This window comes from Phodopus roborovskii, unplaced genomic scaffold (assembly GCF_943737965.1).
Source record: "Phodopus roborovskii unplaced genomic scaffold, PHOROB, whole genome shotgun sequence".
In the NCBI taxonomy this organism is placed as follows: Eukaryota; Metazoa; Chordata; class Mammalia; order Rodentia; family Cricetidae; genus Phodopus; species Phodopus roborovskii.
The window spans coordinates 7,633,969-7,705,185 of record NW_026126636.1 but is presented as its reverse complement, the minus strand read 5'-3'; the positions used below and the strand labels follow the sequence as shown (position 1 = coordinate 7,705,185).

Here is a 71,217-nt window from a genome sequence, read left to right as displayed (position 1 = left end):
CGCTAACTCACTCTGCAAGCCTGTCTTGATTGACTGCCACTTGCACATGTCTCCTCCAGGTGACTGCGGGCACTAATCCCTCGTTCACGTGCCTGCATCTCTCCCACATGGCCTCAGTAAAAATCAATAAGAGCAAATACACTCGATCTCTCTCGAGCTCTTCAAACTCAGTTCCCCTTCCCACCCCCACCCCTGCACAGATCACGAGAGCCTGCATGAACACTCGGGGTCTTTCCTGGTGCCACCTTCACTGAGAAGCAAATTCCCCAAATTGCTCCCTGCCTCCTATTCGAGTGGAAACAGGGGGAGAGGAGAGGTCCAGGCTCAGGCTGGTGCAGGTGCAGACTGGTAATAAAGATTAAGGGGATATCACTACCTGCCAAACCTAGGCTAATCCCATTCCCCACCTCTTCCTCCTCCCAAATCAACAAACAACTTTCCTCTCCGCTTTCTTCTCTGCCCTTTGTTTCTCCCCAACAAGTCCAACAGCCCAGAAGAAGACAAGCAAAATGCCAGTCATGGGAGTTCCAGCCTCACCCACCTCCACCTAGCCAAAGCTAGGGTACCACCATGAATGCTCCATCCATCACAGCCTGCCAGTGTCCACCTGAGGTCCCTCCCAGGGTCTAGCTGAGGCCAATCTCAACAAGTTCCTCGTGTTTGTGTCAGAACCTGATGGGGCCTAACCCAGAGCCTGTATGATGCCACACTCCCAGCTTCATTCAGGCAATCCCAGTGACAATCTGCCTCCACTCTCAAGGTCCCTCTTAGCATAAGAGGTGATTCTACTAAAGTCCCCTTGGAGTCGAGTTCAATGCTAACTTCTTTCTGGCCTTAGTGCCGCCTGGGGACAGTCTCAATGCCAACGTCATCCTCCTCCCTCCTGGGTCTGCTGGATACTGACATAGCGACGGCCATGTCTTGTCTTTTGCCCACCCAATACAATCCCAATCTCAGCACCCACCCAGCCCCCAAGTGGCTCCCAAGACGAGCTGGGCTAGGCAATGAAGAGAACAGGAAATTCCAGCTCCTTCATGATCTTGGAAATCTCAATCGAGGTTGATGATGTAATGACTCCATAATTACTAACATTCCACAGATTGGGATACAAACAATTTTCCTGGGGGCACCCGTTCATCAAAAGGTAACTGTCCTAATTATTACAGAAGAATTTCAATGTGGGAGAGCAGTGACCACTCTTCCCTTCTCAGTGGCCACCCTTAGCATCCCAGGCTCCTTTTCTGCCCCCCTTGCCGGAGGCTTAACTAAGTCTCCCCACCTCCATTCCCTCTTCCTGCTTTACCCTGGCAATGCAGGCATCAGCCCATTAACCACACACGGCAATTACGATCCCCTCCACTGGTGGGGGAAAAGTCTGAGAAAGCTGTAGATGTAGGCTAAGGCAGATTCTGATGCCTTTGGCTTGCAGGCTTTTCTGGTTTGTGGCCCCACGCCACAACTCCGTGCTCTGTTCTCGGTACATCCATATGTAAAACCGGGAACTTTGTACACAACAACAGCAATGAGCCAGTCAACCTGGTGGCCTTTCCTAAGGATTGGATAGAAGTGGGGTGGGGAGTGCTTTTGTAAATTGGAACTTTTCTACTGTGTTTGTGGTTGTCATCGTCGTTGCTCAAGACCTAGACAGACACTCTGACAACAGTGGCCCTACGAAGTTGTCTCTAGTGCTGTGCAAATTTTCTATTGGAATTGGACTCTTGCCCCCCACACACACACTTTTCCCAGATCCTATATTCCAGAGGTTTAGCCTACACTTGGGGACTCCCCCCAAGAGTTCTGAGCATCAAGAGAAAACCTGGGGCCAAATCCAAAGTATATCCACACCTGGGTGCAGATGTTGGCTCTAGATCCTCTTGGGATGTCCATATTCTCCCTGGTACTCCTCACCCACGGTCATTCTTGCCTTGAGATCCACAACCCATAGCCCTGAAGCCTCCCCTTCTCAGTCCCTTAAATTTAGGACTCTCTTCATTGAAGGACTCCCAGAGTCAGGAGTGGCGGTGTAAGACTATAATCCCGGCACTCAGGAAGCAGACACAGGTGAATCTCCGTGATCTACAGATTAAGCTTCAGCCCCACCAGGAATGCATAGTGAGAACTTGTCTCAAACAAACAAGAAAACTGACTTTCAAATTCATTGCTATTTACCCTGTATCACGCTTATGAAATATAGATTCTTCTCTCCTGAGACCCTAATATCGCATCATTTTGGTCCCTTCCCAGGGGAATGCACTCCACACCCAAAGCTCAGAAGAGTCTCCAATATAAATGCTATGAAAGATTCAGTTCTGGCTTCTGTGTACTGTCCCATTCCTCTATGATGCATAGCCCCGGAGTACTTCCTCCTTAGATGTCACAAATTCTGTCTACTCCCTGTTAATCCCTCATGGGGCCCTCCTCCTCCTTGATTGTTGGCTATGCCCCAAACGTGGTGCACAATGGAGGGGGTAGTCTGGAGGTGAAATGAGACAATTGCGTAACCAAGACCAAAGGCCACCCTTCCACATCAGGATGTATAAATGCAAACCAATTCAGCCATCACCGTCTGTCTGCCACCCTCACTTCAACCATGCTGGCCTCTGGACTGCTCCTGGTGACTGTGCTGGCCTTCCTCGTTGTCCTGGTCTTGATGTCTGTCTGGAAGCAGAGGAAGCTCTCAGGGAAGCTGCCTCCAGGACCGACCCCATTGCCCTTCATCGGGAACTACCTTCAGCTGAACACAGAGCAGATGTACAACTCCCTCATGAAGGTGCCACTGGGCAGGGAGATGGGTAGAACTGGCGCACGGAGGGGTGCCCAGTTTTGATTGAGACTTTGTGATAGGCTATTGACCAGGTGGGAGTGTAATATTAGGCCAGGGAGATTTTGAAGAGTCAGCAACAATTCCTAGGCTTGTGAGATCACATCTTGGGACATCCCATCTGGTAGCTGTTACAACTCCAGAGAAAGGCATCCCAGACCTGACATCAAGGTCTGACTTCTCTCCTCTAACCTCGCTCAGATCAGCGAACGCTATGGTCCTGTGTTCACCATCCACCTGGGGCCTCGCCCAATTGTGGTACTATGTGGACAGGAAGCAGTCAAGGAGGCTCTAGTGGATCAAGCTGAGGAATTCAGTGGGCGTGGCGAGCAGGCCACCTTTGACTGGCTCTTCAAAGGCTATGGTGAGTGGGACAAGACACTGGGAAAGTGGCAGGGAACGTTTACAAGGTATCAGTTTCTCCAGCCTCCTCCCTGACTCTTCGCTCCCTTCCAGGCTATCGTCTTCCCTGTCTGCAGCTGGCTGTGTCAAGTCTCGAACTCCTCAAGTCCTAATTTTCCTCTCTCTCTCTCTCTCTCTCTGTTCTCTCTCACCCACCCATTCTCCGTGCCTCCTAGTCCCCACCCCACCCCCAAGCCTTCTCTTGCGCCTTGGGATTTCTCTATCCAAATTCCACACCTCTAACAGACTCCAGAGCTCACCACCACCAGCACACCCCATCATTCTTAGCTTCTGTGATTGCCCGGGATTCTGTCTCTCTTTCCCTCCCCTGCTTTCTTCTTCCTCTGTCGGAGCATCACAGAGATCTGTTCCCAAGGCCAGTCTCCAGGCAGCAATCTCGCCTCCTCCCAGGCTCTCTTCATCTCTCTCTTTCCTTATCTCTCTCTTCCCTAGCTCGGTTATAAATCTTTCACAACCCTACCCACCCCCAGATCTCTGTCCTGTCTCTCTGTCCCTGCATCTGTCTCCCTCTTCCTACTGTCCTCTACTCGCTCTTTCTTCCACCCCCCACCTCCACCCCGTAGTTTTGTGGCGCATCTTTGCATCTGTGCATCTTTCTTCCCTGCGGGAAGAGGGCAGGGGTGATTAGTGGTCCTTGGCCAGCCACGCCCCTCTTCTCTGACTTCTCCCCCCACCCCCACTCACCTTCCCAGGCGTAGCCTTTAGCAGCGGCGAGCGTGCCAAGCAGCTGAGGCGCTTCTCCATTGCCACATTGCGGGACTTCGGCGTGGGCAAGCGTGGCATTGAGGAGCGCATCCAAGAGGAGGCGGGCTTTCTCCTGGAGGCATTCCGAAAGACAAACGGTAAGCAGAGCCCCGCAAGTTCTCAGAACCGACCAAGGGGGAGACACCCTAGGAAAAGCAGTAGGAACTAGACTAGGGAATAGAGGCCTGGTCCCGCTGTGGGGCCTGGTGTCCAGGTTTTGGCGGACTCCGCACTGCAGCCAGTGCTCATTTTGAATTCTTTGATTCAAAGTATCTGATGCTGTTACCCCGGTGATGTTTTTCCTAGCTCCTCTCTCCTTCCCCCTCGCTGCCCACAGGTGCCCTGATTGACCCCACCTTCTACCTGAGCAGAACCGTCTCCAACATCATTAGCTCCATCGTTTTCGGCGACCGCTTTGACTATGAGGACAAAGAGTTCCTGTCACTGCTGAGGATGATGCTGGGGAGTTTCCAGTTCACAGCTACCTCCACTGGGCAGGTAACCTGTTTCAACCTTGTCCTGCCACCCCCAGACCGAAGCTGCCAGCTCGCTCACTCCCAAACTGCCAGCCTCTTTCCAGCAGGTACCTTCAAAGTAGCCGGGCAGTTAATGCCAGAACACGTGTCATAACACAGTTTATACAGCTGTGCCTGACATCGGAGCCCGCAGAGTACACGCGGGGTGAGGGGAGAAGAGACACTTTCTCACTTCTACACTACTACAGAAACTCATCAAGTCATTCTACTCTCTAACACGAGGTCGCTACAGGAAGCCCCCCCCCCGCATGTACACTAGCCCCCTTCAGTTCCCTAGTGTCTGGTGCTGCAAAATCCAGATCGCTCAAATCACGTGCCCTCTGCAAAATGTTCAGAGCCAGCCCACTGGACTATGTACACGAGTGTCCCTTACCCCTGCCCCTCTAAGCAAAATCTCTGCACAGAATGTCCCTCAAGCGCCCAGTTACAGGACTTCCAGCACAGATCACTCACACACCTACACCTATTCAGGGCCTTCTGTGCAGACGTTCGAATAGCAATGCCCGTAACCAGGTGAATGTCAGCACTACTTAAAAATACTTTGAAAAATTTTTGAACAAGCTTATATTGCGTATTAAGCCTATTCATCCCCGTACCCTCTGCCTTTCTTTTCCCACACCTCCTGCTTTAGTCCTCTTCGTCCTCTGAGACAGTTTTCCTTCTACTTCCAAATAATACGCATGTATGTGTATATGCACATGATTTAATGTATCTACACCACAAATGAAAAAAATATATGCACATGAGCTCTCTCTAAGACTGGTTAAATTTGCTTATTACTATTATCTCCAGTTGGAGCCATCTTCCTGAAAATGCTGTAACTTTGTTTTTAAGGGCTGGAAAATAGTTCAGTTGCGTATATAAATCACATTTTTTTCTTCTCCATTACCCTGCTTTTGGCCACTTAGGTTGATTGTATAATTTAGCTTTGTGACCTCACCAGCACTAATTTAATGTTGGAACGGCTGTTAGAACTCACGAATGAAAATCCCATTGGTATACCAACAGCTCTCTCCAGCTGAAGTCACCCAAACACCTAAATATCTACATAGGCAACCCTTCCCAACAACTGGATGCCTCCCACTCCAGCCTCACCTGCATACCCCGAGCCTGCATGTGTTCCCCAATCCACCTCACTTAAAACCTCCGGCAATAGTCCTCATGCTTAAACTAAAACACAGCTCTGCTGCCACACAGCGCCACCGGGATGCCTAAACTCCTGGACAGGTGGTGTGAACATCCCTCGTCTTAACACAGATGTCACAGCTGTTGGGTTTTTGTCCAGGGGCAACTGCCTTGGTTTCTCGTTCTCTTCCCACCAACAGCTCTACGAGATGTTCTCTTCGGTGATGAAGCACCTGCCGGGGCCGCAGCAACAGGCCTTTAAGGAACTACAGGGGCTGGAGGATTTCATAACCAAGAAGGTGGAACAGAACCAAAGCACCCTGGATCCCAACTCCCCAAGGGACTTCATCGACTCCTTCCTCATCCGCATGCAGGAGGTAAACCCAGAAGATGGGAGCATGATGGGAGGTACAAAGCCACGTAGGATGAAATCAGGCTCGGGGATGAGGAGTTAACAGAGGACCACTCATCCCTACCCATGTTATAATTCTTATTCAACATCACTGTTCCATCCACTTCTCTCTTATTCTCAGGAGGTGTGTACAGGCTGAGGTAGCAGCCAGGGGGCAGGGCTGCCATGTTCCAGGCACTGTTTTAAAGGCTTAGTTCTGTTAACTTATTTAATACCCACAACTCTTGAGCAAGATTGTGTTTCAACTCCCGTTTTACAAACGAGGAGGCTGCAGCCCTGATAATATGGGTGATCTGTCTGATACCACAGCATGAAGGCTGTACGTCCTACCTCACTGGCTCCAACTGATGCTTTCAGCTATCACGCTGATTGCATGTGTCTGTCCTCATGACTGGTTTACATCTGTGCGGACCCGTGCTTTACTGGGACCTTCTCCCATCCGTTCAGAACAGAGAGGGAGATTTTGTCATTGGTGGTTTTGAGATAGGATCATGCTATGTACACCAGACTGGCCTGTAACTCTCCTTGTAGACCAGCCCAGCCTCAAACCTGTGGTGGTCCTCCTGAATCTGCTTTCTGGAGGCTGAAATAACCAGTGTGTAGTATCTGGCCACGATGGTCCAAGGGCTGGAGAGGTGGCTCAGTGGTTATGAGCGCTGTCTGCTCTTTCAGAGTTCTGGGTTCAATTCCAAGCACCCACATGGCAGCTCACAACTGTCTATAACTCCAGTTTCAGGGGACCAAACACCCATGTCAAAACACCAATGCACATAAAGTGAAAACTGACAGCTAGACATGGTCATTAAAGCTCAGACAATCAACTAAGTCAATAAATGACGGAAGAGCACTGGATTAGGGTGCTGGATCATTTCCAAAGTCTGGAACCTGGAGAGCACCTGGCATAGCCAGGATCCCTCTTCTCCCCTTAGGTCTGCGCCAAAGAGACGTGAATTTGGGTGGGAGGGTGCAAAACAGAAAGATGCCAGGAGCATAGGAGTGGGCTGGACTTGAACGCTTCCCTCCTGCAGGAGAGGAAGAACCCCAATACAGAGTTCTACATGAAGAACTTGGTGCTGACGACGCTGAACCTCTTCTTTGCTGGTACAGAGACTGTCAGCACAACCCTACGCTATGGCTTCCTGCTGCTCATGAAGCACCCAGATGTGGAGGGTGAGGCTGCAAGGGACGGGAAGGGGAGAGGGAGGTCATGGATCCTAAACTTGCTTCACTGATGTGCCACACTGTCCCCTACCTCTCTCAAGAAACTCTCAGGTAGTTGTCCCCTGCTCTGCAGAGACAGAGTCAGCTGGTGGGCACCGGTCTCTAGTTGTTGAATCAACTGGTGTGTTGTTCACCTGGATTTCAAGGAGCCACTTGCTGATCCCCCAGACCCTGACTAAATCTCCTTCTTCACGATTCCAGCATAATTCTGTTATGATCCGGTTAACAAGAACCTCATCCAGCAATGCCTATGGCTTGCATGTATTGAAAATGAGTGACAGTGTCAAACACTGTCTCACAGCCTCCATTCGGTTCTACGTTTTTGCACTGTCATTCCCAGGGTGAGGGTTCTCGGACCCCTAAACACACCTCTCTTCTTCTCAGCCAAAGTCCAAGAGGAGATTGACCGGGTGATTGGCAAGAACCGGCAGCCCAAATATGAGGACCGCCTGAAGATGCCTTACACAGAGGCTGTGATCCATGAGATTCAACGATTTGGAGACATGATCCCCATGGGCCTGGCTCGTAGGGTCACCAAGGACACCAAGTTCCGGGACTTCTTCATTCCCAAGGTGCTGACTCACCCAGCCGATAGTGACCTCCAGCCCTTCATGGGCCCGCAGGCCCTCCTCCTCTCCTCTTAGAGCTCACCCAAACCTCTCTCACTATCCCAGTGACAGGCTTTCTCTACCACCACACCCCTCCACCCTCCTACGTAGTTTTCTGACCTGGGAGTTTCAACTCTGTGCCTTTCAATCATCGAGTCACACGACGTTATACACTTAATCTCGCTCATCCTGCCTCATATAATGTGAGCCCCACATCTCCTGTCTCAAGGATAATGACATTACTTTCCTCAGAGCTCCTCCCTCAAGGCCCCCACCTACTCACATACATTATGTTTATCTTCACCTGGGATACCCTAACTCATCCCTCTAACCCCTAAGGGCCAGCAGGACACTCATCCAAATCTACCTTACCAACCCTTCCTCATTGACAGGGCACTGAAGTGTTTCCTATGCTGGGCTCTGTGCTGAGGGACCCCAAGTTCTTCTCCAACCCCAATGACTTCAACCCAAAGCACTTTCTGGATGACAAAGGACAGTTTAAGAAGAGCGATGCGTTTGTACCCTTTTCCATAGGTAAGAGGCCACTGTCTAGTGCCAGGCCACTGCTCACACCAACAGAGATACCTTATCCATGGTGCGCCTCTGATGCAACCAAATATCTCTCCATCTTGGAAGGTCCTCTTGGATTGAACCTTCAGCCAATCAGCTGCAACTTACATAATTCCCAAGTGCCATGTATCTGAACCCTGGAGAAGTGATGGTCAAACTGTAGTGATAGATGGAGGGAAATGAAAGCTTAAACTAAGTCAGAAGTCTTCCCCAGGTCACACAACCAGTTCTTAGAAAGGATGTGGCAGCTGGGTGTAGTAGCACACACCTTTAATCCCAGCACTCGGGAGACAGAGGCAGGAGGATCTCTGTGAGTAGGAGGCCAGCCTGATCTACAGAGCTAGTCCCAGGACAGCCAGGGCTATTACACAGAGAAACCCTGTCTCAAAAGAAAAACAAAGAAAAGAAAGGAAAGGCAGGAAGGAAGGAAGGAAGGAAGGAAGGACAGAGAGAGAAGGGAAGAAATGAAGGAAGGGAAAGAGAGAGAAAGAAGGAAGGAAGGAAGGAAGGGAGGGAGGAAGGAAGGACAGAGAGGGAAGGATGTGGCGCAGCCATATTGGAGAGCACCTCTGTAGGGAAGGGAATCCACATTTCTCATTGTAGCAACCTGGCGTGGACCAATCCACCACAAGTATGGGGGAAACTGAGGCTCAGAGAGTCAAGCCTCCTTTAAAGGTCTCAGCCCTTCCTCCCACAGAGAGTATAGCCAGGGGTTTGGTACGGGGGTGAGGGCGAGAACTGGCTTCACCTTGCCCTGTCTCCTCTCTTTAGGAAAGCGATACTGCTTCGGAGAAGGACTGGCTAGAATGGAGCTCTTTCTCTTCCTCACGAACATCCTGCAGAACTTCCACCTCAGATCCCCACAGGCACCCCAGGACATCGATGTGTCCCCTAAACTCGTGGGCTTTGCCACGATCCCACCAAACTACACCATGAGTTTCTTGTCCCGTTGAGCCAGGGCTGGAAGAGGGTAAAGGGAAGGGTGGAGACCAGGCTAGTGAGGGGTTGGGACTTGGAAGGAGTCAGAGGAACAGGAGAGACAGAGGATATGAATAGACTTGGTTAAGAGTGACTGGCATTTCAAGGTAGATCAAGAGAAAGGGGAAATGTATTCTATGTTGTGAATAGTAATAATAATAATAATAATAATAAAGTAGACATTATTTATAGAATAAGTATATTCTTTGTCAAGTTTATGCTAACATGTCTTGTGATCTCACTTAATGCTCACAAATGCATGGGAAGGGAAGAGAGTTCATGTCCATTTTATTAGTGAGGCATATTCATGACCTCATAGTATTTTCTTAGTCTAAGTGTACTGAAGTCTCACGGATTCCAAGAGCTCAACAGTACTTGGAAGAATATCCAAGGCATTGGCCTTGGGCGGGGTTTCAAATGTCACCACACTTCATATAAAACAACAAGAGCTCAGCCTATTGCCACATCATCCTGCCTAGAGGTATCCAGAGCTTCAGGTGGGTGGCCAACCTGGCATCACCATTCAACTCACCCACACTTTGCTCTGCTTTCGTGGAACTCATTGCCAGGGCATCATCAGCCATGCCTTGTTAGTTAAATTCACTATATCAGACTCAAAGTCCATCTAGAGAACTGGAGTGGGGCCTCTTAACAAGGTCCATGGTAGAGAAAGACACTTTTACAGACGGTCAGGAAAACTTAGGGGGTCAGCACATTGTCATGGGTCCGCGCTGAATCACGGATGTGTGTGTAAGTGTACTTTGCAGGGTTTCCTCGGGATGCGCATGAGCCCATATTCTGCCATGGGTTGGTTTCAGACCCAGTTAAGAGTTTTTAAAAGCCTATGTTCCAATGGCACTAGTATAAATCCGATGAGTGTATAGCAGAGCAATGCACAGTCTTGACAACAGCGGGCACATCAGCTGGGCATCTCTTCTTGTTTTTATGATGTTTGTATCAGGCAGACTCAGAACAGAGGGGGTGGGTATCAAGGCATCAAGATGACATCATTGGGAACTGCATTGCAAGCTCTCCCTTGCAGCAGACTTCAATCCTACAAGCTTCAGATAATTCCTGGGAGAATGAAGAGAGGAAGGAGGTTGGGGAGACAGCTCCAGTGGATAAGTACTTGCCAAGCAATCATGCATTTGGAGCCCCAGCACCCACTAAGATTCAGGCCTGGGGGCATATGCTTATCACCCTAATGCTGGGAAGGAGTTGAAGGCAATTGTGAGTTCTGGATTTAATTAGAGACCTTGTCTCAAAAAACAAAACCGAGATTGAAGAATGCATGCAGAGTTGACCTCTGGACTCAACACACAAGTGCACAAGCACCTGTGTGCACATACAGAAAGGTACACACACACACACACACACACACACACACACACACACACACAGGAAAGAGGAGCTAGCTCAGTTTTAACAATGAGACATCTTCAGGGGAAGGGATGGTGGCTTGCAAGCCTTTGTCTGAAAAGGAGGGAGGGAAAAAATTCTAAAATCATGAAGACATGACCAAGTTTGCTGAGACAAGGCATATTATATCCAACCATGTTCTGCTCTATAGCATCAGAGCATATATCCTGATGAAGTGCATCTGGAACCTTCTTCAGGATAAGCCACATGTCAAGGCACAAAATTTTCAGTCTCTTTATAACTATTAGGTGAACTAGAGTAACCCTGATGAACAAAGGGGAACGCAGCCAGAAATCAATAGCAGAGTCAAACCACAAAAACCACAAGGATGGGGGAAAAAAAAGAAATTTTTTTCTTTCCCTGACAAATAAAAATTACACATATTAGGGGCTAGAGACAGCTCAGTGGTTAAAAGCACAGGCTGTTCTTGCAAAGCATTTGAACTGAGTTCCCAGCATCCATGTCTGGCAGCTCAAAGCTCCAGGATCCAGCACCCTCTTCTGGATTCCATGGGCACATGCATGTTTACGAAACTTCACACCCAGAGACCTATACAAGTACACACGATTTTAAAAATAAGCCTTTAAAGCATATCCACGTTAATGAAGTGCATCCGATGTCTTCATACATGTACAAATTATGCAATGGGTAAGTGACATCCACAAAAACAATGCAGACTTAGAAATACCATATGTTAAGTCATAGACTCCTTACATAATGGAACAAAAATAAACACATACAAACTTATGGAACAAGAACAGCCATAGCCTGGCATGGCATTTAAAGGAAGGTCTCATTCATAAGTGTTCTTTTTAAAATTTCCCACAGGCTAAGCGGGGCCGTGATGGGACACGACTTTAATTCCAGCAATCAGGAAGCAGAGGCAGGCGAACAGGCGAATCTCTGTGAGTTTGAGGCCAGCCTGGTCTACAAAGCTACACAGAGAAACCCTGTCTCAAAAAAAAAAAAAAAAAAAAAAAAAAAAAAAGAAGGAAGAAGGAAAGAAAAGCCCCATGGGTTAGAAAGATTCATCACAAGGAGATTTTTTTTCTTGATTTTATAAAACATTTTTTAAGATTATAGTATTTGTTTATTTATTTACTTTCTATAACCAAGTCCATTTAAATGAAAACAAACATTTATAGACAATATTTGGAAATTTGGGCGTTGTTCTTTCCAAACTACTTCCTGCTGGTAGAGGGCGCTGTCATGGGGGATTCTAAGAAGATGCAGAAATCCTGGCTGTAGTCTGTAAGGCTGCTTTGTCCAGCTGTTTTGAATGTAGGATCACCTGGGACTCTGTTTCAGGCGGTCTGGCTTGATCAAACCACATTAGTCTGGAAGGAATCCACAGCTTTTCATTTTCTGGGGAAACAAAAATAAAAATAAAAAAATGCTTTGACTCCAAAATTTAAGTTCAAGGATATTATAGTATTTTAACATCATTCCCCCCCCCCATCCTCCCTCCAAACCCTCACAACCACAACGGCAAAGTAGAAACCATATTCCAAAGAAATAGTGAGGAGATGGAAATCTTAACAACAAGGTGGGATGGGGGAGAAGCAGGACACCCCCTCTCCAACCTGGGTATACCCAGAAGGGCGGTGACTGGAGCTCAAGGTACCCTAGAGACTGCAGGCACCCCCGCTGAGGATGGCAATAACTGCGAGAGGAACAGCCTTTAAACCCTGCGTGGGAAATTGCTCTGAAAGTCATTTTTCTTGCATAACGAGCTAACATTAGAGAAGAAACTAATCACATTCTTCAACCTGAAAAGAGCTGCGCGCACGCGCGCGTACTCGTGCTCAGGAGCTCTCTCAAGGTCCGTGCTTGAGGACAGAACTACTCAGGGTGGGTGTGGGGATTAGTGCAGAGTGGAAGAAACATGGCTCACTGACATGTCACACCTCTGCATCCTAAGGACACAGCTCTAGAAGGTCACAAAAGTCAGTTACTAGAAGGAAGTGCTTGGCCACAAACCAGCTAGGTGGCATCATTGACTGGGGGAGGCAGTGCGGTCAATGGCTTCAGTTTCTGTGCTTAAGTAGCAATACTGTCACCTAAGATCAAGTATGGAGAGGTCTGACAGTGAGTCCCATAGAGCACTGGACCATATAGCAGTGGTTTGCTTCTTTACTCCCCTCTGAGCTGTTCTGGAATGTGCCATATTCTCATTTAGTTTTTGATGTGAGGGCCTCTCCTTTGGGAAGTAGAGAAAGGAGAAAGGTTGTTTGTTTCTCCCCCAGCCCAGGGGGTGGGGGAGGGTCTCCCTCCTGATCGCAGGCGACTTAATGAAGCTAGGGGAGCTTTCCTTCTTGATGGGCAGACTGTAAGACAGAAGGAAGGTTGCATATTACACAAAGAGGGAGACTCCGGAGGGAAGAAGAGTAGAGAGGCAGGAAGAGAGAGAAAAGAGAAACGAGGTAACGAGGGGAAAAGATGGTCAAATGCATGATATACTTGAAAGAAATAGTCTTTATAAAACCAGAAACTGTGGACAATTAATATACAGCAACTAAAATTAATAGTAAGACTGAGGAGATATTGGCAGCTGCTGGCTGCTGGGAAAGGAAGTGTCGGTGTCCCTTAAGAAGATGGCAGCAGCCCAAGCCTTTCCTAAGTCTTAGATCCAGCTGAATCATCACATATTATCCTCAAACATGAGGCCCAAAGAGTTGCTGGGTGGGAGGGTGCCTTTCCACAGAAGGCTGCTGGGGTCTGTGAGACTGCACGCCTGCTGTCCATACAGCCTCCCTCTGGAACTGTGTCTGAGGATGAAGGCCACATTTGGCATGTCGTATGCTTATTCATTGCTCTGAGCAGCTGACATGCGGGACAGAAGCAGAAAGGGCTCAATTGGGAAAGAGGGCTTAGGGCAGCATGTCTGAGGCAACTCAAGATGTGACGGAGGGACCACGCAGCGTGGGCCGGAGAACGAGAAGGAAGAAACCATCAATGGGCCAGGCTTTTTTCTAGCACTCCGTCCTCCTGTGTTATGACCACTACTGTTCTCATATCTTATCAGGTCCCTGGATTAAAACATCCATAGTTAGAGAGAAAATGCTGGAGGAGGGAGGTTCCAGGCTATTATAACACAGTGACTGCTGCTGGTGTCCGGCTACGTGTGCTGTCCTTTCCCTGTTTTGAGGCAAATACTCCAAAACTGGGTAAAGAAACGATGATGAAGACTAGGTGGCCCAGGAAGCTTGGATTCTGGCCGCACGCCACAACCCTCTTGTCTCTCAAACCTTCGAGCTGTGTGCTCGTTCCACACATGCACATCCAATGAGAAACACCCATCAAGAACAGGAATAAGCACTATGGAAGAAGGAAGGGAGGGTCGGAGGAACCAGGCGGGTCAGGGCAACAAGAGAACACAGCCCACGAATCAACTGACCAGGGTTCAGGGGGCTTAACAGAGATCAGGGTGCCTGTGTGAGTCTGACCGACATCCCCTGCATGTTTAGCAGAATAGCTTGTGTTCTTGTGGGATCCCTAACAGTGGGAGCAGGGGCAGCAGGTGCTGACTCTTTTGCCTACTTATAGGACCCGTCTCCTCCTCCTGGGTTGCCTCGCCCAGCCTTGATGTGATGGTTTGTGCCAAGTCCTATTGTATGCTGGATTTGGTTGATGTCCCTGGGAGGCCTGCCCTTTTTTCTGAAGGGAGACAGAGGGGGCATGGATCTGAAAGAGAAGACAGATGGAGAGGAGGCTGGGGGAAGGTGAGGGACTGGAAACTTCTACCAGATTATAATATACAAAAGAACAAAAAAAAAAAAAAAAAACAGAATAAGATACGATGTTGGCGCATGCCTTTAATCCCAGCACTTGGGAGGCAGAGGCAGGTGGATCTCAATGAATTTGAGGCCAAGCGAGTTCCAGGACAGCCTCCAAAGCAATACAGAGAAACCCTGTCTCAAAAGAAAAGAAAAGAAAAAACCTAAATAAATAAATATTCAGATTAGAATAGTAAGACTGGAAACCTGAGACCCGTATAAGAAGACAGAAGTCTAAAAACCTGAAGAATTAAGAAGCAGGGTGGGGGGATGCTAATCTGGGCCGAAGAGGCCCCACATGGCTCCCAGGAAGCTTTTAGAGCTAAGTTGTTTTTTGTTTTGTTTTATGTTGGATTTATTTATTTGATAGGCATGTATTTGCCTGTCTAGCGCCTGCAGCAGCCAGAAGGACGCTTCTCTTTGATCAAGCAGTCAGTTTGGTCCCCTGAACTAGAGTTGGGGATGGTTGGAAGGTACCATGTAGGTGCTGGTGGTAACTGAACCCCAGGCCTCCACAAGAGAACAAGTGTTCTTAACCCCTGCTCCATCTCTCCAGCCCCAAGACGTGTGTAAAATCAGTCCACCTTTTGTATGACTACTAGCTGTCCTCCTAAAAGTCTGTTAACAAAGTAAATTAATAGGAAGGAGCCAAATGTCTCCAAAGACGTATATAAATGTTTCAGGGGTAAACTTACTGCCTTTCTATTAATGCTACAGTTAATCTAGCCCCTGCAGGGTGTTGTTACCACCAGCGCTGTCTCTGTGTTTGTTGACAGTCAATTTTCCCACCCAAGCTGTGTCCTACCTTTCGCTCGATGTCTCTGTTTTGCTATGAAACATCTTTTATGGTCCTGTGTCAGTAGCCACGGTGATAAGTGTGCTGCAAGGCCAAGAGGTGAAATTAGCAAAAATGACTCCACACGAATAATTTAAGGGTCAAATGTAGTATAAAGTATGTTCATCTTTAATGACTGTTGCCACCTCCCAGACTCTGGGAGAAAGGTGGGCTCCCTTGTCTCAGATTCTCCTTATCTCAAGTGTTCTCTGAGTCTGCTTGTCCTGCAACAGGCTGACCCACAACGCTGTGACAAGGACAATCAGCAAGCCATACAAGAATGCTGAAGAACCTGAGCCTTGAGACACTGAAAAGTCAACGCACTTCAAATTAGATTACTGTTTGTTCATCCTGCAGTGTTAAAAAAAAAAAAAGTCTGAGATTTGGGGAGGGGGTGTGTAACTGGCGAGATGGCTCAGTGGTTAAAATCACTGGCTGCTCCTCTAGAGGGCCGGGGTTCAAGTCCCAGCACCCACAGGGTGGCTCACAACCATCAGTAACTACAATTTCAGGGGATCTGACACCTCGTTTGGCTTCTGTGGCTGTTACCTACATGTTGTACACATGCAGATTAAACATGGAAACACAGAAGTTTTACCAGAGGGGAAACCACTCTCCACCAGGACTCCAGCTAGCCTGGTTCAGTTTGGCTGTCTCCAGTCATTTCTGTGGGATGTTGCGTCTGATTTTGTGTTCTCTTAATGATTTGCAGCTTGAAATTTGTTCTTTTACTTCTGTCTCCTACATACATAATAAACTGAAACCCAGGGCTAGAGTCAATCATTCTGCGGGCAGACCACTTACCCATATCCATCCTCTCTAAGGATTGGTTAACAATCCCCACAGTGGGAGGGGTTTCCCAAGGCCCCACCTCCTAGCTGAGGAGTTATTGGCAGTTGCTGGATGCTGTGGGAGGGAGAGTCGTTTTCCTTCAGGAGAGTGACCACTGGAAGGTTCTTCATACCCGAGTTGATGATTCCAAGTCCTTGTGCATCTGGGCAGTGCTAGTCAGACACAATGAGTAAGTAAATAAATACTGCAGAAGGGAGATGAGAAGGGAGAAGAAGCTACTGGGGGCAGTTGAGAGAGAAGTGGGGGTAGATGTGATCGAGATACACTGAAATTTTCAAAGAATGAATGAAAAGAAGTTGTTTTTGTTTTTTTTGTTGTTTCTCAGACACGGTTCATCTGTGTAGCCCTGGCTGTCCTGGAACTTACTCTGTAGACCAGGCTGGCCCCAAACTCAGAGATCCACCTGTCTCTGTCTCCTGAGTGCTGGGATTAAAGGCGTGGGCCACCACTGCCCAGTGAGAATAACTTTTGAATGCTGGATCCTGTATGTAAGAAGTGTGTAGGGAGGTGTCCCATGTCCATTATTATGCATTCTCTCTCATCCCAGGAAAATCCAAACTATTGAATTCTATTTAGATCTGTAACACCAGTTTTCAACATTCCAACATTCCTACTTGATCTAAAAATCAAAGTTCAGATACTTATCCATGGAACCCATCTGCATTAGTCAACCATGAATAACCATCACACCATCCAGCACTTTAAATACCAGAGTTATCTCCTAACCAGTACATTCAACGTCCTGGGAAACTTTGTATCCCGATGCTGTGGCCTGTCTGCCTGTGGAGCGGCCCACAATACTCCTTCCCCTTCCAAGTTACACAATGTAGCCACAGTGTGCATTAGGAGATGAAACTGGGAGGTAGGTAAAGCAATTACACAATCAGGACCAAAGGCCATCCCTCCATCCCAGGGAATATAAAAAGCAACACCTTAGCCATCATTATCTCTGTGTCACCATCACTGCCACCACAGAGTAGCCAGGGCCTCTTCTGGTTCTTAAGGGAGTTCCAAAGAACAATGCCTCCAGGATCCTCTTTGCCCTTGATTGTCAATTAGATGCAGTTGGACACGGGGAAACAGTACAACTCCCTTACGAAGGTACCACTGGGCAGGGAGAAGGATGAAACAAGATGGGCGTGGGAGTCTGCCCATTTTAGCTGAGGGTTTGCAGAAGGGAATGGATCCAGATGGATCTGGATCTGCAGAGGCTATGGTGAGGGCAGCAGCATGTGGGAGCATGCAGCCAGGTACACGATGGCCTTGGATTCCAGAGTCTTCATGACTCTTGGCTGACCTGTATGATAACAGTTGCTCAGAACACAGAGTCCTGAAATTGTGTGTGTGTGTGTGTGTGTGTGTGTGTATGTGTGTGTGTGTGTGTGTGTGTGTGTGTGTGTGTGTGCCTGCTTTCTCCCTGATCTTTCCATATTAGCATTCATGTTCCCTTCCAGCCTTCCAGGCTGGCCTCGAACTCACAGAGATCCACCTGCCTCTGCCTCCTGAGTGCTGGGATGAAAGGCGTGCGCCACCAACGCCCAGCCCTTATCTTATGTATTTTATCTATGTTTTGTCTGCATGTACATCTGCATGTCAGAAGAGGGCATCAGATCTCATAGAAACTGCGAGTTGCCATGTGGGTGCTGGGGATTTGAACGTAGAACCTCTGGAAGAGCAGATCTTTCCCCAACTCCACCTTCCTGCTCCCTCATGTTCTCCTCCCCACTCACTTTCTCTTCCCCTCTTTCTCCTACCTCCCTCCCTCCCCCTCCCCCACTCCCACCCTCCCCACCTCCATGCTGCTAATTTGCCCAGCAGGTTTTGTCCCTTTCCCCTTCTCCAGATTTTGAGGTATGTTTCTCCTAGGGTTCTCCTGTTTCCTAGCTTCTCTGGGGTTGTGGATTGCAGGCTAGTTATCCTTTGCTCTGTGTCTAATATTCACTTATGAGAGAGTACATACCATGTTTTTCTTTCTGGGTCTGGGTTACCTCACTTAGGATGGTTTCTTCTAGTTCCATCCATTTGCCTGCATGTTTCAAGATTTCATTGTTTTGTTTTGTGTTTTGCTCTTTGCGTTTTTTGTTTTTTTGCTTGTTTGGTTGGTTTGGTTTTTTGTTGGCTTTTTTGTTTGTTTGTTTTGCCTGCTGAGTAGTACTCCATTGTATAAACATACCACATTTTCTGTATCCATTCTTCAGTTGAGGAATATCTAGGTTGCTTCCAGATAGGTTCTAGCTACTAAAAATGATGCTGCTATGAACATACTTGAACTGATGTCCTTGTGGTATGAATGTGTATCCTTTGGGTATATGCCTAAGAGTAGAATTGCTGGATCTTGAGGTAGACTGATTCCCATTTTTCTGAGAAACTGCCATATCGATCTCCAAAACAGCTGTACAAGTTTGCATTCCTACCAGCAATAGAGGAGTGTTCCCCTTTCTCCACATCCTCTCCAGAATAAACTGTTTTTCATTTTAGCCATTCTTTTATTGTGTGGAATATTTTGAGGAATATTGGTACTAACTCTTCTTTGAATTTCTGGTAGAATTCTGCACTGAAACCAACTGGTCCTGGGCTTTTTTTTTTTTTTTTTTTTTTTTTTTTGGTTGGGAGACTTTGATGACTGCTTCTATTTCATTAGAGGTTATAGGTCTATTTAAATTGCTTATCTGTTCTTGATTTAATTTTGGTAAGTGATATCTATCTAGAAAATTGTTCATTTCCTTTAAATATCCCAGTTTTCTGGAGTACAGATTTTCAAAGTATGACCTGATGATTCTCTGGATTCCCTCAGTGTCCATTGTTATGTTCCCTTTCATTTATGATTTTGTTGATTTGCCTGTTCTCTCTCTCCCTTTTGGTTAGTTTGGATAAAGGTTTGTCTATCTTGTTGATTTTTTTTTTTTTTCGAAGAACCAACTCTTTGTTTCATGGATTCTTTGTATTGTTCTCTTTGTTTCTACTTTATTGATTTCAGTCATCAATTTGATTATTTCATGGCATCTCCTCCTCCTGGGTAAGTTTGCTTCTTTTCGTTCTAGAGCTGTTAGGTGTGCTGTTAAGTCTCGAGTGTGATTATTCTCCAGTTTCTTTATGTGGGCACCTAGTGCTATGAACTTTCCTTTTAGCACTGCTTTCAAAGTCTCCCATAAGTTTGGGTATGTTGTACCTTCATTTCTTTCTTTATTTCTCCCTTGACCCAGGAGTGATGCAATTGAGCATTGTTCAATTTCCATGAGTTTATAGGCTTCCTGCAATCTGTATAGTTGTTGAACTCTAACTTTAAACCATGATGATCCAATAAGATACAGGGGTTTATTCCATGTTTTTGTATCTGTTGAGGTTTACATTGTTGCTGAGTATGTGGTTGATTTAGAGAAGTTTCCATGAGGCATTGTGTTTGGATGGAATGTTCTATAGATGTCTGTTAAACCCAATTGAGTCATAACTTCTGTTAGTTCCCTTATTTCTTTGTTAAATATATGTCTGGCAGATATGTCCAGTGGTGAGAGTGGGGTGTTGAAGTTTCCCACTATAAATGTGTGGAGTTCTATGTGTGATTTGAGTTTTAGTAATGTTTCTTTTGTGAATTTGTGTGCTTTTGTATTTGGAGCATAGATGTTCAGAACTGAGACTTCATCTTGATGGATTTTTCCTGTGATGAATATAAAATGACTTTCTTCATCTCTTTTGATTAATTTTTGTAAGAGTAAGGTTTTTCCTCCTGCCACTGGTCTTGTCCCGCCTCCACACCAGCCCCAAATAATACACAGAGACTCTGTATTTGATATAATGTTGTTGGCCAGGTACTAGTTTCTTATCATCTAGCTCTGTCTTAAGTATTAACCCATTTCTGCTGATCTATGTATTTTCACGTGGTCTCCTTACCGGGGAGTGGGGCATGTGTCTGGTCTCCCTGGTCTCTCCATGCTGACTCCTCCTTACTACTTCCTCTTTCCTCTTTGTCTCCTACTCCCTCCTATCTTCCTTTGCTATTGGCCAACAGTGCTTTATTCATTAACCAGTATGAGAAACATATATACATAATGGCATCTCCCATCAAATTTTAGTTTGAAGTCTAATATATTAGATATTAGGATATTTATAACAGGTTGTTCTTAGGTCTATTTGATTGGAAAATCTTTTCCCAACCCTTAACTCTGAAGCAACTTCTGTCTTTGAAGCTGAGGTGTGTTTCTTGTATGCAGCAGAAGGATGTATTCTGTCCTCCTATCCACTCTGTTAGTCTTCGTATCCATCCTGATAGCATGTGTCCTTTTATAGGTGAGTTAAGTCCATTGATATTGAGGGATACAAATGACCATTGATTGTTGATTCTTGTTTTGGATTTGCTTTTGGTGGTGGTATTGTGTGTGAATTTTTTCTCCTTTTTCTGGCTTTTGCTAAAGTGGGATTATCTATTGCCATGTTTTTGTGAGTATAGTTAACTTCCTTGGGTTGGAGTTTTACTTCCAGTAATTTCTGTAGGGCTGGCTTTGTGGATATGTATTGTGTAAATTTGGTTTTTGTCATGGAATATCTTGTTTGCTCCATCTATAGTGTTTGAGAGTTTTGCCAGGTATAGTAGCCTGGACTGGCATCCATGGTCTCTTAGTGTTTGTAGAACATCTATCCAAGACCTTCTGGCTTTCATTGTTTCCATGGAGAAATCTGATGTAATTGCCCTTAATAGTCTTTCTTTATTCCATATGTTTGGAGTTTTGATTTTATTTATTTGTTTATTTTGGTCCAGTCTATTTGGTGTTCAGTAAGCTTCTTGTACTTTTTTGTTTTGTTTTGTTTTATTTTTCAAGGGAGGGTTTCTCTGTGGCTTTGGAAGCTGTCCTGGAACTAGCTCTTCTAGACCAAGCTGGCCTCAGACTCACAGAGATCTGCCTGACTCTGTCTCCCCCAAGTGCTGGGATTAAAGGCTTGCACCACCACTGCCTGGCTTTTCTTGTACTTTCATGGGCATGTCCTTCTTCAGGTTGGGAAAGTTTTCTTCTGTGGTTTTGTTGACTGTCATTTCTTCATCTTTGAGCTTCTTCACCTTCTTCTATGCCTATTATTCTTAGGTTTGGTCTTTTCACGGTGTCCCATATTTCCTGGATATTTTGTGTTAAGGATTTGTTGGATTTAAGATTTTCTTTGGTGGATGAATCTATTCCTCCTAATGTATCTTCAATGCCTGAGATTCTCTCTTCTATCTCTTGTATTCTGCTGGTTATGCTAGCATCTGTAGTTCCAGATCATTTACCCAGATTTTCTATTTCCAGCATTCCTTCAGTTTGTGTTTTCTTTTTTGTCTCTATTTCATCTTTCAGGTCTTGAACTGTTTGAATTGTTTCCTTCATCTGTCTGATTGTTTTTCCTTGGCTTTCCATGCTTTCTTTAAGAGATTTGTTGGTTTCTTGCATTTTTTGTTTGTTTGTTTGTTTCTTCCATTCCTTTAAGGGATTTTCTCATATCCTCTTTGAGGGCCTCTATCCTTTTCTCTTCTTCCAGTGGGTACAGGCGGGGTCTCTCCCTCTCCTCTCTCTCTACCAGAGGGTAGAGAGTTAAGACAGGAATGGCAGCTGATGGTGGGTGTTTTGTTCCGCCTCCAGGTCCCTCTGGGGGATTCGGTGGCAGGAAGGGTCTGGCAGCTGCAGGTGAGGGAACTTGAAGAGGCAGACATGGTGCTGGAGAAGGCGCTGAGAAGGAGTTGATCTGCAGGCAACAGGAAATGAACTGTCTCACTGAGTGTGGCATGAGCACATATGCGACCTCAAAGCCCACCTCCATGGTGACACACTTCCTCCAGCAAGACCACACCTACTCCAACAGGGCTATACCTGCTAATAGTACCACTCCCCTTGGGGGTCATTTTGTTTCAAACCCTCACACCTCGATCACCAACTTCAGAGTCCAGCAAAACATGACGCCAGTCCTGAGAGGGATTTTGCCCTCATCAATGTCCTGAGTTAGAAGGTCTAAGGCGGGTGCAGCCCTGGATGGTCCAACTGTCAAAGGTTTCCCAGAAACTCACATAAAGTCCTTGGTGGGACCAAGCTGAATCTAATCTCAGAACCTATCTAATGCTTGTATACAAACCTGTTAAGACCGCCCTCAGGTCTACATGAGCCATCCTTATACTTTTATGGATGAAACACAGTGGCTATCTGGACACAGTCTTGGAGTCCCTTTGGGACAGAAAGATAATTTTTACTCAGTCAATGCCATTTTTTTTCCTACCACACTGCCTGTCTAAAGGAAATCTCAATGCCAGGCTGTGTCCCTGAGTCCATATGATATCAAAACTGCTAGTGAATCTTTCTACCCACTCCTGACGCGTCTTAGCACTCATCTGTTGCTTGGCCCTCAGGTATCTCCCAGTAAAGGTAGGGTGTAGTAGGATTTATTGTCTGGACAGCCAGCTCACAAATAACGACACAAAGACTTCTTATTCCTTGTGAAAGCTTGGCCTTAGCTTAGGCTTGTCTCACTAGCTCTTATAACTTAAATTAACCTAGTTTTATTAGCCTACATTTTACCACGTGGCTTTTTTACCTTTCTTTCGTCTTACATCTCTCCATGTCTCCTGTAGTCCCCACATGCCTAGATTCCTCCTCTTCCTTTCTCTCCCAGGAAATCCCACCCATACCTCCTGCTTACCTATTGGCCATTCGGCCTTTCATTACACCAACTGCAGCAAATACAGAGTGCACAGTTATCCCACAACAGCAGTGTCAGACAACGGAGTGACCATGGCATTGAAAGGGTCCAGTTGTCACTAAGACACAAATGACCAAGCACACATTCCACCCACTGGAATCCTGAGTTATCCTCCTCTGTTCTGTGAAAAGATCCACTAAAATATGGGTGTGGTTTTCTACCCTTTTCCAAGTCATACATAGACAGGGAAGGTTGTCCATACTGGCCTCAAGTTGAGGATCCTTTCAAGACTGAACATGAAAATGTAGCACAAGACCATTGCCAAAATCAACATCTGGGTTCAGGTGCCCAGCTCAGGCTCCTCCACCCACCTCTACCAAGACTCCACACCCACGGATCCTCCTTGTCATGTGACTGTCCAATACACAGCTTTGGAATCCTTCTGGGGTCCTTAGCAATATTTCCCTCCTAATAAAAAAGGTTCAACTATCTGGGGCCCCAGAGATGACTCCAGTGTTAAGAGAACTTGTTGCTCTTGCAGAGGATCAAGATTTTATTTCCAAGACCTACATGGTGGCTTACAACCAGGTGTCACTCCATTTCCAAGGGATCCATCTATATCTTCTGGCATCCCTGGACACTGTGTACGTGAGTAGTTGCATGTGCATACATGCAAGATAAACAGTAAAACACATAAAATTTTAACAAGATATATTTCCAAAAGAAGTGAAATAGAATAAATCTTATTTGGATATTCAATACCTGTGGCCATGCTTCCTGTATCATTCCAGTGAAATCTAAGAATTTTAATTCAATACAGAGCACAATATCCAAATCTATAAGGCCCTTTTCATTTGCTCAGACATATAAATAAAGGTTTTCCGATCTGGATTTGATCGCCTGGACCCAAAGATGGATAGTCCCCATATAGTACCTCTTTGGTGTTTTAAATTAAGCCTGACAATCAGAGGTTCCCCCCCCCCTTATTCCATGTTGTGGGTGTTGCAACACAGATGTGTCAATGTTAGGAGATAAGATTGGGAGGCAAAAAGACTGGACTAGATAAACAGGGTAAAGGTCCTCTTCTATCCTGGGAGTATAAAGGCAGAGTGTCTCAGCCTTGGCCACAGGCTTATCATCCTCACTAGCCACCATGCTGGGCTCAGGGCTGCTCCTGGTGGCCATACTGGCCTACCTGAGTGTCATGGTCGTGGTGTCTATCTGGAAGCAGAAATACAGGGGGAAGCTCCCTCCAGGGCCCACTCCTTTGCCTTATGTTGGGAACTACCTGCAGCTGAATACAAAAGACATGTACAACTCCATCACAGAGGTACTGCCCGAGGGGATGGATGGGATGTGGGAGGATGGGAGTCTGTACAATCTTGCATGTTCTTTGGAAGATTCATAGAGCAAGTCGTAGTCCTTCAATGGGGGAGTTGGGAAGGCTCTGGCACTATTCCAGTTCTTCCGTTTTATTTCAATCATTTGATTGCGATTCCAAATAACATGATATCTCAGTATCTGACCTTTGTGTACTGGTCCAGTTAGGGGAGCAACTCATCTAACAGCTCCCATCTACCACATCAGCTCAGTGATCGCTACGGCCCTGTGTTCACCATCCACCTCGGGCCTCGCCCGGTTGTGGTGCTCTATGGATACGATGCAGTCAAGGAGGCTTTGGTGGACCAAGCAGAGGAATTCAGTGGACGAGGAGAACAGGCCATCTATAATACACTCTTCAAAGGCTATGGTGAGGGGGATACCACATTGAGAAACGTTGGCCTCAATTAAGCAGCCTGTCCTCCTAACTCATTGCGTAGGTTTAAGGCTGTGGAGTCCTCTGCTCTTCTCTCAATGTCCATATTGAATGCTGCCTCTCACTGTGTCCCACCCTGGCCTGTCTCAAATCCGTGACCATTGCTCTCTTCCCTATCTGCCTCTTCTCTTTCACTAAATGTCTGCCTTCCTTGCATCTGTCTCTAAGGACCTGTTGACATCCTCATAGACTGAGTCCTGTCCCCTTCATTTAACTGATGTTTTTGTCTCTTAAAGCATTTTAGATTGATCTACTTAATTTTTCTGTGTATGGGTGTTTGCCTGTGTGTGGGTGTATGTGCACCACGTGAATGCCTGGTACCAGTGGAGGTCAGAGAGGTCATCAAACTTCAGAGAGAGGGGTCACAGCTGCTTGACAGCTGCTGTGTGGATGCCTGGATCACCTGGGTCACCTGGCATCACCTGCCTTTATCCACTGACCCTTCCCTCCAGACACTGTTATTTTATATTTTAGTGTCTTCGACTCCCACATCCCACTATACTTTCCTCTTGCCCTCCATTCTTCCTCTGATTTGGGAGCGACCAGCATCTTTCCTTTGCTTTGCTTTCCTTTCCTTTCCTTTCCTGGGAACCTGCTGGCAGCAGCCTCCCTCTGCTTTTCTGTCTCCCTGGTTTTATTCTGTTTCTAGCCAGACTTGGAGTCGCCCACAACCTTTATGTTCACCTCCAATTTTGGCCCCTCTTCAGTGCTGAGCCGAGGCCTGCATTTTGAAATGCTGTTTTACATTCCTCCGATGTTTTCCGAAAGGGGAATCCGACTCTCGTGGAACGTTAGAAGTCCAGCAAGTGCTGGCCAAGTTTGCAAAACTTCAGACTAGCCTTGAGCAGCAAAATGTTTATGATAGGCAAAAAGGGTGGGGGGCAAAATACAGACAAAGCACACCAAGAGTAGAGTATCTTTACACCATTAACTCTGCGGTTACTCTTTAGAACACAGCAGGTATCTGTTTCCTCAAAGAACCGAGAGAGACACCACCTAGTGTCAAAATACAGAAGTGACCACAGCTCAGGCCACACAAACAAAACCAGAGCCAGGGATAAGGGCATGCTTGTGTGAAGTCAGTCCTTGCTTTACTGGGGAGTTGCCGATTCCTGCAAATGCTGTCTAACCATGAGATCCTTGGTTGGTTTTGCTACCTCAGAGACCCAGAAGAGCTAACCAGCATCTTGGGACATGATAGAGCTGGTCCAGCTATGACATTGAGGACTGGTCTCTCTGTGCTGATGTCTCTGCTTTTGCCAGGTTATGGCTGTTTCTCTGCCTGGCTGAATTGTTCTGACTGTCTTATTCAGTTGTGTGTGCATGATACCGGGTCTCTGGAGCCCTGCATTTTATCTCTATCCATCTGTGTGTCCTTCCTTTCCTCTTGGGAACCCTCTCCAGTGCAGGACTTGGCCTCCCTCAGCATCACTCTATGTCTCCCGACTCCGTGTTCTTACCATTACAGGTGTGACGTTCAGCAGCGGGGAACGAGCCAAACAACTCAGGCGCTTCTCCATCGCAACACTGCGAGATTTTGGTGTGGGAAAGCGTAGTGTGGAGGAACGTATCCACGAGGAGGCAGCCTGCTTGGTCAAGATGTTACAGAGCACCCGTGGTAAGCAAGAGACCCTTAGGTGTTTGGGCAAGAAGAGGAACAGCCCAGACACCGAGAACCTATGGGTCGCAAAAAAGAAGGGTGGGAGAGAACGCCTACAAAATGGTCCCTGGAAACTGATGCGAGAGTGTGGTCCCTCGTGTCAATGCCCACATCATCTGCGTGACTCTTTCCTCCCTTGTGATCCTATGTCTTCCCAACCATGACTCGCCCCTCAGGAGCACCCATTGACCCCACCTTCTACCTGAGCAAAACAGTCTCCAATGTCATTAGTTCCATTGTCTTCGGGGACCGCTTCGATTATGAGGACAAAGAGTTCCTGGAGCTACTGCGTATGATGGGTCAGATAAACAGATTTGCAGCTTCTCCCACCGGACAAGTAAGCAAACACAGCTCTCCCTCTCGCCATTGTAGTGTCCTACATCACCTGTACCCACTCGGGGAACGATCACCCCAGCGCTCATTCCCACAAACATAAGCTCCCATCAAAACCAGCCCATACCAACAAATGATCTTTTGCTTTGGAGCCCGTGGGAGCGATCCTGTATGCAGATCTCAGAGGGCTCCCTGAGAACAACCTGGGAAGGTCTCCCCAATTTAACTTAACCCCTAACAAACCCTCCGTGTGGTCCTTCTGAATATCCTAACCCTGCCCAGGGGACATATGTGACCACCTTAGACTCCCTCCTCCATCCTGAGCACCTGGTTTGCCATAGCAAAGCCAGTAAAATTATTTGGCCCCTACACATCATTGTCCCAAAATATCGCACCACGGCAACCGGACAAGAGACACCTGCCTGTCCCACGTAAATTGGGAAATGAGTACACAGGCACCCCCAACTAAGACAGGCAAGCACAAATCTCTGGATAGCTGTTTCCCCAAACCCCCAAATTGGTGCCTTCCAGTCCCACAGAGCCCACGTTAAAACACTGACAAGTGTGCCCACGCCTTATAGCCTGAACCATCGCAGGCTGAAGACCTGACTGTCTAGAGAACAGATTCTAGTCTCAAACAAGTATCTAGACAGCTAAACAGCCTGCACATCTAGATTCCCCATTACACTACTGGGCTGGAAGCCTGGAGCAAGGCTCTGACCCAAAACTCACTGAAATAGCTGAATTGCTGTACGGTGGACATCATGCTTAAGGCACCAGTGAAATGTCCGTCTGTGAGGCTGCAGTGACAGCTCAGTGGTTAAGAGCGTGACTGCACAACTCTTCCCAAGGACCTGAAGTTGGCTCCCAGCGCCCATGCTGTGCATGTCACAACCTCCTCCTCTCAGTTAGGCTTTCTATTGCTGTGAGGAGACACCATGGCCACAGCAACTCTTATAAAGAAACCATGTCTCACTGGGGAGAAACGTACAGTTCAGAGGTTCTATCCAGCATGTCAGGGAGCATGGCGGCATGCAGGTAGGCATGGTGCTGGAGAAATAGCTCAGTGTTCTACATCTTACAGGCAACAGGAAGTCAACTGACATGCTGGGCAGTGTCCTCAATGCATGAAGCCTCAAAGCCTGTCCCTCCAACGAGGCCACACCCAAGAAGGCGACACCTCCTAATAGTGCCACTCCCTGAGCGATTATGGGGTTGTGGGGACCAATTACATCCAAACTACCACAAACCTGTAACTCCAACCCTAGGGGATCTCAGCTCTAGGAGATCTGACTTGGGACACCTGTGCTCACACATGTGTGCGTAATTACAATTTAAAAACTAACAAAATGAACATAAAGAGTTCTTTAAAAGGTAAAGTAGTGTCGCTGTGTGTGCTCTCCAGCCTCACATAATACGTTAACACTGAATGGATGCCTTGAGCTAAGAAACACTCTTTCCCTGAGACAAGTCCCATCCCCATTGGGCATTGCCACTGACGGCTATCTCTCCCATCCTTTCTCCCCCATCCCCAGCTCTATGACATGTTCCATTCAGTGATGAAGTACCTGCCTGGACCACAGCAACAGATCATCAAGAATATGAAGGAACTGGAAGACTTCATAGTCAGGAAGGTGAAGCAGAGCGAGAGCACCCTGGACCTCAACTCCCCACGGAACTTCATCGACTCCTTTCTCATCCACATGCAGCAGGTGAGCCCAGCATCCTGGAGAAGGGGAAGTCCAAAACCAGGCAGGCAGCTGGAAAAATCACCCTAGAAAAGAAGAACCGAGGTCCATTAAGTCCCCGTCATACTCCTCACGGTCCCAATAGTAATTAAACAACTCTCTTCCACCTGTTGAGCCATATCCAAGCCAGCAAGCAAGTTACCATGCCAACCTATTTTCCAGCATCCCCTGCAAGACAGAGTTTTCAGTACATCCCACTGAAGATGCTGAAAAAGACTCTGTGAAGCCCACATTTCACAAATGAGAAAACTGTCCCAAGTCATGCAACAAGGAATGTGTACACTGAACACAAATCCTTGCCTCTCTGGCTCGAAGGCTTTTACTATCAGCCACCATGATCTTATCGTTTCGTAACTCCGTTATGAAATACACACCAGTGGCCCAGGGAACCTGGGCTTATTGTGTGACATCAGAGGGCTTCACGGCTGGGGAAAGGGACATGGAATTCTGTAAAGCATGAAGGTCAAGGGTCTGGTTAGGGAATCCTCTATGGACTATTTGAAGAAGGAGGAGAGGCAGGCGTTTAAACTCTGGGTCTGTGTCTCACAGCTGCCTCCAATGATACACTCCATCATGGCATCTGTGGAGTTCTTCAGTCCTTACCCCTCACTTGCTAAATGTTACAACCATGAAAAAAATGTGTCATCACAATGACTGTTAAAGGACAGAGAACTGACTAGACAAAGGAGCAAAGAGCTCATGCACAACCACACAGGACCTGGAGATTGCATTTCCCAACTTGGTCTGGACACTTTGAAAGCTGGTTCCAAAGACAACTCCAGAAGTGTTACCCAGGGCCCCCTCCACCCTGAGGATCTGAATCTGCAATTGACAGGGAAGGTGAAATTATATTCCTTAGTGATGTGGCTACTGGTAAAGAACCCCTCACCCATCCTCATGCAGTCAACCCTAATGGTGAGCTGTGGGCCACAAAAAAAAAAGAAGGAAGGAAGGAAGGAAGGAAAGGAGAAAGGAAGGAAGGAAGGAAGGAAGGAAGGAAGGAAGAAGGAAAGATGTGACAATTGCAGGGGACTTACTAGGAATAAGAAAGAATTCCATGAGAGGAGAAAGGGGAAAAGAGAAGAAAATGGAATATGTTCAAAATATATTTCAAATATGTGTCTGAAAACTGAGGACACGGGTTCTCTGGGTACTGAAGGGGGTTCAACTGGGAGGATTTGGGGGAGGGGGTTGAATATACTCACAATTCAATGAATGAAATTCACTAAGAATTAATAAAATATTTGCAAAAGAATGACCACAAAAAATTAGAAAATTAAAACTGTTGATGTCCCCCAAGGGAATGATAAACTGATGAATGGATCTGTCTATCTGTCCGCCCGTCTGTCTGTCTCTCCCTCCCCACCCCAGGAGAAGAAGAACCCCACTTCTGAGTTCAACATACAGAACCTGGTGATGACGTCACTGAACCTCTTCTTTGCCGGTTCTGAGACTGTCAGCTCCACAATGCGCTATGGCTTCCTGCTGCTCATGAAGCACCCAGACGTGGAGGGTGAGGCTGGCTCTGGGGTAGGGGATGGGGAGCCACAGAAGCTCCAACCTCTCTTCTGAGCTGACCACAACGACCCTCACCTCTCCCAGGCCTCTGAGTGCTCGGAACTGCCCTGCTATGCAGAGCCAAGGGGATGAAAATGCCTGAACGGGGTTCTCACTAGCTGTTAAAATGTTAGACATTTCCAAGTTGATTTCCCCCTGGTTGCCAGGCTCCTGCACTCTGGTTCAAGCCCCAATAGTCCTCCCTGTTCTCCCCCATTATTCTGTCATGGAAAGGATCAAATGGCACTGGCCAGCCTTTTGAATGGTCTACATTCATGTCATTTACAGACCCATGTAAAACAAGCTGGTTTACATGTTTGAACTACGGCACCTGCTCTGTGTACCCTAGACTTTTGTTTGTTTGTTTTGTTTTTTGAAACAGAGTTTCTCTGTAGCTTTGGAGCCTGTCCTGGAAATCACTCTGTAGACCAGCCTGGCCTCGAACTCACAGAGATCCGACTGCCTCTACCTTCCGAGTGCTGGGATTAAAGGCGTGCCCACCACCACTGCCCAGCATACCCTGGATCTTAAACACAACCCCCCTTTGTCCTCCAGCCAAGATGCATGAGGAGATTGACCGGGTGATTGGCAGAAACCGACAGCCCCAGTTTGAGGACCGCCTGAAGATGCCTTACACCGAGGCTGTCATCAATGAGATCCAGAGATTTGCTAACCTTGCTCCCTTGGGCATTCCTCGGAAGACTATCAAGAACACCACATTCCGTGGCTTCTTCCTCCCCAAGGTGCAGACACGCCTGCCCAGGAGGGGCCTCCATCCCACTTCCTGGTTCCTGATGCCCCTTTGCATCTACCGCTATCTAATGCACGCCAATTTCTCCAATCAAAGAATGCCCAGCTACCGTGTCAACCTCCCCAGGATCCTCTGGTTAGATTGCTGTCACCTCCCCTTGACTTGGCACCTTGGGGGATTCATTCTCGTATCCCCAACTTCTTATCTCAGGGATGCAATCCGATTTCTAACCACCCACTGCCTTGATAGCTACCGATCCCTCAACTCCTGAGCTGGGGAGGCAAAAATCTTGCGTCACTCCACAGGCCCCACACATCACAGCCCCCAATGACTCATATTCCCCAATGGACCTCCTTCAGAGGCCCCCAACTCTGTGCCTTCCAGTTCTCTTGACCTGGGACCCTGGAACCTCTGTGGGGTGTTTTCTTCAGCAACCCACCTTCTTAAATCCCCTTCTGTCTCTCCCCCAGGACACTGAAGTGTTCCCTATATTAGGTTCTCTGCTGACAGATCCAAAGTTCTTCCCTAGTCCCAAAGATTTCAACCCCCAGAACTTCCTGGATGGCAAGGGGCAGTTGAAGAAGAATGCTGCTTTTGTGCCCTTCTCCATAGGTAAGAAGACACTGGTTACTGGACCATTGTTCTCACCAAAAGGCCTAGCTCATGCCAGCTCCCCTCTCTGGGATGCAGTCTAGCATCCTTCTGCATCAAGTTCCTCTTGGAATCTAACTTCCAGCTGACCAGGTCCAACCCCCTTACTTCCCAAGCAACAAACATCTGGACACAGGTCAAAGGGTCAAAGGGACCCCTTTCAGAAACTGGGAAAAAGCAAAGCTCAAACAGAGCCTGCCATCTTTCCCGGGTCACACAAGCAGTTCTACAGACTCAACAGCACAGCATTCGTATCTGAGAGCATGATTGATAGAAGATGCATTTCAGCCACCCATTGCTCCAGCCTAGAATGGGTTACCCCACTTCGTGCATGTATAGGAAAACTGAGGTTTGGAGAGGCTTAGTCTTTCCCAGTGATCCCTCGGGATGCAGCTCTTGGGCCCCTTCTTCCTAAAAGAATGCAGCTGTGTACTAGGTACTGAGGTAAGCCAGCAGTGAGAGCTGCCCCCCTCTCTGTGTTCCTCTCTCTCCTTCAGGAAAGCGGTTCTGTTTGGGGGACGGCCTGGCGAGGATGGAGCTCTTTCTCTTCCTCACCACCATCTTGCAGAACTTCCGCTTCAAGTTCCCAAAGAGACTGGAAGACATCGACGAGTCCCCCAAACCACTGGGATTTACCAGAATCATACCACATTACACCATGAGCTTCCTGCCCATCTGATTCTGGAGTCAACCAAGGAGGAACAGAAGGGAGGGAGAGTCTAGAGTGAGTCCAGTAGCAGAGCGAAGGGAGGAGGTGAAAACGGGGGTTTAAAAAGGGACCACTTGGCTGGAAGAAACTTTACACACCTACTTAAATTGTAATGCTAATAAAACAAATAGCGTGCGTGGACAGTGGTAATAGCAGATGTCACTCACTGAGCAAGGGTTCCTTGTCCACTCTGCCAAAGTTGTCCCATCATCCCCTCACTTGGTACTTAAAACCAAAGATGAACGACATGTCCCCCTGCCCAGTTTACAGGTGTGAAGGGTAGGGCTTCCAAACTTGAGTCTAAACTCTGGTTTTATAGACGCAGGATAGCTGTGCTTGGGGTACAGGATTTTAACCCCAGCACTCAGAAGGGGATCTCTAGGAGGCCAGCCAGGATTATACAGTAAGACCTTCTGCAAAACAACAACAGAATAACTCAGTTTCTATTGAGTTGTCACAGGCCATGGAGCCCAGCTTGTACTTGACTGAAGGCAGATCAGTAGCCATGGTCATTTGGGCAGGGTTTTTTTTTTTTTTTTTTTGGCTGTTTTGATTAGGGAGTGTTTTGCTTTGTTGTTGTTGTTTTATACATCCATATGTTTGTTTGGGATGTCTTACTTACATTTACTAATTGGTGTAGTGGGTAGAGCATGCCAGGGCACACACGTGGAAGCCAAAGGACAAGTGTGTTTTCTTCTTCCCACATGTAGATCGTAGAACTCAACTCATCCCATCAGGCTTGAGCAAAGGGTTTATCCCACTGAGCCATCTAACCAGTTCATTTGGGAGGTTTCTCACGGAGACCTGGGATACCCTTGCACATTCTGAACAATCCTATCTAGTGTCTTTCTTCCACAGCCCTGGCAGGCAGCTGGTCCAGCTCCAACACACACTGTCCCACAGCCTTGCTTTCTCATACATCTCTTCACCAGGGAATCTATGCCACCCCCAGATCCCCTCCCCATGCTAGGTAAGCCTACTACGTCTGACTCAATACATCATGGAGACAGAAATGAAAGCACCTTGACAGAAATCCAAGAGAATAATGATTGGCATCATAGATTGGCAAGGAAGTATATGTTCATGCAAGAAGTACACATGGCTGTGTAATTGCCCATTCTCCTCAGCCACATGCCCATGTATTCTGCATGTGTTTTTAAAGGTGGGTCCCTTGAGCTCAGCTGCAGGACACAGCTAAAAGTGTCAGAATCTCCTGCCTGCTCCCGTGTGATTTAGTGTAAAACCTGTAGAGACTAAATCCATAACCATCACACAGTCCAAACACCTGGACACATCAGCCTGGGATCCCTTTGTGTCATAAACTAAATGCTGCTTCCAGAACTGAAGAAATGGTTCATCTGGTAAACAGATAGCCACACAACACCAGCAATGTGAGTTCTAGCCTCAGAATCCATGTACAACTATGGATAGGGTGGCACTCGCTGTGACCCCAGCTTTCCTATGGTGAGACGGGATGAAGGGACCAATGAATAATCCAGAAGCTCTCAGGCATGCTGGCCTGATGTATGCCATTGTCTTCATTAGGGTTTGATTACCATGAAGAGACACCATGACCATGGCAACTCTTGTAAAGGAAAACATTTTATTGGGGCTAGCTTATAGTTCAGAGATTTAGTCCGTTATTATCCTGGCAGGAATGGCCGCATGCAGACATGGCACGGGAGAAGGAGCCGAGAGTTCTACATCTTAATCTGCAGGCAGCAGGAGGAAGCCGTGTGCCACACTGTGTGTGGCTTAAGCATATGAAAATCTCAAAATTTGCCTCACAGTGACACACTTACTCCAGCAAGGCCACACCCCCTAATAGTGTCGCTTCTTATGGGATCAAACACATGAACCTATGGGGGAAGTACCTACTCAAACCCTCGCAGTCATGCAACGACAGAACAAGAAGCCTGCCTCAGATGTGGTAGGAGGAGAGAACTAGCCCCCTAAAACTTGTGAAGGGACCAGACCCTCCCCAGCTTTAGCAGCCATGACAGGCTGCAGAAAAGACATGTAGGCCTCTGACTCAGCACATCTGACCTTGCTGGACCTGCCCCAGTCACTTGAGGTCAGACAAACTCCATGTGGCAAGGAACCAATCAGAAGTTATCTGGCAGGCTCTGGGCATGCTTTAAGGTGAAAATGGCATAAAAGTGACTTATGGAGCATAGCCGCCCTGGGCAGGGGGGGGTAATAAGTCATAGCAACCAGTTAACACAGGACGGGCACCCACACCCAGAAGCTCACCAATCCTGAGCTGTTTTGTACCCTCTGGACACTCTCCTTACCCTAGGCAATAAATTCCTCACCTCGCGGTCTCCGTCCCCAAGGTCCTTCTCACACCACCTACGGTGCTGAGCAGTCAAAGGGCCTGAGTTAATGCAGTTAAATCATTAATAATAAAGGGCTCTACGCTGGCATGTGAGTTAGTCGTCAGTCTCATTATCAGGGAAGGGCATTTAAGGTAGCCTCTCCACTGTTGCTCAGATTGTTAGTTGGAGTCATCCTGTAGGTCTCTGGACATTTCTCTAGAGTCAGTTTTCTCTTCAAACCTATAATGTCTCCCTCTATTACAGTATCTCTTTTTTTTGCTGTGGTCTATTCATCCCCCAACTCAGTCTTTCTGGTCCCACATGTTCTCCTCTCCTCCCATAGAGCCCTCACCCACTAGCTGATGGAAACAGAAGCAGACACCCACAGCTAAACACTGGGCCAAACTCCTGGAATCCAGCTGCAGAGAGGGAGGAGTGATAGGAAAATGGGGTCAAGACCAGACTACGGAAACCCACAGAGACAGCTGACCTGAACAAGGGGGAGCTCATGGACCCCCAGACTAATATCTAGGAAACCAGCATTGGACCAACTCAGAACCCCTGAACATGGGTCTCAGTTAGAAGGCCTGGGCAGTCTAAGGGACCTCTGACAGTGGAACCAGGATGTATCCCTGGTACAAGAAAGGATTTGGGAGCACATTCCCCATGGAGGGATACTCCCTTTGCCTAGAGACAGAAGGGAGGGCCTAGTTCCTACTCCTAATGACTTGACAGATTTTGATGATCCCTCCTGAAAGGCATCATCATCTCTGTGGATGGGAGGGGGGCGGGGGACATGGAAGGGAGGGAGAGGGAACTGGGATAGATATGTAAAATCAGAAAAAATAATAAATATATAATAATAATAATAATAAGGGACTCTTTGCTTTTGCACCAGCACGGGTCTCTTGGGGATTTGGGGTTCAGAATTTGGGCACAACAGTTGCCCTTTCACCTTTGGCCATGGTACACACAATGTGACACATACATGCCCACACTCAAACACACACAATTGATTAATGTGAATGCTACATACAGACATAAACTGGGTCCTCCCTCCTCCCTCTCTCTCTCTTTCTCTGTGTCTCACATTTTCAAGACTATTGTCTCCATAATTCTTAAAATTTCCTAATTTAAATCACTCAATTTCCATTATTCTATTGCTGGCCAAGTAGGATCCGTTTGTGCTGAGGATGAGTGTTTGGCCAGAGTGCTGGTCCAACACCCCCACCCTCTCCTTGGAACTTCCTGGGTCGGCTCTGAGCATACCTAACCCGCCCCTTCATGTGGGACCATCTGGAGCCTCCCTTCACCTGACCTTTAGGCCCCTTCACCTGCCTTCTGTCTGAGGTGAGTCTGGGACCAGCCCAGGCTGAAATCCTCTCCCCACCCCACCCCCCACATCCTTTCCTGGGAATTCCCTGGGTTAGCTCCCCAAAGCAACCCCCCTATACCATTGAGTAAAGAAAATCTTAAATCCAATAAATCCTTAACACAAAACACCCAGGAAATGTGGGACACTGTGAAAAGATCAAACCTAAGAATAACAGGCATAGAAGGCAAAGAAGCCCAGCTCAAAGCTGCAGAAAACATATTAAACAAAATCACTGAAGAAAACTTTCCCAATGATCATCTCATTAGATGCTGAAAAAGCCTTCTACAAAATCCAACACCCTTTCATGATAAAGGTCTTGGAGAGATCAGGGATAACAGGAACATACCTAAACATAATAAAAGCAATATACAGTAAACCAACAGCCAACATCAAACTAAATGAAGAGAAGCTTAATGTGACTCCTCTAAAATCAGGAACAAGACAAGGCTGCCCACTCTCTCCATATCGCTTAAATATTGTACTTGAAGTTCTAGCTAAAGCAATCAGACAACAAAAAGAGATCAAGGAGATACAACTTGGAAAGGAAGAAGTCAAACTGTTGCTATTTGCAGAAGATATAATAGTTTACATAAGTGACCCAAAAAACTCTACCAGGGAACTCCTACAGCTGATAAACACCATCAGCAAACTAGCAGGATACATGATAAATTAAAAAAAAAAATCAGTAGCCCTACTATATACAGACGACAAAGGGGCTGAGAAAGAAATCAGAGAAACATCACCCTTTACAGTTTATACTGGAGACAATATGTAGAGAAGGGAACACTCTTCCACTACTGGTGGGAGTGCAAACTTGTACAGCCATTTTGGAGATAAGTATGGCAATTCCACTCCTAGGCATATACACAAATGATCCACATCCATGCAATAAAGGCATCTGTTCAACTATGCTCATTGCAGCATTATTTGTAATAGCAAGAACCTGGAAGCACCCTAGATGCACCTCAACTGAAGAATAGATAAAGAAGATGTGGCACATCTACACAATGGAGTACTACTCAGCAGGAAAAGAACAATGGAATCTTGAAATTCATAAGCAAATGGATGGAACTTGAAACCATCCTGAGTGAGGTAGCCCAGTCACAAAAGAGGAACATGGTATGTTCTCACTCATACATGGATTTTAGACAGAGAGCAAAGGATCACCAGGTACAATCCACCCTGCCAGAGAATCTAGGATACAAGGAGGATTCTAAGAGATTCATACAAGGTCCCTCACAGCAGGGGAAAGGGACAAACTCTCCTGAGCATATGGGGAGGGGGCAGGGGAGTGAGTGGAGAAGGAGTTAGGAGAGAAGGGGAGGAGAGGAGAACATGTGGGACCAGGAGGATTGAGTCAGGGAATGAACAGACAAGAGTAAGAAAAGAGATACCATAATAGAGAAAACCAGAGACCTACGAGGATAACACCAACTAACAATCTGAGCAACAGTGGAGAGGCTACCTTAAATACCGTTCCCTGATAATGAGATTGTTGACTACCTTATATGCCATCCTAGAGCCTTCATCTAGTAGCTGATGGAAACAGAAGCAGACATCAACAGCTAAACAATGGAATCCAGTTGCAGAGAGGGAGGACTGATAAGCAAAGGGGTCAAGACCAGGCTACAGAAACCCACAGAGACAGCTGACCTGAATAAAGTTAATTAACCAGTATTAAAAACACTTCTATTAACTGTTGTGTTTAATTCACATTCCTTTAGGCTTTCTCTAATGTCCCTTTCTTTTCCAGATCCCTTTCAGAATAACATATCACATTTTAAAAAAAAATCAAGTAACCACATCCTGAATTAAGTATTGTGCTGTTTAGGCAGGACATGCAGCAACCACACTTTAGGCCAGACACCCTGTTGTCAAGGTAAGACACAGAATAGCCACACCAATAGGCCAAACATCTGTTGGTTCACCTTGGAAGAGCAAGGGCAGCTAAAAACTCTGTGACTTTAAATCAAAATGAAATGGAGACATTTTTATGGGTCCCAACAACATGGCAGCCAGAAGCTCTCACAGAACCTTTCCCTGGAATGTCCTGCCTAGCTGCAACATCACCCTGACAGCATGATATCCAAAACTTCTCTCTACAATGGTCCAATATTTACGGTGGTTCAGAAACCAGAAAGCTTGAACCAGACCGATGACTCATTTGGGCATAAAATATACATAAATACATACATACATACATACATACATACATACAAACATGCACACATACTGTGTGACACACTGCAGTTTCCAATGACACTGCTGTGAATGAATATTCAATGGAGAAGTGGGAAAGATGGAGAAATGGAGTGGTGAGTGTACAGGGGAGAGATGCAGAACTAGAGATGACAGGTCTGAGAGAGAGAAGGCTGCTGTGGACAGGGGGACATGCCCTTGCTAAGTAGGGCCAACAGGGTGGTGTGCAGCATCCTGGAGCTTGCACAGACTTAGCCCCCAGTCATGCTACCCAACCGAAACATCGCCCTGGTTTTAAGCAATGACAGGATGCTTGACAGGAGCTTGAACTTCCTCAAAAGAGTTCTGTCATCCATGCTGCCCCTAAGGCCATGATGGTCTGTTGCCCCAGGTTGCAGTGAAGCCCAAGGTTCATGCAGTTGTACATAGTCCTACAACATCCAAGGACCATGTGAATGTCCACAGCCTGTGTTACCACCGAAGACCACGCAGATATCTGTGGCGTGTGCTGCCACCTGAAGCTATTTTGATGTCCATGGACCATGTTGTCACCAAGGGCCATATTGACATAAGTGGCTTGTACTCCTACCTGGGGCCATGTTGATGTTGAAGTCCATGCTGCCACCTAGGGCCATGTCCAGGTCCAGTCCTGCTGCAGCTGGAGCGGGGGGTGGGGGCTGTGTGGATATCTGTAACTGTGCCACCACTTAATTCCATGTAGATGTCTGTAGTGTGTGCTGCTGCCTAGGACCATTGCTGGTGTCTGTTGCCCATGATGCCACCAAGGTCCAGGCTGACGTCTGTAATCCATGCTGCTGCCTGCCATGTCTGGGTCCATGGGCCTACTGCTGCTGGGGACCGTGTTGATGTCTGTGGCCCACGTTACCACCAAAGGCCAGGTGGGTATTCATGGTCTGTGATGCTGCCTGAATCTATGTAGATGTCCATGGACCAGCCTACCATTGGAGACCGCATTGATGTCCTTGGCCCATTTGCCATAGACACCACGTTGATGTTCTTGGCCTGTGCCCCTGCCAAGGGCTATGATGGTGTCCAGAGCCCATGAAGTCCTAATGTCCATGGTCTGTACTGCCACCAGAGACCATGCTGAGGTCAGTGCCACATGATGACACTGGAGATCACGTGGATGTCTGTGGTCTGTGCTGTCACCAGAGACCAGGGGGAAGGCCATGGTCCAAGCTCCCCTGACTGGTATCAATGACTCCAGACTCACCATTGAGAAAGAGAAATACAGAAGGCTTCTGTGACAACCCCTAAGCCTACCCCACCTCACCCAACCAATCGAAGAGAACTGTAGTAGGATATTCACTTTGTCTCCTTCTGTGGCTGACCACACCCATTAGGGGTGGAGCCAGGGGCAGAAGTGACCTGTGGAACTAGGTCTGAGGAGGGGATGGGGAACGCTCTCTTGCTTACAGCACCGGGACAGGAGACTTCCGGAGGCATCCTTGGGACCAGGAACCTGCTGGTGTTCATCTGTCTATGTTGTGAGTTATTTCTCCCTGAATAAACATCTGTTCGGCCTAATTATTTATCCAGATCCTTATTAAACTGCAATAGAGAACTCATATTTGTGATAAGGATGTTGAAGTGTAGCTGTCTACAATTGGTGGGTTTTGATGGAGGTTCTGGTGGAGAAAGACTCAGTTTTCTTTAAGGGGCTGGCCACTTGGGAGTTTGACCATGCTCCAGTGAGTTTGTTCTTTTTCTCTTCTTTCTTATGGTTGGGGGGCAAGATAACAAGGGAAGTGGGTGTGATCGGGGTGCATGATGTGGGATTCCCAAATAATCAATAAAAAATATTATGTAATAAAAAAAAACACCATGACCAAAGCAACATGAAAGGGTTTATTTGGCTTACACTTCCACATCACAGTTCGTCATCAAAGGAAGTCAGGGCAGGAACCTGGAGGCAGGAACCGATGCAGAGGCCACAGAGGGATGCTGCTGCTTACTGGCTTGATTCCCATGGCTTGCTCAGCCTGGTTTCTTATAGAACTCAGGACCGCCAGCCCACAGGTGGCACCAACCACCATGGGCTGAGTCCTCCCCCATCAATCATTAATTAAGAAAACGCCTTGCAGGCTCATTCATAGCCTAATCTTATTGAGGCATTTTCCTAATTAAGGTTCTCCAGTGACTGTAGCTTGTGTCAAGTTGCCATAAAACTTGCCAGCACACTCGTAAATCACTCAATCTTACGAATCCCCAGGTTAGTATCTGTACCTCATAGGATTAGAGAGTGCCTTCAAGTCTCCCTGAATTCCAACATCTAGGGCCCAACAATGAACACATGTTGTGTAGGACAGCGGGATTTTAGTGTGCATCTCGTGAACTTTCAGGGATGAGTTAGAAGGAGTCCCTTCTGCTTTCTGTCTTCACTCACAGTCTCTAAATCTCTCCCTCATCTTCCATGGTTCCCCTTCCTAGTTCCATGAGCTACACATGGGTATGTATGCACCTGGCTTCTACCACACAAACAGTTCTCCCTTCCACTCTCATGTCCCATGGGTTCTATTATGTCCTCTTTCCACAAATCCCCACTTCCTTAGGATCTTTCTCCTCTTCCATAGCCATTTCCCCATTTCCCTGGTACACACACACACATACACACACACACACACACACACACACACACACGCACGCACGCACGCACGCACGCACGCGCACACACACGTCCAAATTGAACAAACAACAATAACAGAAAACATGATTTTGTATTACTTTCCTTAACTTAGTGATCTCCAGCTCTATCCATATTCTGTGAATGTCATAATTGCATTCTATGGTGTATGTATGTAGTCTATTTTTTTATACATACATCTGCTAATGACATCTAGGCTGATCTCATGTCTTGGCTATTGAGGAGAATATAGTAGCAAACATGAGTGTGTTGTGTGTTCCTTTGAATCTCGGTGGCTAATCATTGTCTTTTTATTAGTGATTTGAGACCATTTTTCTACAAATTCTATGGGAGTGCCACCCTCTGCTGATAAAGCTTCTCCTTTTCTTTTTATTAATTATTAGAATTTTTCTTCATACAAGTTGGTGGGTGTGCTGAGGTTGACAAAAGGAAATGGAAGGTTACTTATATTTAAGGCTAATTTTGAGAAGGATTTGCTTATTTTTGTAATTTTGTTAGTTTCACTATCTTTCTTATTGGTGTCTTGTTGAGCATAATAGGTTACTCTGTTTATCTATCCTCAAATGAAATTTATTCTGCTCTGAGCTCTTATGGTTGAGATTTTCTTCCCCACCCATGCGTGACATCCCTTTAAGTATTTTCTTTAATGTTGACTTGGTAATTATGAAGAGCCTAGTTTATCTGTTTTCACATGTCTTTAGTTCTCCTTCATTTTAAGGGATAGTACTTCTGGGTATAAAATCCAATTGGGCAGTCGTTTGCTTTCATTTCATGCTCCCTGGATTTTAGGGCCGTGGATGAGTGATCTGGTGTTATTCTGATGTGTTTGCCTTTCTAGTTGAGTTGGGGTTTCTTCTGTACAGCTTTTAATTTTGTTTCTTTATTGTTTTTATATTGTTTCTTTGTTTCATACTTTTGACATCTTTGCCCCGCCAGCACACCCAGAGTACTGAGCTTGGCAGAGGGTGTCGGGATTGAAACACTTAACAGACCACCAGAAGAAGTGAAGAAGAAGCTGCTGCCCTTTATTACAGAGAGTAATGAGCTTAAATACCCAATCCAGGGGATGGGCTAAGCATAGGAGGAAGTCATGCACCACCTACACCTGGGGTTAAGGCACCAGCACTGCACACCGGAAAGTTCTGAGAACAACCTTGTTTGATCAACCTTGTTTGCACGGAAGTTCTACAGCTGAGTGGGGAGAAAGAGAGATATAAGGGACAAGTACTTAAATTTCCCAACAATCTTAGGCATAATATGCTATGGACAGTTTCTTCTCTGGTCATGTGTGTTGGACTCTTAAATGTTTCTGATGTTTGGAAACATTTGGGGAATTTTCTTATATAATTTTGTTGACAGAATATCTATACTCCTTATCTCAACTCCTTTCTACATCCTTGAACTCTCAGATTCGGTCTGTTGAATATTGAATACGTCAAAGTTGTTGCAAGTGTAGGCTATGCTCATTCTTTTCTTTACTGATGTTTGAATACAACATTTTAAGATTTATTTGCTTTCATTTATATGTATATGCATGTATGTAAGGGTAATGTATACATACCTAGTGTCTGAAGAAGCTAGGAAAGAAAATTAGATGCCCTGGAACTGAAGTTACAGGGGTTGTGAGCCACCATGGAGGCTCTGGGAATTAACCCAGATCCTCTGTAAGAGCTGCTCATAACCACTGAGCCATCAACCCATCCCTGGATATACTATTTTCTCAATCTTGCCCTGTACCCCCGATATTCTTCCTTCTCCCTGTCCAGTGCATTACTGATTATTTCCACTTTGTTTTTTTATCTGCTTTACTGAGTTTTTCATTCCCAGCACCTTTATTATGGTGTTTGTTCTGCAATTCCCTTGCTGAATTTCTTTTCTACCTTGCTGTCATTTTCATCTATAATGGTTATTCCTCAGGCATTTTTACTGTCTTCTCTCCTATGTGGCTGCCTTTCCTCTCAAGGTAGTAGACAGGTTTCCTGACTGCACTGATGAATCATATCCTTTTTGAGGCCATCAGTCACATTTGGGGGGGAAAAAAAGACTTTTGAGAAGCTCATCTGACCTTTCACCCATCTCCATATCTTTGAATGCAGCTAGACCAATCCTGTTCTCCTGCTTTTCCATGTTTCCTGTGTATCTGGGCTGCAATTAAATGAGGTCTCTGCTTTCCCTCCTCCTGCTGAGGAGTCACACAGCTAGCACCATTTCCAGCTTAGCTTTCTGGATTTGGCGCATCATCCTTCAGCCTTTCTGTGCTTTCGGCTGACCTATAATGCCTTGTGGAATTTTAAAGTTCTTTCCACTCTGGATCTTGCTTTGGAATGGAGTCTACCGTTTTCCTAGTCTTCAACTAACTAAACAAAAAAATTCCTAGTCAACTATGCTACCTAAAAGTTCCTTTTATTGGTTTCTTATCTTTGAGTCAGAAACTCACAATCTAACGCTAGCTGGCCTATAACACACTACATAGCCCAGACTAGCCTTACTCCCGGCAATCATCCTGCCTTGTAATGCCCAAGTAATGCTATCACAGGAGTAAGCCCAAGCCAGGCCAATGACTTGAGCATACTAAGCCTCAATTTGTCATCTGTAGAACAGACATGAGTATAGTTCCCTTCCCCATGTGGGTTTCTGAGGACAAAGTGAGCAGACAGTGAGTTGCTTGTCCAAGGAAATTCACACAGAATTCTTGCACAATCAACAAAATTTTTAATTATTACGATTAGTGTTCAGATACTAGGGGACGGCATCCCAGCCTCTCATCCCACCCTTGAAGAACCCATCTTCAGGAAGGTGATCACTCTGCTTGGCTCCCTCTCTGTGTATAATGCGTCAAGCTCCAGACTCCCCTCTAGTTTTCAGGCTCTCCTTTAGCCCTACCCTGATTGGTGCCACCCCATTAGCCCCGCCCTCTTTCTGGGCATGCTCGCTGTCTCCACCCAGCAGAGTTCCCACTCAAGTGAGGCAGGAAGCTCATGGTAAGTTTCCGAGGAATTGTGCCAAAACCAGATGTGGGGACACATCTATGACTTGGGGTGCCTGTGGGGACTTGAAGCGGAAGTTCTGCATGATGGTTGTGAAGAAGATGAAGAGCTCCATCTTAGCCAGGCTTTCTCCAAAACAGTATCGCTTTCCTGGAGAGGAGAAGGGGTAAAGGATGGAAGTGAAGCCAGATGTCATGCTGCTTCACCCTATACCAGGCCAGCAGCTGAATTCCCCAAGAAGGGCCTACAGCACTGTCTGAATGACCTCTTTGAGCCTCTGTGCCCCTTGTGCATGAAGGGAGGTGATCCATGACAGGCTGGCACAATGGGAAGTCTAGATGCCCCTCTAACAACCAGACTCTCAAACATGACTGTTCTGTGATCACCTACTAAGACTTGCCCATGTGTGTGACTCCTATTCCTAAAAGGGGTTTGCTCATGCCTTTCCTTGGGTCTGAGTCCACCAGGAAATTGCACTTGGTCGGCTGGAAGGTAGACTCCAACAAAAGTTCCAAGCTGGATAAAGGTCCAACCCTATACTTCAGAGAGGAGAGCCAGGAAATGTTAGCTCCATGGGTGTGATCAGGAGCCTCTTACCCATGAAGAAGGGCACAAAAGCATTGCTCTTCTTAAACTGCCCCTTGTCATCCAGGAAGTGTTGGGGATTAAAGTCTTTGGGGTTGGAGAACTGGGGGTCCTCCAGCACAGAACTAAGTATAGGCAAAACATCAGTGCCCTGAAAGAGAAGAGCATTGGGAATTGAGGAGTCAAGATGGGAGATGAGATCACAGGATTGGAAGGAAGAGGAAAAAGGAAACACAGAGTGTGCTAAGGGAGGAACATTGGGGAATGTGAGGTTGTCATTCCTGGGACAAGTTCTCTTGGGCAAGTGCTGGTTTGTGTTTTCTGAGAAAGATCATTTACGCAACATGGAATCTGGGATGGGTTGTTGAGGAACGAACAAGCTTGCACATATTGATTCAGGAGGTCATGGGACTGGGAGATTCACACTCACAGAGACAGAGAGTTTGGGATGCTTGGGATTTGTGTGCCTAAGCAAGATATTTGCAGGACAGGAGACTCTTCTTCCTAAGGGTTAATCCCTGGGAAATCGTAGGAAGGCCCAGGATCCAGGAGAACAGCTCAATTTAAAGGGCATGATGAGGGGGCAAGTATATGTCTGAGAAGGAAGGACAGTTTGGAAAACTCTGAGTGGGATGGGCTATGGGACCCAAGGAGTGGGCTGAAGGTTCCTTAAGTTGGGGCAGGGCAGCACCTTGGGGGTGAGGCTGTCCTTGGTGGTGCTACGAGGCAAACCAAAAGGAATCACACCTACAAATCTCTGGATCTCGTAAATGACAGCCTCAGTGTAGGGCAACTTCAAATGGTCCTCAAACTTGGGCGGCTGGTTCCTGACAATCACCTGATCAGTGCATCTTGGCTGATTAAATATAGATTAATTAAATTAATATAGGGAATATTAACTATTAAATTATTTACTTGATAACAAATTGTTACATTCAATTATGTAAATTGAAATTTAATGTAGGGAATACAGATTATGCAAATCCCAGTGATGATGTAGAATTATGGGTGACATGTTGTAGACCATTTGCAATAGATGTTGGCCATATGTGGTGCTGGAGTAGGGTTCCATTAACCTTCTTGAACCAGCATCCATGCATTTGCAAATGAGACTTACTGAATGAACATGAAAGGACCCTTGTATGGCTGAGAGTAGTTTACAAATCAGCAGGGCTCCCCTGTGTTTTAACAGCTAGTAAGACTCAGCTTAAGATGGATAGTTTGCAGGGATAGACTAGCACCCTGGGACCTCCACTCACACTGAGCTCCAGACACACCCTTCTCTAAACAAGGCAACCAGTTACACGCATCCCAAAGACCTAGAGCATCACAATAGCAACATTCGTGAACATGAACTAGAGCCAATGGGTCAATCAGCCTGAATAGGTTCTAGGCACGTGCTGAATAAAGCAAATTGTATCTTTGAGTGAACTTTTAGAGAAAACAACCCATTTACCATCATCCATAATTAAGGCTACATACACTGTGGGAAATGACATGCCTAATTAATAAAGGTTTGCATAACTCAAGCCTGTTAATCAAAGCACAAAACCACCCAACTATACCCTACCTCTACCAACTAACTCTTCTTCCTCAACCCAGAAAAGGAAACCCCGGGCAATAACCAAGACTCCTCCTCAGCAAATCCTGTCCAGCCCATTGCTCCTCTGCAGTGTAGCTATTCCTTTAGTTTTCCCCCTGATATGCAAAGCTCCGTCAAGGCTTTGCCATTTATCATACTAAGAACCTGGAGATGCAGGTCAGATGCTGCCCGGCACTCGCAAGTGGATATCTATCACATCAGTCTTGCTCCTGTCTCTGCATGGCAGTGACCTGGGAGAGCTGGGCTTAGGGTAGCCACTTCTAGCAAGTTAGGGAGGGGAGGATGTGGCTTCCATGTGCCCTGCAACCTTACCTGCAAGGTCAGGGTTTTTCATTAGCAGCAGAAAGCCGTAACGCATGGTCGTGCTGACGGTCTCTGTACCTGCGAAGAAAAGGTTCATTGTGGTCATGAGAAGGTTCCTCGTGTGAAACAGTCTGGGGGTTCTTCTTCTCCTACAGGGAGAGGTGCATTTGTGGTAAGTTCATTATCACTCCTCAGAACTCTCCCTTTGATTCACTTATCTTAGGTGCAGATTTAACATGGGAAGAGAGACCCTGACCAACCAGCTCTCCCCAGATGCTGGATCTTCCCAAGAACTTCTTCCTGGGTCTTTCCCTGGGTCCTCATGCCTGTGCAATACAGATTACAAAAATCCTTCTCTTATTTCTCAAAGATGAAAAGTGGACATGCCTGTGAGCACAAGGCCTCCCTGTGGTCAAATTTTAAAACAAGGTCACGTATCCACATGGGTGACTCTGAGGGCCAGGGTAAGGGAGATTAGAGAGAATTCTGGTTGGTTGAAAGACCCTGCCTTGGAACCAGAGAGACCTAACCTCTCTGGGTTGCATTTTCCCAATTCTAGACCTAGGATCAGAGTGGAATGCGTTCCAAGCCAGTGTTGGTTCTAATTAAGTGAATACTGTCCAATACTGACAACCAGTGCCTAGCACCGGGTGGTTCTATGGCAGCTCCTGGTGTGCTCCTTTGCACACACGTGTCCTCTTGCATAAAGGCTCAGTAGACGGATGAGTGGCACTAATTGCGAGGAGAAGATGAGGATTACTATGCTGGGCGCTAAGGTGTGTGACTCCCCCCCCACACACACACACCCTGTCCCACCCAACCCCAGGCTTTGAACCATCCACCAAAGCTACTGGGAGCACCTCCTGCATGCGGATTAGAAAGGAGTCGATGAAGTCCCAGGGAGAATTGGGATCCAGGGTGCGCTGGTTCTGTTCCACCTTCCTGGCTATGCAGTCCTCCAGTCCCTGCAACTCTTTATAAGCCTGGTGGTGGCATCCTGGCAGGTGCTTCATCGCTGAATAGAACGTCTCAAAGAGCTGTGATGGGAGAGAGGAAATGATGGGAAGACCGTTGTCAACAACAGGACCCAAGAGCCACAGGACCCGACTGGGAGCAGAGAAGGCTTCAAAACCTTCCCCTGGTTTCCAGGTATTTAACTGGTGCTTGAAGGGAACACAATTATGTTTCCATGTGGGTTTATCCGTGCATTTGGGGTAAAGATGGAGTGGAGCATATCTACAGCATCAGGTATTAGGGTAAGGACTGTTAAAGGCAGAAACCTGTGTCCATATTCAAATGAGGTTAGACAGGAAGACATCTTGGTGTACCATTGTTGGGTGGGTTGCTGGCTCTCAGGAAGGCCAGGCTGACACAGCTTTCCAGATAACTTTGCATTTGGGTTGTGGATTGCTGTGCATGTGTTTGGACAGTAAGTGGGGTTGTTTGCCATTGCTACTCTGAAGAAAATGTGGGTGCACGTGTTTGGGTTTTCAGGTGCACTGCCTTGAGCACTTCCTCGACGTTCGCTGAATGGCCCTGGCTAGAAAACACATCTGTAGGTGTGTGTGGATAATCAATCCAGGCCCTTACATGTTGGGAGTTTCAGTTAAGGTACCTGTTTGGGTTTTTGTCCCTCTACGTGGACTGACAAGGTAACACTTCTATGGATATGCCCAGATGCATTTGTGATACTTATATTAATTATTGTCTGTGTGTCTGTGTGGGTGTGTGTAGATGATTGCAGTGCCTAAAGTGTCAGATCCCCTTGGAGCTGCAGTCACAGGCTGTTGTGAGCCACTTAAAGTGGGTGCTGGAAATTAAACGTGGGTTCTCAGCAAGAGCAGCACATTCCCGTAAACCCTGAACAATCTCTCCAGCCCCCTGTCTGGGTATTTCAATGGACCAGTTCAGGACATATGTATGGGGGACATAGAGTTGTGGTGTGTTGGATTTCATAGCGTCTGATAATAATGTATGTATTAGGGGCCTGAGGCACCCACTTCTCTGAATGTGGAGTCTTCCAGAAGGGCTCTGTAATAGCAAATGTCAGAGATTAAGGTGACTGGGGAGGGGGCACTTGCTCCAGAAGAAGCCTGGATGGAAGGGCTGTATCTAGTTGCACACTCCAACTTGGTTGGCATCTGTTGAGATAATCAGTTGCCATGGGGATTCTGTATTGGTACCTTTCTTAGGGTTTGATCTCACTAGTTAGTTGTTCACGATGGGAGCATATTTGAGAAGGTCATGTCCAGAGAAAGATGTTCCATTGAGGCACTGGTGGCCATGTCAGGGTTCAGAGGGAATATTTGGTATGGGGTCCAGCTGAGGCTTGAACTGCTTACCTGTCCAGCTGAAGTCGATGTGAACCAGAAACTTCGCAACATCATGCCCAACAGTGACAAGAATTCTTTGTCGTCGTACTCAAAGCGGTCCCCAAACACAATGGAACTGATGACATTGGAGACTGTTCGGCTCATGTAGAAGGTAGGGTCTATGCTGGCACCTGGGAGGCGGGCCAGGGTTGAAAGGAAGAAGTTCAGGGAAGCCTGTCTCAGTTGATAGTGGTATGAGCACTAGAAACTGGGTACCTTTCCCAAGTCCCCATCGTCTGTCCCAGCACGTCACTCTTCAGAATCTGCTGCTTCCTTTACCTGGCCCGTGTGCACCATGACCCCCCCCCCAGCTCACCTTGTGTGTCCCGGAAGGCCTGTATGAGAAAGCCTCCTCGGTGATGCGCTCCTCAATGCGGCGTTTACCAAGGCCGAAGTCCCTCAGTGTGGCGATGGAGAAGCGCCTGAGTTGCTTGGCTCATTCCCCGGAGCTGAACACCACACCTGGGGACCCAAACCCAAGCACAGGAAGAGGTTAGAGGGGCACATTTGGGCAATACAGCACCTCTGAGCAGGTCCTGGAGGGTGTGGGGTTGGAATGGGAGAGGTGGGTAAAAGAAAGAAGAAAGCCAGGGAAGCTTGAGAAAGACCCAATTTCAGAGCGAGTGTCAGAGGCATGAAATATTGAGGAAACAATAACAAAAAGGAAGAGGCATTGGAGAGGTGGCTCCGCAGTTAAAAGGGCACTAGCTGTATTGCTAGATGATCGGAGTTTGTTCCCAGATTCCGTGTGTTAGTTCGGAGCAGTCTGTACTGCAGTTCCAGGGAATCTGATGGCCACTTGATAAAGAAAACGATAGGCAGAATCTGGAGAGAATTCCATGTGTTCCTGAAACAGGCAGACACTGCGTAAGATTTTCACGGAGGAAGAAGACACGGGGAGGAGTCACAGGAAAGCACATTGCTAAGGATGATTAATGAGAAGATGCTCGGACGGAGCTGAAACAGTAGGTTAGGAAACGGGGTCCCAACAGGCACCGAGAGTTCAGTTGATATCCCTGGGAGGCCTGTTCTTTTCCGAACAGAAACGGGAGCAATGGATTTGGGGGAGGGGGGACAGGAGGGAGGGAGGAAGGGAGGGTTCGGCTGGTGTGTGCTATATGACAGAATAAATAAAAAGAAGAAAAGAGCCGGCACAGTCTGGGCTTAAGGGATGGCTCCTTGATCGGGAGTATACACTGCTGTGTCTAAAGACAGAGTTCAGTTCCTAGTTCCCCAATGGCCTGTGGGTGCACACTGGCTCTGTGTGATCTGGTGCCCTCTTCTGGGCTTCATAGGCACACACACACACACACACACACACACACACACACACACACACGAGAGAGAGAGAGAGAGAGAGAGAGAGAGAGATTAAATATAGCAAACTCTTTTTTTAAAAAAAAGCCAGAGATTAGTGTCCCATGCTTTTAGTCCCAGCAAGTGGAAGGCAGAGGCAGGCAGATCTCTGAGATCAAGGCCAGCCTGGCCTACAGAGTGAGTTCCAGGACAGCCAGGACTACACAGAGAAATACTCACCATAGCCTTTGAAGAACCAGTCCAAGAAAGCTTGCTGTCCTCAGTCACTGAACTCCTCAGCTTGGTCAATCAGAGCCTCTTTCACTGCATCGTAACCCCACAGCACCACAGCAGGACGAGGCCCCAGGTGGATGGTGAACACAGGACCATACCATGCCCTGATCTGTGGGATGATGCCAGGAGTGAGAGAGGCCACTCTTTGGACTGCCAATGTCCTAATGTAAGGGACTTGGATGCATACCCCTAGGTCCCCAATCCTATGTCCACATTCTGATCTAGTCAGTCTTGGACTCCCAGACACTCCAGGGATACACCACACTCAAGCTCACTCATCTCCCTGCCCAGTTCTACCTTTGAAAGGGAGTCATAAAACCTCTCTGTGTCCAGTTCTAGAAAGTTCCCAATGAAGAGCAATGGGGTGTGTCCTGGAGACATCTTCCCCAACAGTCTCCTCTGCCTCCACACAGACATTATGACCATGATGCTGAGACAGGTCAGCATAGCCACCAGGAGCATCCCTGAGGTGTGGAGTGGGAGGGACAGGTAGATGATGATGGAGGACAGTGTCTTTATACTCTAGGCTAGAGGAGCTGGCTTTGGCTCCTGCTTAATAATTATCTCATTTTTTTCCTCCTGTTGCCCTGACATGCAACTGCCTTGCTTATAACACCAACTGCAAGGAAGGAGGAAGGCTAATCTCTGGGCTGGTTTTCAGGTAGTGGATCCAGGACAGAAGAAAGCATGCCAGGATTGTGTAATGGAATGAGAGTGTGGATTAGGAAATGTCCGGAATTGACGAGATAATTACATCCACATGAGAAGCATCTAAATAGAGGGTAGAGGGTCTCAAATGGAGAAAAGAATTCACAGACATGAATTTAGGATTTTAGGAAAGAAGCCAAGGGCTTGAGATTGATTGAACAGGGCATGTTGCTGTAGGATAGGACACTTGGGTGGGAAGGCACATAAGATTCTCCGTATTAGGAGGGGAGATACAGGGTCACCATTTGTAGAGTTAATAGAGGATCCAGACCTGCAGGTGTAGAGTTCCTGGCAAGTGACAAATGCAGAATGTTCAATAGGACCCTGCAGTCAGCACCAGGGTCCAAGTGTTCATCTTTACTTTGGCCCTGCACTGTCGTCCACAAGTTCTCAAAGAAGCTGCAAAGTCAGGCCATGATTGACACAGTGTAACCATATAACCAAGACTTTCCAAGGCCCACAAGTGGAGGGGAGGAGAGCTGGCCAGAGTAACAACTCCCCTACACAGAATTGTAGCAAGGAATGTACCAGTTGGCAGAGGGACTGACCTGGTCTTACAGAGCAGTGATACCAACCAACAACCACCAAAACTGCCCCCAAAGTTTCCTAATTAGTTTTTGGTTGAATTAGGTTTTAAAATTGCTCACACAATGGTCATTTGACCAATTGCCTTCTATGTAAAGTCCTGGCTACTTGCAGACTTTCAAACAAGCCTCTGTATACATGAGACAAAAAAAAGAAAGAAAGAAAGAAAGAAAGAAAGAAAGAAAGAAAGAAAGAAAGGAAGGAAGGAAGGAAGGAAGGAAGGAAGAAAGAAAGAGAAAAAAACAAATCAGTGTAGAGACACTTAATTGGTCCAGGTACTGGAACAGAATATGGAATGTCAGCCCTAAATAAATGGGGCATCTTTACCAACCATACTTGTGAACTCAGGAAATCCCTTCCCTTTGCTGGCCCCAGGGTCCCATGTGGCCGGATGGTTGTTATTGGATGGGTGGTAAAAACCATGATTGAGGCTAGGGTTAGGATCTTAATCTTGTCCAGATGTTGCTATGTGCCCCTGAAAAGGTGACCTTATTGGTTGAGACTTACGGGTCAGTGACAACATCTTCTTCCAGGCTATTTCGATGGATCACGGACTAGTAGGGCCATGCAGGTCACCAGCAACAGATGTGCTCAGTAGACAGCTGTTTTATTTTTGTGACTAGTGGAGTTTATTAATGTGAGGGTGGAAGGGATTTTCCTCATGGTGTGCCCTGGCTTTCACCTCCTCTAATCTAACTATCGCAAAGTGTCTCCTTCTGGAAGGTGAGGAAGGAGACAGGGAGATTTTCAAGGCAGACTCACTCCTCGCCTTTCCTCATGCAGCCGAGGCCACCTCTCTGAAGCGAGGGCAGGAAGCTGTCCTTCCCAGTGGATAGACAGGAAGATGGACAGGACAACTGGACACCACAGAGATGCAGAGGGGAATGGGAGAGGAAGGGAGAAGACTTGCAGTTGTGGGAAAAGAGAGAGAAGTGGAAGGCCATGGTGGTAAGTATGGTAAAAGGCATGGCCTGAGTGACTTGAGTGAAAGGAACGGTCTTCATGAAACTATGTGCAGTTATTCACGCCAGCTCACGGGATATAAAGCTGAGGAGAAATCGGCAGCTGCTGGGAAAGGGAGAGCTGTTCCCTTTAAAGTCAACCATGCTCCAGAGAATACCCACTCATCCAAGAGTGTATGGGAAGCCACCAAGTGCGCTTGGATGGCTCAGGCATTAGGAACACTTGTTGTCCTTTAAGAGGATCTGGGTTCCACACTCAGCATCCACGTGGCTGCTCAAGACTGACTACAATTCCTCTCCCAGGGGATCCAATTCCTTTTTCTGATGTCAGTGGCAACCAGGAATGTGCATGGTGTGCATACATTCTTGCAGGCAAAATACTCATGCATATAAAATAATTGGATAAAAGTGCTAAAAGAGTACATGGAGCTGAACGGGTAGGAGAACTGGGGTGGGTCTGGAGGAATTTGGGAGGAAAGAATAAATAAGACAAACATATGAACTTCTCAAAGAACCAGCACGAAGATGTACAGACCGAATAACATGAAGACAGATACAGACGGACACTAAGCAGTAAATGATACCAATAATGAGGTCAGAAGAGCAAAACAGAGAAGCAGGGACGTGGACAGAGGCCACTGTGGGTAGACAGCTACTGACACGCACAGGAGAGTCAGACAGGGGAGAGTGAGAAGGCTGAGTGGAGACACCACGAGACGCTGTAGACAGGGAGTCAGAGCTCTCCTCTGTGTCCTACTCTTCTCTATCCTCCTTTCCTCCACTCAAGCCTCCTCTCTGTCTCAGACTCTCAGTGCTCATCTCTTCCCTTTCCAACACTCTGCATTTCTGATTCTGTTTACTCTGCTGGAGCTCATGGGTGGTATCCCCATGGCTGTGCATCCTATGTGTCAAGCTTGGTGCCCAGGGCTGAGTGGAAGTTGCATTCAAGACCCAACAGGTGGTCTCACCCTGCCCAAGTTCAGCATCTGAACAGCAGGAACTGTCCAGGGTCCTATGGCTGAGCTTGGAGATGTAACATGCCCACAACTGGGGACAGCCCTGGGGATGAGTCCTCTACCTCCTTCATTTCTCCAGAGTTGAAGATGATGTCCAGAATGGAGACTCACTGATCGCCCTTTTCAAAGTTGTCCAGTAAGAGCTGAGCAAACCCTTACTTCTCAAAAGCTATCATCATCATCATCTTTTGTGAAGCTTTACAACAATGAGAACTCCAACCCAGTGGACCATTGGCTTCTTTGGGTCTTTAGGACTGGAATTCAGCTCTGCGTGTTTACGTGGGACTGTATGGCACCCGCTCTGTTGGATTTTCTAAAGGACTCTGTGATGAATAAACAAATTGAGGGAGATTCCTGTGCTGGTAAATTGCAACACAGCTGTGAACCTTGGCAGATGGGGCCTTTCGTGACTGCCTTTTGGCAAATTCACAATCCCTTCCAAAGCATCCTAGGCCAAAAGGACTGAACAGCAGTGGGATTTGGCCTGAGGTGTCATTGCCAACCCTTCCTTAGTGTGTCCTCTTGATCCAGGGTCAGAGAAAAGAAAGGACTTGAGAAAGGGTCCTGCAAGCCTGGAGTTCTGGTCTACCTGCTGTGAGCTGCACTCTCTTTTCTTTCTAATGTGTTTGTGCTCTGGCAGGCAGCCTGCATTGTCACACAAATATGCTGCCAGAAGCAGTGACTCAGCTGAGCTCCATCCTTGAGCAGTCTCCTCCTGCATCCTCCTGGGATCTGCTGCAAGAGCACACACATTGAAAGTGACCTTGGCCAGAATCCACCTTCTCAGCTGCATGGGGAACAAACTCTACTTTTGACTTCAAGCAAGTTCACGGAATAAGATGCAATACATTTGAAAGTGTTGAAACTATACAAAGATCATTTCTTGCCATAATGAGTGAATCAGGACATTAATAACCAGAGAAACTGAAAAAGTGGTCAATATGTGGGGGGAACCCTAATTAAAATATCCTCTGTGGTGGAGAAATGAAAATTCAGTGTCTTCATGGTATGCCATGAATCTTTTCCTGTATGCATCCATTGTGAAGTGGGTAAATCTTGAAACGTGACATAACAGAGTCTCAAACCTTGGTGCATGGTAGATGAAACCACAAGGAAACGTAACATGAGGAGAGGGGGAGCGTGATGAGTAAACCTGAGATGCATGTCACCTGTTTCTTTGCACGGAGAAAAACATACATTAAAAAAAAAAAAAAAACCTGGACTAAAAACAAAGCAAGTAGTTGTGGTGGTGGCATACGCCTTTAATCCCAGCACTTGGGAGGCAGAGGCGGGTGGATCCCCGTGAGTTCGAGACTAGCCTGGTCTACATGAGCTAGTTCCAGAACAGGCTCCAAAAATCGCAAGTTCCAGTTTCTGCGTTTTGTTTTTGTTTTTAATTACTGTGTCACTTTTTTGTTCAGGCTGCTCTCAAACTCCTGAACTCAAACACTTCTGTATCAGTTTCCTGATGCCGTGATCCCAGGCATGAGTACCTGGCTCATTAAATAAACAGTGAGAATGACATTAACACCATTACAATGTCAAATTGTGTAGGGTCTTGATTGTACGGAAAGATCAACAGAATCTGCATCACCTCAGAGCTTTGATGTCAAGGACTGGATCAGAACAATACATGGGACATTGTTCTTGATGTCACAGAAATAAGAAGCGGGTGTTGGAGGATGACTCAGCAGTTAAGAGCACCTGCTGCTCTTACAGAGGACCAGGGTTGGCTCCCAGCACCTATGTGGCAGCTCACAACCACCTGTAACTCTAATTCCAAGTGAACCAACCCGTCTGCTGGCCTCCTCAGGCACTGCATGCATGAGGAGCACAGACAGATAAATGGGCACATGCATGCAGGTAAATTAAAGTATAAGTAAGCACTATTAACCACTAAAAAATTTTAGCTGGGGTAAAGGTGATGCGGAACTTGTGGGAATGGCCAACCAACAACTGGTCCAACTTGAGCCCCATGCTACCAGAGGAGCCCACACCTGACACTGCCTAGATGGCCAGGAACTAAAGGCTGGACAGCCCAGAGACATAGGATAGACCCAAACATAACCGGCAAAAAAAAAAAAAAAAGTCAATGAAATTCTTCCTAATGATACTCTGATATACTCCTAGACCTTAGCATAATCGACATCAGATTGGCTCCATCCAACAATTGATAGAAGCAGATGCAGAGACCCACCGCCAAACATTGGGCAGAGCTTGGGGAACCCCCAGGAAAAGGGGGAGAAAGGATTGTAAGAGCCAGAGGGGTCAAGGACAGCACAAGAACACAGATGACAGAATCAGCTAAGGAGGTCTCCTAGGGGCTCACAGACACTGGAGCAACAATCAGGGAGCCTATGTGGGTCTGACCTCAGTCCTCTGAATATACATTATGGTTGTGTAGCTCAGTGTCCTTTGGGACTCCGAACAGTGGGAGCAGGAAGCTGTCTCTGACTCTTTTGCCTACTTTTGGGACCCCTTTCCTCCTACTGGGTTGTCTCCTATTGGATATGATGGCAATGCCTCATCTTATTATTTTAACTTGTTATGACTTGTTCAGTTGATGTCCCCGTGAGGCCTACTCTTTTCTGAAGGGAAAGAGAGGAGTAGTAGATCTGGGGAAGAGAGGTAGGGAAGGGACTTACAGGACAGTGCAGAGGGGAGACTGTGGATGGCAGGTAACATACGAAGGAAAATAAATACAAAAATAAAGAGTAAGTAAATAAATTTGAAGTAAGTTTTGTAAGAAAACACGATGATAAATTCTGCACCAACATGTTACATAACATAAATGCAATAGACTGATTTTTAACATTTCTTATTTACTTATTCTGTGTGTATGGGTGTTTTGTCTTCATGTCTGTCTGTGCACCACATGCACGCCTGGTGCCCACAGAGGCCACAAGAGGGTATCGGATGACCTGGAAGTGGAATTACAAATTGTGAACCTTCATGTAGGTGGTGTGAATCAAATTACTGAGCCATCTCCCTAGCCCCATTACAATTTTAGATTTTGTCACAATCTTTATCTTCCCTAGCTCGGAGAAGCATGGGAGGTTTTTCTTCTGATATTTCCTCTGTCACTCACCTACTGTTCTCACATTAAACAACCCGGCGTTCCCAGGAGAAATGAATGCTGTCATAATCTGTACAATGCCATAGAACTGTATAATCCCTTCTATATGACGTGAAATTTAACACCTAGTATTTTACTGAGTGTATTTTAGTGCACTTTCTTTAGCAATTGTATGTATAGGCTTAATCTGACTTTGCTATCAGGATAGTAAAATTTAGAAGGGAATTAGAAAACAATCTCTTTTGAACTAATTGGAAAAATTAAAAGAAGCTGGTGTTCAAGATTCTCAGAACGCTTGATTGCACTCAGTTTTGGAACCACCACGTCTTAGATATGTTTTTTAAGTGGGCTTGTTTGCTATTATTGTTTTACTTTTTTTTATATATAAGTCTATACAGATATTTTATTTCTTTCTGAATCACTTTGGGGCTTTTTTATACATTTCTAAAACCTTGTTTATTGTTTTATGTTATTTTATTTGTTGCCACATAGATTACCACATTATCCTCTCAAGTGTCTTAATTCAAATTTATTTATTTACATGTTGTGCGCACGGGCACATGCGCACTTCTCCAGCTGTGCACCATGGACATGCAGTGCCTGGGGGACCAGAAGAGAGTCACTTGGAACTAGACTTATAGGTGTTTGTGTTCCCTCCTGGAGTACTGGGAACTAATCCTGGTCCTCTGCAAAAGCAGCAAGTGCTATTAACTGCTGAGTCATCCCTCCAGCTCCCAGACCTTCTTATTTCCATGACACCAAGAGCAATGTCCCATTTATATTTCTCTTCCATTTGCATCTTAGCTCTGTTTTCCATCTGCTGAGGTGGCAGGTGGCAGTCTGTTGAGCTTTCTACAAAATCAAAATGTTACACAGGTCTACTAAAATACGTACAGTAGGTTGACATCCCAGGAGGATGCAGGAGGAGACTGCTCAAGGATGGAGCTCAGCTGAGTCACTGCTTCTGGCAGCATATTTGTGTGACAGTGCAGGCTGCCTGCCAGAGCACAAACACATTAGAAAGAAAAGAGAGTGCAGCTCACAGCAGGTAGACCAGAACTCCAGGCTTGCAGGACCCTTTCTCAAGTCCTTTCTTTTCTCTGACCCTGGATCAAGAGGACACACTAAGGAAGGGTTGGCAATGACACCTCAGGCCAAATCCCACTGCTGTTCAGTCCTTTTGGCCTAGGATGCTTTGGAAGGGATTGTGAATTTGCCAAAAGGCAGTCACGAAAGGCCCCATCTGCCAAGGTTCACAGCTGTGTTGCAATGATAACCAACCCTTGGATCTTTCAGTGTTTATTTATTCATGACAGAATCATTTACTAAACCCAGTGGAGAGAGAGTCTTAAATACAGAACTGAACTCCAATCCTAAAGAAGCCAAAGGTCTTCTGGGATGAAGATACCATCATTGTAAAGTTCTGTCATTCTCAAATGGACTTTGGAGAAATGTTTGCACAGCTCTTATTGGACAGCAGTAACAGACTGATTGGTTAGTCTCTATCGTGGGCATAATCATGCATGGACATCAACTGCAACTCTGGAGAAATGAAGGAGGTAGAGGACTCATCCCCAGGGCTGTCCCCAGTTGTGGGCATGTTACATCTCCAAGCTCAGCCATAGGACCCTGGACAGTTCCTGCTGTTCAGATGCTGAACTTGGGCAGGGTGAGACCACCTGTTGGGTCTTGAATGCAACTTCCACTCAGCCCTGGGCACCAAGCTTGACACATAGGATGCACAGCCATGGGGATACCACCCATGAGCTCCAGCAGAGTAAACAGAATCAGAAATGCAGAGTGTTGGAAAGGGAAGAGATGAGCACTGAGAGTCTGAGACAGAGAGGAGGCTTGAGTGGAGGAAAGGAGGATAGAGAAGAGTAGGACACAGAGGAGAGCTCTGACTCCCTGTCTACAGCGTCTCGTGGTGTCTCCACTCAGCCTTCTCACTCTCCCCTGTCTGACTCTCCTGTGCGTGTCAGTAGCTGTCTACCCACAGTGGCCTCTGTCCACGTCCCTGCTTCTCTGTTTTGCTCTTCTGACCTCATTATTGGTATCATTTACTGCTTAGTGTCCGTCTGTATCTGTCTTCATGTTATTCGGTCTGTACATCTTCGTGCTGGTTCTTTGAGAAGTTCATATGTTTGTCTTATTTATTCTTTCCTCCCAAATTCCTCCAGACCCACCCCAGTTCTCCTACCCGTTCAGCTCCATGTACTCTTTTAGCACTTTTATCCAATTATTTTATATGCATGAGTATTTTGCCTGCAAGAATGTATGCACACCATGCACATTCCTGGTTGCCACTGACATCAGAAAAAGGAATTGGATCCCCTGGGAGAGGAATTGTAGTCAGTCTTGAGCAGCCACGTGGATGCTGAGTGTGGAACCCAGATCCTCTTAAAGGACAACAAGTGTTCCTAATGCCTGAGCCATCCAAGCGCACTTGGTGGCTTCCCATACACTCTTGGATGAGTGGGTATTCTCTGGAGCATGGTTGACTTTAAAGGGAACAGCTCTCCCTTTCCCAGCAGCTGCCGATTTCTCCTCAGCTTTATATCCCGTGAGCTGGCGTGAATAACTGCACATAGTTTCATGAAGACCGTTCCTTTCACTCAAGTCACTCAGGCCATGCCTTTTACCATACTTACCACCATGGCCTTCCACTTCTCTCTCTTTTCCCACAACTGCAAGTCTTCAGCCTCCTCCTCTTCTTCTCCTTTTTCTTCTCCTCCTCCTTCTTCTCTTCCTCCTCTCCTCCTTCTTCTCCTTCTTCTTCTGTGTCTTGAGATTAAGGCTTCAAAACCCAAGTTGTTTATGGTACGGAAAGAAGTAGTTATCATGTCATGTTACTGCATTTGGCAATAAGACTTGAAATTGGTATATGTTTATAATAGCCAACGTGTAGCTAGTATTGACCTGAACCTGAAAGCTTACTCCTTGCTGGCTTTCAAAGTACTAGAAGGTGCTCTGCAGGCTACAGAGGGTAAAAAAAGACATCAGTGGTCTTACCTTGCTATGAACTGTGCAGCTATAGTAATGACTTCAAATAAGATACAAGAACCAGGGAAGAGAATTGAGTCATATACTAAAGTATTACAAGGAACATTACAATGAATTTTTGCAAAGATTGACTAAAGTAATACAAATAGGGGTAGACGAACCAGTGCTAGACGAATGCCCATTGAAAGTCTAGCTTATGAGAATGCCAGTTTAGAATGGAAAAAGGTGCTTGGGCCCTTAAAGATCAGATCAGCACCATCGGATGAATGGACACACAGCCTATATTGAGTCTTTTGGTTCTGACACTGAGGCTTGGGTGGGAGAAGCAATCTCCAAAGGTACGAAAAGAGACTAAAATTCCAAATGTTTTAATTGTGGTAGAATAGGACATCTGAGAAGAAACTGTGGACAAGGCATTCCTAGAAATAATGCTTCTTCTAGGAATAACTCAAACAGAAGGCCCCAACCTTCTGGATTGTGTAGAAGATGAGGCAAAGGCTGACACTGGACCAATAAATATAGATTGGCCAGGGACAAGCAAGGAAACCCTTTACCACTGGGAAACTCCTTAGGGAGCCTCTCAAAAGCTCCCATGTCAAAAGTGGTCCAGTCATTCCCAGTCACTGTGGAGGACAATCCTCCCCAGAACAATTAGAAAATCCAGTGCCTACTGTAAAAGAGCATACCACTCTGGATGGTAGATTAGCTTTGGAGAATGTATTAAGCATTCATGGAGGAAATAAAAAGCATATATTTTGGCAGACTTCTGTAAATGATCAAAGACAAAAATTAAGAGTACAAATAAATAATATTATGCTTGTGGGGCTCCTTGACACAGGGGCAGACATTACCATTATAACTCAAGAATCTTGGTATCCATCCCCTATGGAGGGATGCTCCCTTAGCCTAGAGACACGGGTAAGGGCCTAATCCCTACCCCCAAGTGATTTGACAGACTTTTATGATCCCTCATGGAAGGCCTCACCCTCCCTGGGGAGTGGATGGGGGATGAGATTGGGGGAGTCTGTGGAGGACATGGGAGGATGAGAGGGAGAGGGAACTGGGATCGATTTGTAAAATTAAAAAAAAAAAGTAAATAAAATAAAAATTTGCTGCAACAAAAAAAAAATTCCTGGTATCCAAGTTGGCCTCTTCAGGAGGTAAACGTTCAATTCTTAGGGATTGGAACCCTATCTCATGTAAAACAAAGCACAACATGGATTGAATGGATACGGCCAGAAGGACAAAGAGGATGTAACTGATAGAGCAATAAATCTGTGGGGTTGTGATCTATTGCAGCAATGGGATACACAGATTAACATTCCTCCAGTATCAGATATGAACCATAAGCAAACTCGTGTTTATGAAAAAAATATTGTAAGGCACTATATAAAACAGACACCAACTATTCAGGTTGTGAAAAAACAGAATATAAGTGTAAGGAGTATGGTTTTTCCTCCCGCCGTCGCTGGTCTCAATTAACACACTGAGACTCTGTATTTGATATAATACTGTTGGCCAGTTACTACTTTCTTATCGGCTAGCTCTGTCTTAAATATTAACCCATTTCTATGTATTTCCACGTGGTCTTACCGAGAGCGGAGGAATGGCAGTTCTGTTCTCTCCAGGCTCTCCATCCTGACTCCTTTACTACTTCCTATTTCCTCCTTGCCTCCTAGTCCCTCCTATCTTCCTTTCCTACTGGCCAACAGTGCTTTATTCATTAACCAGTATGAGAAACATATACAGAATGACATCTCCCACCATACAAGTGCCAAACTAACAGAGGAACCAAAAGCCCTACCCTTAAAGTGACTAAACCTGTCTGGGTGGGACAATGGCCTATGACCCCTGAGAAGCTAGAGGCTCTAGAAATGCAGGTTCAGGAACATCTAAATGCTGGACATATTGAAGAATCTACCAACCCTTGGAATTCTCCTGTATTTGTTATTAAAAAGAAATCTGGAAAATGGAGAATGCTTACAGACCTGAGAGCCACCAATAAAGTAATTCAGTCAGTGGGCTCTCTACAGCCTGGAATGCCTTTGCCTTCCCTGATACCTAAAGAATGGCCTATTATAGTTATTGATTTAAAAGATTGTTTATTCACTATTCCTTTACAAGAAAGAGATAAGGAAGTGTTCACCAATAAACGCCCATTTATTATTTATCTTGGGTCTAGTGAAATCTTTACACCCTTGCCTTCAGCTTTACAAGAAAGAGATAAAGAAAATTTTGCCTTCATGGTGCCTACTTAACAATAATTCTCAGCTGGTCAAGAGATATCAATGGAAGGTCTTGCCACAGGGAATGCTAAATAGCCCCACCCTGTGCCAATATTTTGTGCAAAAGCTGTCAGAAATAATTCATAAACAGTTCCCACAATCTATAATTTACCACTATGTGGATGATATATTGTTGGCTGATTGTAAGGCAGAGATGTTAGAAAAAGTGTTTGAAGAAGTAAAGGAAGTTTTACCTCACTGAGGATTACAAATTGCCCCCAAAAAATACAAAGAGGAGATTCTATCAATTATTTAGAATATAAAATAGGCCTACAGAAAATTAGACCACAAAAAGTACAGATCAGGACTCCTAATGATCTTCAAAAATTACTAGGAGAGATTTCCCAGCTACAGAGTAGAAGGACATGATCTAAAAATCTTGAAAAAGACTCTAAAAGGTGACAAGAACTTAAACAGTCCACGAATATTGTCAGCTGAAGCTGAAAAAGAACTAGAATGGGTAGAAAAAAGAATACTAGAGGCACATGTGGACCATGTGGACCCAAAGCTAGATTGTATTCTGGTTATATTACCATCTAAGGACTACCCTTCAGGGATTTTGATGCAGAGGGAAGATAACATATTGAAATGGATATTTCTACAACATAAACAGAATTAAAAAATTAAAACATATATAGAAAATATTTCTGATTTGATTTTAAAAGGAAAATTAAGACTTTGCCAACTGACAGGAAGGGACCAAGCAGAAAGTATATAACTAATGAGGAAATTTCCTCCTTAAGGAAAGATAATGAATGTTGGCAAAGAGCTTGCAATACTTTTTGGGAAAGATTAGCAACAATTATCCCAAAAGTGGGAGAATAAAATTCATAAAGAAAATCATCTGGATCATTCCAGGCATTGTAAGGAAAACACCATTCTCTAGAGTCCCTACATTCTACACTGATGCAAACAAATCAGGTAAGGCAGGATATAAATCAGGAAACATAAGTAAAGCAGTTCAAAGCCCTTATAACACTGTACAAAAGGCAGAATTGTACGCCATCCTCATGGTACTTATGGATTTTACAGAACCTCTCAATATAGTTACCAACTCTCAATATGCAGAGAGAGTCGTCTTACACATTGAAACTGCTGAGTTTATTCCTGATGATACAGAATTAACTTCATTGCTTATACAATTACAGGAAATAACCAGGAATAGGACAATATATATATATATATATATATCACACATCATACACGTCTGCCAGGTCCTCTAGCACAAGGCAATGATGAAATTGATCATTTATTAATGGGAAGTGTGCTGGAAGCCTCAGAATTGCATAAAAAACATTGTGTGATTAGCAAAGGTTTAAAAAAGGATTTTTCCATCACCTGGCAACAAGCTGGAGAAGCTGTAAAAAATGTCCCATTTATTTATTCTATAACCAAACTCCTTTACCAGCAGGTAGTAACCCTAAAGGTATACATAGAAATGAAATTTGGCAAATGGATGTGTTTTCACTTTGCAGAACTTGGAAAATTAAAATATGTGCACCATACATACAATAGACACATTTTCAGGATTTCAATGGGCAGCTTGTCTGAGCTCTGAAAAGGCTGATTCTGTTATCACACATCTATTAGAGGTAATGGCTATTATGGGTATACCTGCACAAATAAAAACTGATAATGCTCCAGCATTTGTCTCCAGTAAATTGAAACCATTTTTTAAATATTATAACATAAAGCATGTTACTGGTATATCACATAATCCTACAGGACATCAGTTGTTGAAAGATCTAATTGCACTTTAAAGGAAATGCTCTATTAACAGGTAGGGGGAACCAAGACCCCCAAACACAGATTGCATAATGCCTTACTAACATTAAACTTTCTTAATGCTAATGAGAAAGGAAAAACAGCCACGGGAAGACATTGGACAATAGAAAAAACTTCCGAGCTAAATCAGTCAGTGTATTTCAATGATGTATTAACCTCATATGTGTTACATTGAGGTAGGAGTTTGTTTCTACCGGGAAAGAAATGCTTTGGATACCATCAAAGTTGACCAAGATTTGATTTGGACGGGAGAAACCGAGGTACTTCCCACGAGCTGTATGGAGACTTCCCAAAGGTAGAGGGAGTGTTCTGTTCTTTTCATTACAGGAAAACAGAAAACACCCATCTTCTATAAGCCAAAAGACTTTGGACTTGTGGATACCTAAGAAGAAATGATAACTATCCAGAAAGAACCATCAAACAAAGAAGAATCTGACTCATGGTGACAATATCTATTCTTAGTAGGATCTTTATACATAAAAATCTTTATCTCCTTACTTCCTTGTACTCTGGTAGTTCCAATCATGTAAAACCAATGCTGGCTTTGGAGTTGGATTTGGCTCTCCTTCAAACTCAAGCATGCCGTTAAAATAAAATTCAGAGTTTCTGTCTCATATCAAAAAAAAAAAAAAAAAGCCAATTGGTTTAAGACAGAAGAAAACAAAATGTAGGAACTATTATTTACCAAAACTCGATCTCTCTAAAAATCCTAATTTCCCTCATACTTATTTTTATCCTTATTGTTACCTTTCCTTATAAAAATTAAATTTTCTGTGTTGATATTAATGTTTAAGTCTTCCGCAGTGAACAATAAAATTTCCTAACAGCAACCATTGAACCCCACATTATCGATTCCATTTGATCCAGTAAGCACCACTCTAGGACCAGTTTGGGACGATACTGCTCTAGACACCTCCAGACTAGCTAGCTGAGGTGGTGCACCTTCATGTAACACTATGGCCAGAGCTTCAGATAAGAACTTCAGTCAAGCATCTCCTGACACTCAGAGACTAGCTACAAATGTTACAGCTAGTCCTCTCAAGACTTTTTTGTTGCTCTATTTTTTCCCCTACAGGGTCCCATAGAAATCACCATTGCCCCATTACAGCAGGAAGTAATTCTAAGACAACAACATCCCCTTTCCCTACTATTGGCATTAAGGGTATTTTGGTTTTGGGTTCTCTCTCTCTCTCTCTCTCTCTCTCTCTCTCTCTCTCTCTCTCTCTGTCTCTGTCTCTCTCTCTCTCGTTACTGAAAAAAAGGGATAATTATCACCTGCTTAGGGTTGGTTTAGTTGTGTAGGGCCGGGTATGGAAGGTGATGGTCAGACTCAATTATCTCTTTTAGATAAGTTTAAAGGGTATCAATGGAAAGGGTATGGTTAGGGTGGATATAGGTAGATTAACATATCTTCTTATGAACTAATTTTAGCAACTATTAACTATAGATAACTTACATTGTTAAATTCTTGTATGTTGACTAAGTAGGGTCTTCTTTCTGTTTACAATATTTTGCACACAAATATAAAACTACCTTTATGTATATATTTTGTATATTGATACAACTTAGGATATATTTTATCTTGTTGCACTTTACAATTCTACCTCTAGTCAAGACATTTCAGTTCTATCTCTGTTGTTGAGATTCGTATGGGGAGGGGCTTACATTGTTTGAAGTCCTTGCTAAATTATTTTGGAAATGCTCAGCCATTGAGCAACTATGTTTCTGAGACTTACAGATTATAGCTACCCATGTTTCTTATACCTATGAGGTTAGTCAGACATAGATGAACACTTCAAAGACCTGCAGAATATTGCATTTCAATGTCTTAATATTAATACACCATTGACATGAGACACAATTGCTCCTTACAGCACCGAGCTATTCCCAAGAGTATGTTGAGCACCAATGACGTTCCATCTGGAGTTCATTCTCTCCTCAGCTACTGGCCTCTTGGGCAAAGAACTGTCCCCACCTCAACCTTGGGCAAGCTGTCCTTACTGGGCTTACAGGAGATAAACTTAAAGGAGACTGCTGAACCTTGCCAAGTCAAGCTAAGATAGTTTTTTCAATTCCCTGCTTCTGAAATGGTCCGTCTGATACTTTAGGCCTTAGCCAAAGCTGGTCACCCCAGCGTTGCTGTGAGACCTTGGGTGACTGTCCAGGTAGCCTGCTGTTTTTGTCTTTGTTTGCTCCTTTTGGAAATCACACACTTGTACTTCCTGCCTACCCTAGTATTGTTATTTTCCTTCTCAGGTCTTTGATGAGGTTGTGAAAGAATGAAAATACAGCCTAACTCTCTAATGACGACTAAAAGTTAGAAATTTAAAGATATCCACCAGCATGTATTTAAAAATTGCCCTAGCTACATGCAAAGCTCAGGAAAAAGAAAAACACATGAAATAGCTTGGTCACGATGACCGGTTTCTGGAAATTATTATTATTATTCATAACCACCTAGTTTCTGAGGAATGTTGTTATCCACAACAGTCTGGGAATTGTTATGGGTCATCCTGTCCACAAAGAAAATTAATAACTAAAGAGACGGGACTTGTGGCAAGAAGGGAAAACTAGAAAGAACAAGTGCTTCTGCCAATAGATGTAGATAACTCCCTGACTGGAGAGGACATTCTCCCTGCCCCCCATTATCTTAAGGACAAGGCCACTGAGCCCGCTGGTCCTAGAGAAAGAAAATCCCCTAACCTTGCAGGTGCGCTAAGCAATTCTGCCTTGTAAAAACTGTGTACTCTATAAAATCTCTGTAACCTAGGAAACCTTATTAACCATCCAAGTTTTGAACTGTCCCACAACTTTGCTTTTAGGCCTAGTGAAAATAACAGGCAAGCTTTGAAACTGGCCTTGTTAGCTTTGATGTAAATCCTATAAAAGCTGTCTCAATTCTGCACTCGGGGTCATCAGTCCTCTACCTCTGCATGGCATATGACTGTGGACCCCACTGCACTTGGAATAAAAACTCCTCATGCTATTAGCATCGAGACCGCTTCTTGTGAGTGATTTGGAGTGTCGCCTCTCCTGAGTGGGGGCGTGAATTTCCACACTCTGCGTGTCTTTCAGTTGAAGACAAGACAGGCATAGCCATATCCTCTCTGATCTTAGATTGACAAAATTTCCAACTTTCCAGATTAGGACTGCTATCAGAGTACTGTCTCATGCCTTTACCTGTAGGAGCCTGTTTTTTCCGGGGCTGCAATTGGAGACAGCCAGGCAGCCCATGGTTCATACCTGGAAAAGGGAGTGTGGACTAAGGAAAGGCTAGCTAGCTAAAGGAGTTAAAGGAAAAGAGGGAGACACAGAATAGATGCCAGGAGGGTAGATTCAGTTCATACTGAATGCCACAAGTTTATTTTTCACCACTCTTATATACTTTAACCAACAGGGGGAACATGGTATCATGTATACAGAGCAGATTTTTCTTCCTCATTTCTCCAAGGATTCAGTAACCACACCTTAGAGTCAACTTCTCATTACCTGGCCTTGAGGGCCAGGAATAACCACACCTCAGACCAGGTCTGTTGTTACTTAGAATAAGACACCCAAGGCCAAGATCAAACATCCATGCCTTTGACCTTTGGGCCTTATGGCATACTAAGGACAGTTGTTTAACTCTCTGCCCTTGAGCCAAGATGGAGTATAGCCATCTTTATGGGAACCAACATTTACCCTGATGCTAGACATGAATACAGAACATGTAGTATGTATCTATTGCTCAATGTTGCTCTCGCTGGTGGTAGTTTTTAATTTGTATATGTTTACCTTTCCTTTTCCTGAAATATATTTGACATTTATTATCATCGTATATAGTTTTGGCATCAGGCTTAAAACCTTCTTCTTTAGACCAAAAGGGGAATTGTAGAGGCCTTGCCTGTAATGGTGGCCACACCCCTTGGGCATGGCTTCAGGCAGACAAAAGTGGAAAAGGGAAGTGTAAGGCACAGTCTCACTTGCACGGGCCTTTCTCTTGCGTCAGCCCATCCGGTAGGAAGGGGGGAGAACTGCTCCCAAGCTTCTTTGTAATTTTCTGTGTAAGTGCTCCCCAATAAACACCCATTTTTCATTTATCTTCGGTCTAGTGAAATCATTACACCCTTGCCTTCAGTGAGGGCCCTGAAATGCTAGGGAAGTACTGTATCCCTGAGCCTGAGCCACACTCCCAGCCCCTCAGTGGGGAATTCTAGACAGGAACTCTACTGCTGAGGCACACACCCAGTCCCTAACTGGGGGATTCTAGGCAGGAGCACTATCACTGAGCCACGCCCTCACTGGTAAATTCTAGGCAAAAGCTCCAGCCTTGAGCCATACCCCAGCCTATATTTACTTTGAAATAACCAGATTCAAAAATAATCAGACTTTTCCATCCTTTGGACTGAAAACTTCAGTCCAAAGAGGAAAAGAACCTTATCACCAGCCAAAGACATGACTAGACCCTTCAGGATTGTAACAGCAAGCCTTGACTGTGTGGATACCCAGAAATAGAGCTGACTGTATCAGAACGTCACATGGAACTTGTAAATTCTCTGGTGCTCCTAGCAGATATTGGTAAGAAGAGATCCACCAGTGCCTTGGTCCCCAAGAACAGGTGCAGAATGAGCTAGTTCACCCTACTCTTCTGCCAGGAATTAATGTTTTCAGTGGGAATAAGTGGGAAGTTGGAAGGAGATCTACAGCACAAGCCCTGAATGACAACAGAGCATTGCCAAGTAGACCCCAGAGGAAGCGCTCTCCCCGCAGAGCTGGAGAACGTGGAGAGTGACCCTAACCCTCCTCTTCTGCCCATTGTCTTCCTTAAGAGTCGTGTCTCATGGGCACAGCATGCCACTTCTGGGAGTATTGCTCTCTTAAACTATAAGGCAAATAAATGGCTTGCCCTGGAACTTTGCAACCAAGCATTCCAATCTATAGTGTTCCAGACCCCTGAGAGAGTAGCAATTGTCCTTTGAGCCTGCTGTCTATCACAATGTGATCTTAGAGCTCAGTGTGTGTAATGTCTGGATTCTGCTGAAGCTGAAGGTGATAAAATTATACTCTTAGGCAATCATCACATATCACCACTTCACATTGCATAATTCTCAAACCAGTTTTTCAGGGCAGAAAAGAGAAGCACAGAGTGGGCAAATAATTACCTTGAAGTTGTAGCACTACTGATATCCAAATTATATCAAATTGAGCAGTGGAGTTCACACTCAAACAATTGAGGACTCATCTAAGTTCTCTCTGGAATATACATTCTGGCTGGGGTGTGGCTCAGTGGTAGAGCCCCTGCCTAGAATCCCCCAGTGAGGGGCTGGGGGCGTGGCTCGGTGATGGAGCACCATTCCCTAGTGTGGGCCCTGAACCGTGTAAGAGGGGAGAAAGCTAGCTGAGCACTAGGCATCCCTTCATTTCCCTCTGCTCTTGACTGTGGATGTCATGTGACCAGAAGCTTCTGACACTGTGTCATCCTTGAAGCCATGGACTGAAACCTAGGACTGTGGACTTAATAAATAAATTAGTGAACCCTTTTTTCCTTGAGTGGCTTTTGTCAGGGTATCTTATCACAGCAACAGAAATAAAACTAGGGCACAAGAAACCCTGACCTAGTTCCAGAATCTTACAGAGCTGCTTCCTCCTCCTCATCCTCTTTTTCTTCCGCATCTTTATCGTCCTTATCGTCTTCTTCCTCTTTCTCTCCCTCCTCCTCCTCATCCTCTTCTTCATCCTCATCTTCTTCCTCCCCTTCCTCTTCCTCTTCTCACACAGCCCAGCATGGCCTCAAACCTGAAATTCCCATGCTTCCATTTCCTAATTACCAAGATTGTAAGTGTGCGCCACTATGCCCAGCTCACAAAACACTCTTGGAATACTAAAAAAAGAAATGCATTTTGGCCAGTTGTGCTGGTGAATAGCTTTGATCCCAACACTGGGGAGACAGAGGCAAGCAAATCTCTGTGAGTTTGAGGCCAGCCTGGTCTACAAAGAAAGTTCCAGGACAGCCAGGGCTGCTACACAGAGAAACCCTGTCTCAAAAAACACAAGAAGGTATATTTTGACACAATTTGACTGTATTCCATAACAGAACTTAAGACAATTTACAGAAATGTATGTCCAGCAACTGGCAACATTTGGTGTTGGACATAGACAAAGAAAAATAATATATATAACCTTAGAACTGAGGGGAGGCGTCTCTGCGGCCACCACAGCCTACAGAGTAATGACTCATGGGAGGAAAGAAGGCAGTTCAGTTCAGATGACTCAAACTCTGGGAGTCTGCCTCTGAGTGGTTTATTTCAGCCTTATTTAAGCACAGCACAGCTTGGTGAAAATTTTTCTGGTGCTAATTAACTTAGTCGTGTGTGAACAGTAAAGCTCAAGGTGTGACGACAATGAAACTCTTTGTAAAATACATGTGACATCTTCCACAAGGATGAGGTCAGTAGACTGACTGAGAGAAACAAGCTCATGATGAGGGTCTGGGGGCGGGGCACCAAGTGTGACCTCAACCACACCGACAGCACAAAGGTCACCAGGCTATTCACCACATCTGCTTCCGGTTCTGGTCTTCCGGTCTCTTGGTTCCCCTGGTGCTTATCTGTGAGCACAAGACCCAGCGAGACACCTACGTAGAACTTGCACTGCAAGTTGGTATGGTTTAGATCTAGAATGTTCTCCCCAACGCCTATGGGTTAAAAGTTTGGTCCCTAAGACTAGTTAGAAAGAGGAAGGATAAAAGTGGGAGGGGCAAGAGAGGGTGATGGGGGTGAAATGGTCCTAATGCTTTATATACGTTCATGAAAATGCCATTGGGAGAGGGCTGGCGCGGAGGTTCGGTATTTAGGAGCACTAGCTGCTCTTCCAGAGGACCCAGGTTTGATTCCCACATGGTGGTGCGCAACTATAACGCCAGTCTTAGAAGAATCCAGTGTCCTCTTTTGGCTCCCATGAATACCAGACACACAGCCAGAGATGCAAGCAAAATACTCATGCACATACAATAAAGTAAAAGTGATTTTAATTTGTTAAATCAGATATTATAAAGCCATTTTATGGACAGTTAATATATGTTAATTAAAAGGTAAGGAAAAAAGGCTTGGTCCCCAAGTCACCGGCGGCCAAGGGTGGACTTGTGGGAAGCGACTGGTTCACTGAACTCTGACTTCATCTGTGAATTAATTCATTGATGAATTCATGATCTGATGGGCTGCTGGGAGGAGATGGAAACTTAGGAAATTGCACCTTTTAGAAGGGAGTGGGTCCCTGAGGGTCCACCTTGAGGGCTGTATCTTGCTTCTGGCTCTCTCTCTGTGTCATAGCCTCCACCCCATTCCTCCCTGTTTCTTCTTTCAGGCTACCCTGATACAAGCCTCCCTGTGGAGCCCAATGCCCCTCACCTTGGTTCAATTAGCAAGTAAAACCCCAGCACGGATGGCCTGCAGCTCTGTGGAGTTGTCCTCTGTCCTCCTCCCCATACCAACCCTTCCCTCTGTCCCCCAGGACCCCCACTGCCTCCTTGCCCTATTCCCCATCTGCAAACAGTCAACAAAGGCCAAGCAGGAAGAAATTCAAACTCCACACTCCTGTTTCATAACAAACCACGGGTCTCCGGT

The 71,217-nt window shown here is 45.8% G+C and overlaps 3 protein-coding genes across 3 annotated transcripts; 2 read left to right on the top strand and 1 right to left on the bottom strand.

Moving 5' to 3' along the window:
* Nucleotides 1-2,584: 2,584 nt before the first annotated feature.
* Nucleotides 2,585-9,579, top strand: LOC127238377 (cytochrome P450 2A3). The gene is made up of 9 exons (XM_051206965.1): nt 2,585-2,770; nt 3,023-3,185; nt 3,937-4,086; nt 4,326-4,486; nt 5,850-6,026; nt 7,090-7,231; nt 7,667-7,854; nt 8,283-8,424; nt 9,232-9,579. Exons 1-9 carry the CDS (start codon nt 2,591-2,593, stop codon nt 9,411-9,413), a joined length of 1,485 nt encoding a protein of 494 aa, XP_051062922.1. The 5' UTR covers nt 2,585-2,590; the 3' UTR covers nt 9,414-9,579.
* Nucleotides 9,580-24,092: 14,513 nt separating this feature from the next.
* LOC127238378 (cytochrome P450 2A9) lies at nt 24,093-32,334 on the top strand. The gene is made up of 9 exons (XM_051206966.1): nt 24,093-24,304; nt 24,562-24,724; nt 26,259-26,408; nt 26,627-26,787; nt 28,319-28,495; nt 29,903-30,044; nt 30,644-30,831; nt 31,310-31,451; nt 31,988-32,334. The coding sequence occupies exons 1-9, from the start codon at nt 24,128-24,130 to the stop codon at nt 32,167-32,169; spliced, it is 1,482 nt and encodes a 493-aa protein (XP_051062923.1). The 5' UTR covers nt 24,093-24,127; the 3' UTR covers nt 32,170-32,334.
* Nucleotides 32,335-34,363: 2,029 nt separating this feature from the next.
* LOC127238925 (cytochrome P450 2A8-like) lies at nt 34,364-70,493 on the bottom strand. Its single transcript, XM_051207700.1, is given in 18 exon segments — nt 34,364-34,381; nt 34,515-34,576; nt 38,681-38,749; nt 39,052-39,180; nt 43,715-43,768; nt 43,771-43,893; nt 44,341-44,479; nt 45,020-45,184; nt 46,236-46,362; nt 46,364-46,383; nt 47,095-47,271; nt 48,577-48,737; nt 48,923-48,952; nt 48,955-49,068; nt 50,143-50,305; nt 50,494-50,718; nt 70,120-70,245; nt 70,398-70,493. Coding segments are annotated over 18 exon segments (1,998 nt in total).
* Nucleotides 70,494-71,217: the final 724 nt, after the last annotated feature.

What these genes read in the sequence shown, in the direction of transcription:
- LOC127238377 (XM_051206965.1), top strand. Translation starts at nt 2,591, where the DNA reads ATGCTGGCCTCTGGACTGCTCCTGGTGACTGTGCTGGCCTTCCTCGTT. An exon ending in CTGGCTCTTCAAAGGCTATG is followed by an intron (nt 3,186 to 3,936) that starts GTGAGTGGGACA and finishes TCACCTTCCCAG; the next exon opens with GCGTAGCCTTTAGCAGCGGC. An exon ending in TCCTCATCCGCATGCAGGAG is followed by an intron (nt 6,027 to 7,089) that starts GTAAACCCAGAA and finishes TCCCTCCTGCAG; the next exon opens with GAGAGGAAGAACCCCAATAC.
- LOC127238378 (XM_051206966.1), top strand. Translation starts at nt 24,128, where the DNA reads ATGCTGGGCTCAGGGCTGCTCCTGGTGGCCATACTGGCCTACCTGAGT. An exon ending in TTCTCATCCACATGCAGCAG is followed by an intron (nt 28,496 to 29,902) that starts GTGAGCCCAGCA and finishes TCCCCACCCCAG; the next exon opens with GAGAAGAAGAACCCCACTTC. An exon ending in TTTTGTGCCCTTCTCCATAG is followed by an intron (nt 31,452 to 31,987) that starts GTAAGAAGACAC and finishes TCTCTCCTTCAG; the next exon opens with GAAAGCGGTTCTGTTTGGGG.